The 72,089-nt window shown below is 43.7% G+C and overlaps 1 protein-coding gene across 2 annotated transcripts; it reads left to right on the forward strand.

Moving 5' to 3' along the window:
- The first annotated feature begins 3,012 nt into the window (after positions 1-3,012).
- On the forward strand, positions 3,013-36,899 carry eif2s2 (eukaryotic translation initiation factor 2, subunit 2 beta). 2 transcript variants are annotated; one of them, XM_056274109.1, is made up of 9 exons: positions 3,013-3,143; positions 5,054-5,234; positions 6,017-6,117; positions 10,407-10,533; positions 15,843-15,946; positions 22,474-22,622; positions 25,203-25,259; positions 26,518-26,603; positions 36,539-36,899. In XM_056274109.1, exons 1-9 carry the CDS (start codon positions 3,129-3,131, stop codon positions 36,712-36,714), a joined length of 996 nt encoding a protein of 331 aa, XP_056130084.1. In that variant the 5' UTR covers positions 3,013-3,128; the 3' UTR covers positions 36,715-36,899. The 2 variants fall into 2 exon arrangements, with proteins under 2 accessions (XP_056130084.1, XP_056130085.1); XM_056274110.1 differs by lacking the exon at positions 26,518-26,603.
- The last annotated feature ends 35,190 nt before the right edge of the window (positions 36,900-72,089 follow it).

Consider the following 72,089-nt stretch of genomic DNA (forward strand, 5'->3'; position numbering starts at 1 on the left):
TGGGCTCCACCAATCCCTTTGGCCGAATCCCTGTTGACCAAGCTATAGAAGAAACGGTGAACAAAGACACCCAAACAGCTGGAGGGACAAAGGGATTCAGCTTGAAGCCAGGAGCTGTGACCAAATAATATCTCACAGCTGAGTATAGAAGCATGTACCTCAGACAGCTGAGAGACCTGACAGGTCAAGGCAGGTGCAAATGGTCTCATCCAGATCTACAGAGTCCAAGGATCAAGAGAGATGAAGCAGATGTCCAGTCTCTCATGGACCTTATGGAGAATAACTGGCTCAATCCTGTGTCCCCTGATGAGATTGATTTGGTTAGCCTCTCCACTGGCAACATGGCTCCACCTGATGTGACTATAGATCTCTTGAGAGCTCTTGAGAAAGGAGAAGAGGCCTACCAAGCATTCCAGCAAACAAGGTTAGATGCAGACCCACCACCTGTGAAATTCCACGACAAGATGACCAAGCAAAGTCTGAAAACATTCTCCAATGTCAGCACAAAACAAGCTCATGGAAAGAAAGCACAGGATGTGGTTCTGAAGGCAGATAGAAACCTTTTCAGTCACATGATCCTGGTGGCTGAAAGCAGGAAGGTGAATCTGAAGGATGTCCTTGCCTACCCATTGGGTCCACTACCATGGGCACTGGCAAATGCTGATGGGTCCTTACGAAAAACAAACAAGGCTGCACTTGCCAGAGAGCTTGAAAAGAATGTATCTCCTGCAGAAGACATCCCAATCCCATCTACTTCCATCATTGATGGGATGAGCCTGGTCCAAAAAATGAATGGCAACAACAAAACCTTTGCACAGGTGGCAGAGTCAGCCTTGACCCAGGTCCTCCATGAGGGAGCACAGAGTGGGAGGATTGATGTTGTTTTTGATGTCTATCACCAGACTTCGATCAAAGATGCTGAACGACTGAACCGGGGTGGAGACATCACTCTCCAGTACAAGAATCTTGCAGGGGGACACCATGTCCAGCAGTGGAGAACATTTCTGTGCAGTTCCTCCAACAAGACCAGTCTCGTCAAGTTTCTGGTGGAAGAGTGGAAACTCCCACGATACAGAGCTATGCTGCATGGCAAGGTGTTGTACATGACCTGTGAAGAAACCTGCTACAAGTTGACAGAAGATGGGTGTGAGGAAGCAGCAGAACTGCACTCCACACATGAAGAAGCTGACACCCTTCTGCTCCTGCATGCATTGCATGCAGCAAATGCGGGCTCAGTCAGTTATCATCACAGCTGAGGACACTGATGTCATGGTGCTTTGTCTTGGCTTCCAGAAGGACATCACCTGTCCCATCTACCAGAAGTGTGGGACTCAGAACCGCACACGGTTTGTCGACATCACCAAACTGGCAAGTTCACTTGGAGACAGCATCTGTGACAGCCTAATTGGCTTACATGCCTTCACAGGCTGCGACACTGTCAGTGCATTCGCTGGTCGAGGGAAGCTGAATGCCCTGAAGATAGTGAGAAAGCACACTTCCTGCCAAGAGACTTTTAGTCAACTGGGACAGACATGGAATGTGAGTGATGAGCTGTTCCAGAAAATTGAGCAGTTCACCTGTCGGATGTATGTTGCTAATAGCAGCACTGCTGAGGTGAACAAACTGCGTTACTAGCTCTTCTGCACGAAAAGGGGAGAGGTTGAGTCCAGCCAGCTGCCACCATGTAGAGACTGTCTCTTTATGCATGTTCAACGAGCCAACTATCAGGCAGCAATATGGAAGTGCTGTCTGCAGGCTAACCCTGTGGTGCCAAGCCCTACTGAGTATGGATGGACAGACGATGAAGGCAAGCTGGCCATTTACTGGATGCGCTCCCCACCTGCACCAGATGTGGTCTTGGAAATGCTAACATGCAAGTGTGTGCATTCATGCAAAATGCCAAGCTGCATGTGCCTGTCAAATGGACTTCCATGCACAGACATGTGCAGGTTACAGACCTGCAGTAACCAAAAACAGCAGGATGGTCCAGAACTGGACTTTGAACTTGGGGAGTCAGATGATGAGAGAAACCAGCAGTTTGATGAATGACAGTGTGATGATTCTGATGGTATTACTGTGGTAGTAGTCTACTGATGCACAGGATGTTGATTCTGGACTTGGTTACCCAGAGCTTGATAACAATAATGTAACCATATTCACATATACCCATTACCCTACCCATTACCATTACATATACCCACTAATGATATGGGATTACATGTATCATTGACTAAGTATATGTAAATGTCAATGTTGTTTAAAATATTGAAATAGTTCATTACCTCACTATGGTATTCCTTTTTATCATGTATTTTGATTGTGTATTTAAACAAATGTATAGAGACCAGTTTGTGACCTAACTGGCTTTGGTCTAGTTCTCATTTAAGGCTCACAATCACCTCACACAATGAAATAGTATGGGTATATTATACATTTTCTGAATCTTTACAGTCCTGTGAGTATTCCAGTTTTTGTGTTTTGTGTCCCTGATATTCCTAGATGCCACAGGGCTAAAAGAAAGTATATAGTTTAGGCGAAAATTGCAGAAAGATGTGTGTTATTGACGGGTTGAAGAGCTCAAGTGACCTCTATATTTGTGAGAAATATCCACAACAGGGCTTGAATGAAAGCTAAGAAGGTCCCCTTTAAAATGATACCAAAGACGATATTATAGAACATTGAAAAATGTCCTGACCATGAGGCTAAACCAGGATATGCACCAGCGTCTAAAATGCAATTTACTTTAGGGGGTGGTTAACTTCATGAGCTGATAACTGTGATACAGCTGCCACTCAGGAATGGTTATCATACCAAAATATCATCTACAGACATGGATCCTTTCAAAAATTATAAGTAAGTTTTGCCACCTTGAGTGTACCGAAATAGGAAATTTTGGGCTCTGGCCCATGGACTAATTGACAGGTTTTCGTCTACGGTTCTTGTTACCCGAGTTACGTGACGAGCAACAACAACAACTCCCAGCAACCTCTGCGGCTTGTACATGCGCAGTGGCCGTGCGCAGAAATCGTTCGCATGTGCCTCTGCTCTCTGGAAAATGAGCACCGCCTGCCTTGGTTTTAAGTAGCAATTCTAATCTCTGGATTACATTCATACATTAGACCACAGTCATGTCAGGAGACGAGGTACACACTTTTTTTGATTTTTACATCTGCGAATTATCGTGTTATAAGTGGTTGATAAGGAGAGAGGAGTAACTTTGGCCTTCATTCAAACCCGGTGATCTAGCTAACTAGTGGCGCTGGACAGCTAACGTTAGCGCCTTCCTGCATTGATATTAAGTTGCAATTAACGTGTTGGTGAGCATGAGGCAATTTAGCATGCTAAATTACGTTACCCAATGTCTCCTATATAGATACTTTTGAATCATGAACTTCATAAGTGTAGCTTGTCTTGGACTTGGATAGTTATTAAATGAGACGTCAAGAGAATAAAAGTTGCCAAGATTCTTAATCATCAGTTGCTACAGCAACAGGTATTAGCTGTGGTTGTGTTATGTTTAACAAATTGATACCAGGAACACTGACAATTCCCATGGATTTGGCTGACAAAGGGGAACATGTGGAAGCTTTTATGCTGCATGATTTCACTAAATGAATTGGCCTTGGTCAGTGAGCAACCCATTAATCACAGTCAAATCAACCAATTCTTCGTTTTAAAGGCTTTGATGCATTTGGAGGACTGGGTTGAAAAGGAGCACATTTACTCAGTTTGTTAAAATAGGATTAAATAATAATCCCAAATTAGAGAGCATTTCCTGATGATTTATACACAAAGAGGAATCTCTGAAACTCTGTATCAGGTAGTCCAGACCCTGATACCGATTGAAGAAATAATAAGTCCTGACTTTTGCTGTACTGTCTTTTTGAGGTGGAGAATGTGTCCTGATGTATTTTTTAAAGCCTGACACAAGTCTGATGTTTTTAGGGTCTACTTGTAAAATGGCATAGGCCTTGGTGTTTGTCACGAATCAGTATCTCTTTGAATGTAATGATATACGTAAGGAATAATGACATATTAAGAGTTATGACTTGTTTAAAGTGCCTGTTGCTGTCCTCCACCATGTCTACAACTATGTGAAAGAGGAAACATTTCCTTTGTGGAAATAACAGGTGAAGCATTTGTAAAAGTTATATATGTAAGGCAGAATGTTTCTTTAGAACAGCAAACATTTTCATTCAACTTTACCAGCAACTATAAATCACTGAAGCTCTTTGCTTCACTTTGAATCTCGTTATCAACTACAACTGCACAGGCTAGGAGCATCTCTACTCATTGTGTTGTAGATCATTAAGTAATACACAGGATCTGATGTTAAACCCCTTGTGCTGATAGGGCTACACATGGAAGTCCAGTTCAGCCAAACAATCTCACCCACGTCTTTCTACATTTAACAAGAAGACATCAGGCAGTACCATCAAACATCTCCATAAATGTGGTTCCAAATGGCTTAGTTGGCTACCAAACTTGACAGTCGTTAAGAATGCCTGTAAACTAATGGGACACTTGCTGGCTTGAAACAGCCTGTTGAGCAGGTCAAAAACTGAATGCAACCATTGGCCACCAAATTGCCACAACCAATGAGAGTGCAAACGTGAGTATTTCAGTGGGGTTAGCAAGTGGGCACCTGCCGTTGCAGATGTTTTGGTAAATTAGGCCCGCGCCGCCTTCAGACGGCTCAGGAGTGAGTTCTGACATCCCACAACCACCTCCTCCATCCAACAACTGCCATCAGCACTGTACGAGTTTGCTTGGTGACTCACCTCACTTGAACTGTTATTGCATGCTCAGTGGCACCGGTTCCATACGGGCCTCTTCAGTGTCTGCCTTCTGCCTCCGTACCTAACTATCAACAGGATCTAAGAGTTACCCCCCCCCCCCTCCACAACTGAACTTATGTCTCTTCATCCACAGTCATTGACTAGCCCTTTCAGTTGTGTCAGGCAACACATTTAGTGCTGATTTCAGACAACGACCTTGAATAAATAGATAATCAGATCCAAGTTTATTTTGATCTTCCCTCCTGCCACTCCAGATGATCTTCGACCCCACCATGACCAAGAAGAAGAAGAAGAAGAAGAAGCCCTTTATGTTGGAGGAGGAAGGAGGAGATGTAGGGAACGAGGATGCATCGCCTCTTGAAGCGAAAGATACAGAACCCGACGGAGGAGAGGAGAAGGACCAGGATCCAGATGAGGATGATGGGAAGAAGAAAGGTAATGAGAGAGAATCTGAGTTCATTTAGAGTATTTTATGTTTTAAAAAAACAGTAGCCTGCATTTATTCGTTTTAATCAAAAGTAAGTAAGCCTACAGGATATATAAAGTTTACACTAGAGCTGTCCAGTTAAGTATTATTATCTATTTCTGAATGTTTGTTTTAGCTGATACGATACGCTTGACCACAGCAATCTTAAAGAAACAAAAGGTGCAGTTTGAAACATATAGCTTAGATAAAAGATTTTAACTATTTGCTATTTTTTGTATTCTTTAGATACCGTTTGCCCCCTAACTCCATTATTTACATGTCAATTAATTTAAATAGACAGACAGAAAGACAGACAGACAATTCATGGTAATGAAAAGAATGGTATTGGGAACAGTAATTCTCCAGTGTAATGAAATAAATTCTCTCCACTAAATAGTTTGGACCTCATACCTACTACTCGGGTAGGTATTTCATACAACTAACATCTCACTAGTGTTGTGAGTTTGCTCATCAAGCCATTAATCCTTTTTATAGACTAGTAACCAGTCTCCGTTCTGCTTTTCTGTCTGTCTTTCATTCCACAGAATGTTTGAAGGTGTCTGAAACATAAAACAATCTTTAGCTGTGGATCGTGATTATTACAGAATATCCAAATGAATAGTTTCAATCTTTGCTAGTCCTTATCCGATTCACAGTCAAACCTTTTGGCTTTTTAAGATGATTGTCTAATGGTGAATAGAATTAGATCAGTCTGAAGCCTTGCTGTAACTTTTCCTCTTTTCCCCACCAGAAATCTCTGATGATTTGGATGACTTGAACTTCTTCAATCAGAAGAAAAAGAAGAAAAAAAAGGCAAAAACATTTGACAATGAGTTAGAAGAAGGAATGAAGGTCTGTTTTAGATTGTTGTTTCTATACGTTTGCTTGAGTGTGCAAGCTTCTGCACAGTCTTTCATTTTACTGTCTTGTGCAATATAATTGTGTTCAACAGTAAATCCCTAACTGCTCGTGATAAGCAGGTTGGCGCCTTGTATGGCAGCCATCAGTGTATGAATGTGTGTGTGTGAATGGGTGAATGCGAGGCATACACTGCAAAGCATTTTAAGTGGTTGGTACACTAGAAAAGCGCTGCATAAATGCAGTCCATTTACCATTTGTCCAGACCTCCTTGGGAGAAGGGACATTTTCATCATAGGGTCAGAATGAGACTAAATATAAAGGTTAAAGTGAGTGATAGCAATCGTATTAATAGGGGTGTTATTTTATGACTATAACATATTCCTGTATGGGTGTTACTGTAGTGTGGTGGTGCTTTGGCATTCCATGGTACTATGATGATGATGATTTATTTCAAACATGTAAATAAGCAGGACAAGTACTATGATCAGAGGTGCACATAACTGGTGCGCAGGTGCGCATGCGCACTTAAAATATTCAACGAGCACCAGATTCAAGTGGTTTACCGCGCATTTGCGTACCAAACATTTTGCAGTGCAGAGTATGAGCCACTGCTTTTAGCCAATGCTATAGTATGAGCCACTAATTTCTCCAAAATGTCAAAGAAGCAAGCGACGTTGAGTAATTTCTTTGGTGTTCCTCCACCTCCACCAAAGAAACGCCATACTGAACCAGAACCAAAGTCAAAGCGTAAGTTTTCAGAGAAATGGCTTTAGGACATCGGCTGGCTTCAAACAGATGACGCCCGCGCTGAGATGTGGTGTAAACTATGTCGGGAAAATCCCACATTAGCGGATAGAAACTGCCACTTTTATATGGGGACGAAAAACTTCAGCCATCCAGCTTTTGATAAGCATGCAAACAGCAGAGAACACCAGAAAGTAGCGGAAGCTATTGCTAACAGGCGCAGCCAGGACCAGAGACCCAGCGGCCCGCTCGACACGTGACAAGACAGACTGACGGAAGAACAACATCAGGCACTGACAAACATGCTCTGGTTGGCCTTTCACAAAGCGAAACATGCACGTCCTATGCGTTCATACGAGGAGGATATTCCGCTTCTCAAGAGGTCAGGAGTTAACGTCGGGACTGCTTATCATTCGCGAGAAGGGGGATCCCACATCACGGAGAGCATCGCTCAGACAATAAGTTCAGAGTTAAGTGAAAAACTGAAAGCAGCTGAATTTTGGGGTGTGCTTTTCGATGGATCCGAAGATATAACAAAAACGGAGCAGGAAATTGTGTACATTGTTTCTGTGTCCCGCAATGGAGAATACAGCTCAGACTTCCTTGGATTAATTAATCTGGGGGCCAACCGACATAGTGGATGGACTTGTGCAACTGTTCAATGATTGTGGTTTAGCGGAGTGGAAGGCAAAGTTGGTGTCGGTATGCAGTGATGGAGCAGCTGTCAACGTTGGAGTTTACAACGGGGTTCGTCCCAAATTACGTCAGATGGTGGATATCGGGGATTCCCTTGTGCATATACTGTGCACCGCCCACACGTTGGAGAACTGCGCTAAATCAGCTGATCGTGCGGTCCCATACTGTGAGTCATTTAATAAATCTATCATCACTTTGCTAAGCTTTTACTTAAAGAAAGGGGGTGCAAAACGAATTGCACAACTACAAAAGATATGTGAGGAGAAAGCCATTGATTTTGTCAAACTAGGTAAGTTCCACAACATCAGATGGTCTGCATGGAGACAAGAGACTCTGTTTAAAATATGGAGAATGTTACTAGCCATTCAGATCCAAGTGGCAACAAGTGATGACAGTAGCCTAAAACATATCTACACAGAGCGTTTTCGTTGTTTCCTAGCCAACATGCTTGATGTTGGGAACATTTTACCGTTCACCTCCCTCAGGTTCCAGAAAGACAATCTGACTATTGGTGAATGCAAAGATGAGCTCACGGTTGCTATTGGACAGTTGACGCTACTGATGGGCAGTGAGGGCAAGTACAGGGAGGAGACTGTGGCACATGCTGAAGCTGACAGGGATAAGATTGATGTGTTGAGAGCTTTAATTCATGAATTTGAAAGCAGATATGAATCCCTCAAGTCATGCGATCACTTTTTTATTTTTGATCCTACAACTTGGCCTAATGAAATGAAAGACCTCCACGGTTTTGGCAACACAACACTTAGTAACATCCTTGAGAAATATGAGGCCAGCATGCATGTTGACAAAGATTCAACTTTAAGAGAGTGGATGTGTTTAAAGCAAGCTGGAAAACGTTTGGCAGACTCCTCTGTGCATGATCTAGTCAATGCAGTGAACACCAGCAACCCAGGCAGTTACTCCAACATTCAGAAAGTCCTTCTGCTGTCTCTTACACTGCCCTTGAGCAGTGCTGCATGTGAGAGAGGATTTTCACACCTGAATATAATAAAAAAACAAGTACAGATCCTGCCTGTCAGACTATCGCCTCTCATCTCTAATGCACACCCACTTATCTAAGTTCACAACAGAAACCTTTGACCCAAAGCCAGCAGTAGACTTGTGGATGCAAACAGCTAATCGTAGGCTGAAGCAGCGAGAAAGGAGCAGGCCTAGTACATCTGGTGTTTTTGAAATAGAGGAAGACAGTCTGGAGGGGAGTGATGAAGATGACGATGATGTCCTGTAGGATAACAGAACTTTCAGTGCTTTAGATAGCAGTATCTGTTGTGAGTTTGATTTGGTTCTCAGTATTTGAAAAAGCAGTCATTTGTATATTTAGTTTTCAGTGCTTGAAGAGCAGTCATTTCATTTGAAAGTCACATGTATGGCACTTTAAAGAACAGACATTTTGTTGTAACCTACTGCTTTTATTCATTTTCAATTGAAATTAAAGTACATGTAATGTTATCCACGTATCCCTCATATTTTGTTCATTTTGTGAGGTGGGTGGGTCATGGAAAAATGCATTTAAAAAAAGGTGAGCACCAAGCAAGAACCTCAGGTGCTCCTTTGAGAACCAGACCAAAAAAATTATGTGCACGCCTGACTATGATACAGATTTTGTCAGTGTCCATTTAAAGTAATGGTAAGTTTGGGTGGCACGGTGGCCCAGTGGTTAGCGCTGTCGCCTCACAGCTAGAAGGTCCTGGGTTCAAACCCCAGGGTTGTCCAACCTTGGGGCTCATCCCAGGTCGTCCTCCATGTGTAGTTTGCATGTTCTCCCCGTGTCTGCAGTGGGCTTTCTATGGGTGCTCCGGTTTCCCCCACCATCAAAGAGACGTGCATGTTAGGGTTAATACTCCTGTCTGTGCCCCTGACCAAGGCATGGCAAGACGAACAGGAGTTGGTCTCCAGGTGCTGCACTGCGGCTGCCCACTGCTCCTAGCCACACAGCTAGGATGGGTTAAATGCTCAGAAGAATTTCCCCATTGGGGATTAATTAAGTATATATTCTTCTTTCGGCTTGTTCCCTGTTTCCCAGGGGTCGCCACAGCGGAATCGACAGTTTCCATCGGTACCCTGTGAGGGCACAACACCGATGGCGGTCTTGTCAAGCCGCATAATGATCTGGCAAAATTTTACGTCGGATGCCCTTCCTGACACAACCACTAACCCTATGGACGGGGGCACAGGTAAAGCGCTGGATGCCATCCCAGTATTCATGGACCTCCGCTTAGTAATGGGCTTAAATTCAGCGGGTTGTCTCGTCTGATCTGAGGTCATAGTCCAATCATGGATGGCGTGCGTGCGAGGCTGACGGGCTGACGCACATCTCATGGCAGCTGCCTTTGCTCTTTGCGCGCCTCGGAGACACCGACAGCAGCTCTCTCAGCGCTCACGGAAACCCCGACCCGCACGCGTAAAAGAAGAAAAAAGTAACCATCGGGTACCCGGAGGTGCACGGAGGGGACGTCAGGGCGAGCCGCCCCGCACCGCGCTTTGTTTCATGGTTCCCAGAGTAGCACCGGAGATGGGGGACCCCACCGCGCAGCCGACGACGCCCAGAGTCATGTCGTTGTTGCCGCCCTTGGGTGAACTCTGCAAGACCGAAGGAAGCGGCCACCCGAACGCCGGCAAAGCCGGCCGGTGGAGGCCCTCCGAAAGCGGGTTAAGTCAGCCCATCGATCAGGGGATTAATTAAGTATATAAAAGTTAAAAAAAAAAGTTGGGTGTTTTTGTTCACCTGGTAAACTGGGAAATTGTTTTTTGCCAAGAGTATGTAGTTAGATGACTGCTTGGTTCGTGCTGGCAACACTTACAAGTCATTTCTTTAACAGGAACTTAAAATTGAGGTGGAACCCTCAGAAGCCATGGAAGATGATGATGTGGAGCTACCAATGAAGAAGAAGAAAAAGAAGCAGGTCAATTTTCTGGAAGAAGAAGATTCTGAAAGCAAAGATGATGGTTAGTTGGCTTCCTATTTACCATTTGCTTTTCTGCCTTGAGAGAACACTTCTAATGGCCATTTAATGTTTGCCGTTTTTTGTCATCTGTTATTAATTTTCTAAAGCTAATTATTAAAAAATATAAAAAGAGTTTTGTGATATTGTAAGATTTGTTTATCTCTGTTAAATTATGATTTTGTATCACAGTTTTAAACTCCGATCAAAAGACCTGAGTTTAGTTCCTCAATCTTTGATGAATTATTATGGCTTCATGTCATAATATTGAAATATGATTTAAAGTAAAGTTCAACAAAAAAGTAAATAAGGTGTACCATGCTACTAATCTTGAATTCTCACCCAACTAAAATGAATGCAAAATCTTGAGACTTGTGCAAAAACTCATCTTCCTATCTTTGGTGCATCCCTGTTAAGAGTTAATCTTGTTCTTAAGTGTAAATTAGATTTAAACTTATTGCTGTGTTTTTGGAAATTATAATGAGGCTTTAAAATGGATTTAATGATGTCAAATAACTGAAACAACTTACTCACACTCATAAGTAGGGATGCACTGATACCGATATCGGTCCAATACTGTCCGTGTGTACTCAATCGTATTCATAAAACTACTCCGATACAACCGCACCCAATACCCAACTAGACAACTGCTGAAATTGTTTAAAGTGAGCGGTGCCCTCTTTCACCATTCATACGGGAAGAGGAGGATATGGCGCTAGTCACCATCGTGGAGCGATGGCCGAGAAGCAGCCAAACATGTCGATGTGTCATTTGTCCAAATGGAGCGAGAAATGACAAAATTACAAGCATGTGTACCTTGGATGAGTGCGGACAGCCTGACTCAGCACTGAGGCACTTTCCCTCCCCCCGCTTCCCCCTGTGTGCCTCACCATGACAACATGGCAGTTCATGCTACGGTTGGTTTTCAAAATTTCTCTTGTCAGTGCATTTTCTATGGGCGCGCACCCTCCAAAAAATGCTCATATCATGAAAACTATACATCGCACCATGCAGTAGTGTGAAAAGTGAAAGTTTGTGAGCTCAGTGTCACATATTGTAGACGAAAACAGAAACAGGCTCACAGCTGATAAAGCGTCTTTTCATCAAAAAGTACCTGCCTCTCCTTTTCCGTAAAAGGCTTACTCCTCCCTGACCGCACTAACATAAGATATCATTTCAGTTGTTCTGCTACAGTTGTATGCTGTGTGGCATTGAAATCGACTGAATGTGTTGCAGATTACATTTAAGTGAAATGCGTGGTAGTGCCCTGTTTGTTCAGGAAAACATAAAAGTTGAATATTAAAATGTCAGTAACAGCATCATGTTGTATATTTAATTTGTTACAGTCAGAAAGTGAGGAACTTCTGATGACAATAAAATATGTTTTCAAAATCATTGTTAGAACTGTAATGGTTGAGGGCATCTGGGTGGCGTGGCGGTCTATTCCGTTGCCTACCAACACGGGGATCCCGGTTCGAATACTCATGTTACCTGCGGCTTGGTCAGGCGTCCCTACAGGCACAGTTGGCTGTGTCTGTGGGTGGGAGGCCGGATGTGGGTATGTGTCCTGATTGCTGCACTAGTGCCTCCTCTGGTTGGTCGGGGCATCTGTTTGGGGGGGAGGGGGGACTGGGGGGAATAGCGTGATCCTCCCAGGCGCTACATCCCCCTGGCGAAACTCCTCACTGTCAGGTGAAAAGAAGCAGCTGGGGATTCCAGATGTATCGGAGGAGGCATGGGGTAGTCTGCTGCCCTCCCTGGCTCAGCAGAGGAGGTGAAGCAGCGACCGGGCCGGCTCGGAGGAGTGGGGTAGTTGGCCGGATACAATTGGGGAGAAAAAAAAAAGGGGGGGGGGACTGTAATGGTATGATTAACGCTAGAGTGCGGGAATTTTTATAAATAATGTCTGTGACATTCAAGCCCTTGCCAAATAAGTTCACACAATCACACAATGACGATCAAGTCTATCACCGCTAGGTAAAGCTCTGTATTTCGCAGTATACTGAAGTTTTAATTCTGGTGTCTGTGGCAACATTCCCGCGCTGGAGTGGTGTAGTAGTGAGTGATGCGCTTTACGTCAACCAGTATTGGTTGCTTCGCTTCAGGGCTTTCTGCCAGAAAGCTTCCGGGCTTGGAAGCTATGGCAGAATAAGAAGCGTCCAAGAAAAGTTTCTGATGCTCCAGAGAAAAGGAAACTCGGTGTTCAGAGGAAGGGTTAAAGTAAAAAGAAAAGAAAAAAAAAAAGAAAGCGCTTGACAATGAGAACAAGCACGGATAACCGTTGGTGTAGCTTTTCCTTGTTTGAGAGCGCTGAAAGAAGAGAAGTAATTACTCTTACAGCCAGAAGAGAGAGACAAACTTGTGCACTCGTATACTCATATAACTCGGTATCGTATCATATACTCGTATAACGTGGTATCGGCACATACCCAAATGTAAGTACTTGTACTTGGTCTGAAAAAAAATTGGTATCTGTGCATCCCTACATAAGTCCCAGTTGACATAAAAGATTTTAATTTTAAAGTTGTTTTTATTGGTCTTTCCGCTCTGGTTATCATCAACAATAAATCTTGCATATTTTTATGTATATTAAATGATCGAAACAGGAGTCACACCAAGCAACTACAGGGCTTTCCATAAGGATATGGAGTGGCCAGCCAGTGGGAAAAACTAGCCATCTTGGGGGGTCCGGAGGCACCCCCACCCCCAAGGAGAAATATTATGGCCTCTGGCACATTCTAATACTACTATTCCATCATATATATTGATCTTAATTATTGCATATTTTAATAAGTTTCCCTACCTGTTTGTAAACATGCAGTGAATTATTATTGTAAAGGAGAATTAGGCTTCTTGTGATTTTTTGCCCACAGTCTGTAAATTTTCAAAACCACGCCTATTCCTGACTAATCACAACTTTTTTAATTAAGATAATTAGACCTCGTTTATTATTTTTTTATTTAATTATTGATACCTTCACTAACATTTATCAAGATAGGCCACAATGGTGGTTAAGTAATTGTTTTACTAGAAACATGAATACACTCTTATTCAATGAAAATAAACAAGGTTATTTCAAGAGGAACAGGTTTTTAATCCCATGTTTTACTTAGTCTATGTAATGAATGAATGAATGAATGATGATTTATTTCAAACATGTAAATAAGCAAGATATAACATACAGATAATCCATTGCCAATAACCTGAAGTGATCAACAAATCCATAGATCAAACTCAGTGAACACATCTCCATGTATGCGCCGCCATCCAAGCCACAGCCCTCATTTCATTTTTAACATGTGCCTGCACATTGTTTTTAATGACAATAAATTGAATTAAATCGAATATACATCAGATTATTTGTTACATGTTCGAAAACGAGTGGGGGGAAGTATACACTTATTTTTCCTACCCCTTATCACCAACTCTTAAGCTAATTCAGCTACTATACATTACAAAAAGGAAAAGAAAAAAATAACAAAAATATGACTATATATACCAGATATCACTTGGTGTAAGTCTTTGTACATTTAGTATATTTAGTAAGTCTGTGTACATTTGTTACATTAGTTTGCATAATTGGTCAATGGCAAAAAATACGAAAGCATTCTAAGACATTTTAAACTGTAAAATTACAGTGTGAGGCTGAGGCATAGCCTACATTTTCCTCATATGACTTAAGGCCTGTTACTATGACAACATTTCCTGTGTGTGTTTGCAGTGCATCTTAGAGATGGCTCTGACGTAAAAAGCACGACATAAATAAAGTAATTAATTCTTTCATTCATTCAGTAATCACGTATTGACTACGGCAACTCCTTAATGGCAGGTCTCCTTGCATGCACTTTCAAACCTCTGCAAATGATCCAGAATGCAGTGACGCATCTGGTCTTCAACCAACCCAAAATGGCATGTCACTCCGCTGTTCATATCCCTCCACTGGCTCCCAGTAGCTGCCTGCATCAAATTCAAAACCTTAATGCTCGCTTACAAAACAGCAACTAAAATGGCTCCCACCTATCTGAACTCCCTCATCCAGGTCTACACTCAGTACCGCTGACTACGCTTTGCCAATGAAAGGCACCTGGCACTTCAGCCACAACGGGGCCCCAAGTCACTAGCTAGACTCTTCTCTTCTGTAGTTACCCGGTGGTGGAATGAGCTACCAAACTCCATTCGATCCGCTAAGTCCCTCTCCATCTTTAAGAAGAAGCTAAAGACCAAGGTCTTTCTCGAATAACTCCACACCTGATGGTTTTAATAAAAAAAATTTTTTTTAAATTCGCTTCTATGCACCTTTGCCTTTATGCACTGCCTGTTGACACCCATGTCCTATTGGACTTGAACCTAGTTTTTTGGTACTTGAGTGGTCACCTCCTGACTAGATCATTGCTTGTGTTGTATTAACTCCCAGATGTATATCGCTCTGTATAGAAGCATCTGCTAAATGAAATTGTAAATTCATTAAGCCCATAAACGTCTGTGTGGCGTATACGGAAAATGCAGTGCTTTCAGTGGACTTTTTAATACGTACTCTGCAATCATAAAGTTGCTGCCACCGGTGTTTTTTGGTATTTTCTGAAGTAGCCCGTCTGATGAGGATGTCCCCTGTCTGTGCAATTAGTGTAGTTCTTAACATGTTTTGTCATCAATTATTTTGCTAATATTTGTCAAAACACCGAAGATGACTTTCTGCTCTCTACTCAGCAGGACACAACCTCTCAGCTGAGCGTGCACACACACATTTCATACAGAGCATGTGGGGGCGGGACTGGTACAGATAGGCAAGTTTCTCTATCATCATGCTCACATTGTTGTGAAGCGGAGGATAGTGCTCATAAATGTACATGCATAGCAAATTACAACTTGTTAATCAAAACTATTTTATTAGAACCAAAAATTAATATATTAAAGTAGCCGGCTAGACTTAAATGAGTAGTCGGCTGTTTGGCTGGCAGCTGGTGCTTATAAAAAGCTCTGCAACTAACAAAGCACAATAAAGGCCAGAAAGAGTTCAAACTGGCAGAAGGACAGAGAGTTTAGTATTGCTCATTTAGTGTCCTTCTGTTTGTTTGAGACTGCTGCACCAAGGAACAAATTGTGTGAGGTTTTTACAATATTAAATGTGCAATTTGAAAGGAAAGTTTTCATGTGTTCAGGGATTGATATGAACTTGGATCATGACTGAGTTCTCCATAAGCAGTCATGCTAATATTTAAATGACATTCCTTGTTTAAAAGAAGACAAAATTACAAGAAAAGTATGCATTGAACTGCGGTCATGCAATTTCTTCTCATTAATCTTTTCTCACAGGTGAGGAGATTGAGGAAGAGAAACATGCTGATGACATCATCACCTTCAGCTCCCAGTCAGGACCTGCCTGGGCTGGCACAGAGAGAGACTACACATATGATGAGGTAGACTCACACATATACAAGCAACTACATGAAGGTAAACAAATACACACAGACACTATATATATATATATATATACGTGTGTGTGTGTGTGTATAAAAATCCAGTGAGTCAAGTAAATTCTTTGTGAGAAGTACAAGCCTGTTTCATGCCATAAGCAATCATCAGCTGTCAATAAAGCTACACGGGAAAGGACATACCATTTACTTCCTCGTCATGCACATCACATGCACAATGTCCATTGGGGAAGGGAGAGGTGCCTACATTCAAAACTTCAAAAACACGTGATCGCTAACAGTCGGGGGGGGGGGGGGATTGGTATCTGTTTATTGGCATGATTTATTTATAAAATAGGTGCTTATATCTATGTCTGCAACTGCTGGCCAATTCATTCCTGTTATTCAATGTGGACATTTCTGGTTTGCAAATGATAAAATATTTTTCAGTTTGACATAGATTGCACATTTTACTACTGTTTGAATATGCCCTGTTCTTTGAGAGGATGTCCAGGTGGTTGAATAATTAATATTTCTGTCCGCCAATGACCAAATATAAGGTCTTACAGGTGTTAAATTCTTTAAACTGTTGTTTGTTTCTAAAGCTTCACATGTGTGCATTAAACCTCTTTTTGAATGTTCCCTCTGTTAGACCGACGTATATCTCTATTTTGCCATTGTCATTTCTCATCACCGTAGCTTGGTAGATAACTGCTTTCATTTGACATTTTCTTTTGAGGGGACATGTCGTTCACGCGGCAGTTGCAGTTGGGGGAGTCCGATTGTGATGAAGATGTCACTGATTTGTTGATGATTCTTGTGTTGTGGGACGATATTATTTGTTGAATGTTAGACATGCAGCTGTAACTAATTTTGATGGTGTTCCGATTGAATATCTTCTTCAGTTGATGGTCTGGGGTAAAGCATTTATCCAAAAGTTCAAAAAACTGCTTACCGATATTTGTGGCCATGGTATCACTGTAGGGTGGGTAATACCAGGTGTTGTTTCATTTTCTGCGACATGTGTTGATTTGCTGGCCGTCAGTATTTAATGGTTAAAATTGTAGCCCAGATGAAAGGAGTTATCCACCAAGCTACAGTGATGAGAAATGATAATGGCAAACTAGAGACATACGTCAGTCTAACAGAGGGAACATTCAAAAAGAGGTTTAATACGCACACGTAGCTTCAGAAACAACCATTTAAAGAATGTAACATCTGTAAGCCGTTATATTTGGTCATTGCCGAAAAGAAACAATTATTCAACCACCTGGAAAATCCTCTCAAAGAACAAAGCATATTCAACAAGCAGTAAAATGTGCAATCTATGTCGAACTGAAAAACATTATATAATTTGCAAACCATAAATGTCCACATTGAATAACAGCAATGAATTGGCCAGCAGTTGCAGCAGCCATAGATATAAGCACCTATTTTGTAACTATAAATTAATAAATCATGTCAATAGACAAATACCAACCCCCCCACTGGACCATTAGCGATCATGTGTTTTTGAATTTTTGAATGTAGGCACCTCTCCTTTCCCCATCGGATGTTGTGCACGTAATGTGCATGACGAGGCAGTAAATGGTATGTTCTTTCCTGTGTAGCTTTATTGACAGCTGATGATTGCTTATGGCATGAAATAGGCTTGTAGTGTCTCATAAAGAATTTACTTGACTCACTGGATTATTTTGCTCCTTATTTGTTGAGCACTTTCCCTACCGTTGAGTGTTTAATTTAACAAAGTTATGTACACTACCGTTCAAAATTTTGGGATCACCCAAACAATTTTGTGTTTTCCATGAAAAGTCACACTTATTCACCACCATATGTTGTGAAATGAATAGAAAATAGAGTCAAGACATTGACAAGGTTAGAAATAATGATTTGTATTTGAAATAAGATTTTTTTTTACATCAAACTTTGCTTTCGTCAAAGAATCCTCCATTTGCAGCAATTACAGCATTGCAGACCCTTGGCATTCTAGCTGTTAATTTGTTGAGGTAATCTGGAGAAATTGCACCCCACGCTTCCAGAAGCAGCTCCCACAAGTTGGATTGGTTGGATGGGCACTTCTTGCGTACCATACGGTCAAGCTGCTCCCACAACAGCTCAATGGGGTTCAGATCTGGTGACTGCGCTGGCCACTCCATTACCGATAGAATACCAGCTGCCTGCTTCTGCTCTAAATAGTTCTTGCACAATTTGGAGGTGTGTTTAGGGTCATTGTCCTGTTGTAGGATGAAATTGGCTCCAATCAAGCGCTGTCCACTGGGTATGGCATGGCGTTGCAAAATGGAGTGATAGCCTTCCTTATTCAGAACCCCTTTTACCCTGTACAAATCTCCCACCTTACCAGCACCAAAGCAACCCCAGACCATCACATTACCTCCACCATGCTTAACAGATGGCGTCAGGCATTCTTCCAGCATCTTTTCATTTGTTCTGCGTCTCACAAACGTTCTTCTTTGTGATCCAAACACCTCAAACTTGGATTCATCCGTCCACAACACTTTTTTCCAGTCTTCCTCTGTCCAATGTCTGTGTTCTTTTGCCCATCTTAATCTTTTTCTTTTATTGGTCAGTCTCAGATATGGCTTTTTCTTTGCCACTCTGCCCTGAAGCCCAGAATCCCGCAGCCGCCTCTTCACTGTAGATGTTGACACTGGTGTTTTGCGGGTACTATTTAATGAAGATGCCAGTTGGGGACCTGTGAGGCGTCTGTTTCTCAAACTAGAGACTCTAATGTACTTATCTTCTTGCTCAGTTGTGCAATGCGGCCTCCCACTTCTTTTTCTACTCTGGTTAGAGCCTGTTTGTGCTGTCCTCTGAAGGGAGTAGTACACACCGGTGTAGGAAATCTTCAATTTCTTAGCAATTTCTCGCATGGAATAGCCTTCATTTCTAAGAACAAGAATAGACTGTCGAGTTTCAGATGAAAGTTCTCTTTTTCTGGCCATTTTGAGCGTTTAATTGACCCCACAAATGTGATGCTCCAGAAACTCAATCTGCTCAAAGGAAGGTCAGTTTTGTAGCTTCTGTAACGAGCTAAACTGTTTTCAGATGTGTGAACATGATTGCACAAGGGTTTTCTAATCATCAATTAGCCTTCTGAGCCAATGAGCAAACACATTGTACCATTAGAACACTGGAGTGATAGTTGCTTGAAATGGGCCTCTATACACCTATGTAGATATTGCACCAAAAACCAGACATTTGCAGCTAGAATAGTCATTTACCACATTAGCAATGTATAGAGTGTATTTCTTTAAAGTTAAGACTAGTTTAAAGTTATCTTCATTGAAAAGTACAGTGCTTTTCCTTCAAAAATATGGACATTTCAATGTGATCCCAAACTTTTGAACGGTAGTGTATATCTACACACACATGCACACCGGCCAAAACATTTAAAACCACTGACAGGTAAGTAACATTGATTAACTCATTACAATGCCACCTGTCAATGGGAGGGATATATTAGGCAGCAAGTGAACAGTCAGTTCTTGAAGTTGATGTGTTGAAATCAGGAAAAATGGGCAAGTGTAAGGATCTGAGCAACTTTGACAAGGGCCAAATTGTGATGGCTAGATGACTGGGTCAGAGCATCTCTAATAGGGCAGGTTTTGTGGGTGTTCCCAGTATGCAGTGGTCAGTACCTACCAAAAGTGTTCCAGTGAAGGACAACCAGTGAACCTGCAACAGGGTCATGGACACCCAAGGCTCATTAATGCATGTGGGGAGTGAAGGCTAGCCTGTCTGGTCCAATCCCACAGAAGAGCTACTGTAGCTCAAATTGCTGAAAAAAGTTAATGCTAGCTATGATAGACAAGTGTCAGAACACAGTGCATCACAGCTAGCTGCTTATGTATGGGGCTGTGTAGCCGCAGACTGGTCAGAGTGCCCATGATGACCCCTGTCCACCACCAGGTGTGTGTGTCATTTACGTCAGGAAGAGATTGCACCAGGATGCAATATGGGAGGAAGGCAAGCCAGTGGAGGCAATATTCTGCTGGGAAACCTTGGGTACTAGCATTCATGTGGATGGTACTTTGACACATACCACCTACCTTAACATTGTTGCAGACCAAGTACACCTCTTCATGGCAACAGTATTCCCTGATGCCAATGGCCTCTTTCAGCAGGATAATGCATCCTTCCACACTGTAAAAACTGAATGGAATGGTTTGAGGAACATGACAAAGAGTTTAAGATGTTGCCTTGGCCTCCAAATTCCCCAGATCTCAATCTGATCAAGCGTCTGTGGGATGTGCTGGAAAAACAAGTCCGATCCATGGAGGCCCACCTCAGACCTTACAGGACTTAAAGGATCTGCTGCTAATGTCTTGGTGCGAGTTACCAGAGGACACCCTCAGAGGTCTTGTGGAGTCTATGCCTCGACGGGTCAGAGCTGTTTTGGCGGCCTGAGGGGGACCTACACAATATTAGGCATGTGGTTTTAATGTTTTGGCTGATCATGGGGGGGTACACGGTGGCTAGCATTGTTGCCTCGCAGCAAAAAGGTCCTGGGTTCGAATGCCAGACCATCCCAAGGTCTCTTTTGTGTGGAGTTTGCATGTTCTCCCTGTGTTTGTGGGGGTTTCCTCTGGGTTCACCAGTTTCTTCCCACCATCGAAAAGACATGCATGTTAGGGTTAATACTCCTGCCTGTACCCTTGACCAAGGCAATAGGAAAAAGAACTGGAGTTGGTCCCCGGGTGCTGCAACACAGCTGCCCACTGCTCCTATACAATAGGATGGGTTAAATGCAGAAGACAATTTCATTGTAACCAAAAACAACTGTACAATGACAAAAATACTCACACATCTGTTCCTGAGCAATGTTATATTTGTGAACCCATAACCTGTAACAGCATGTTCCCAAAGCCAAAATAAGTTATGTTTCGCTGACGTTTTTAAAATAAATTAAAAACTAAAATATAGCGCTTACGCAAGTATTCAACCCTCACATATCAATACTTTGTAGAGTACCCTTTTGCTGCAGTAACAACCATGGGTCTCTTGGGGTAAGTATGCACAAACTTTGCACATTCTTCTGGAGTAATTTTTACCCATTCTTCCTGGCAGAATTTGTACAGATCTTGCAGGTTGGTGGGATGGCGCCTCTGGACTGCAATTTTCAGTCTGTGCCACAGATATTCAATGGGGTTGAGGTCCAGACTTTGACTTGGCCACTCCAAAACATGCACCTTTTTGTTGCTAAGCCATGCCATTGTTGCTTTAGCCCTGTGCTTAGGGTCATTGTCGTGCTGGAAGATGAACCTTCTCCCAAGCTTCAGTTTTATGGCAGACTGCAACAGGTTTTCTGCCAATATTTCCCTGTATTTAGCTCCATCCATTCTTCCCTCAATATGAACAAGGTTCCCAGTGCCTGCAGATGAAAAGCAACCCCATAGCATTATGCTGCCGCCGCCATGCTTCACTGTAGGGGGGGTGTTTTTTAGGGCATGAGCAGTGTTAGGTTTGCACCACACAGCGCTTGTGAGTTTTGGCCAAAAAGCTCAACTTTCGTCTCATCTGACCACAAAACCTTTACCCACATCCTAACTGGGTCTCTCTCATGCTTGGTAGCAAACGCCAAGCGTGCTTTTATATGCAATGTTTTGAGCAACAGCTTCTTTCTTGCCACCCTCCCATGCAGGCCAGATTTATTGAGAGCCCGTGATATGGTTGACTCATGCGCATTTACTCCAGTTTCAGCCACTGACCTCTGGAGCTCCTTCAAATTGATTGCAGGATCATCTGTGGCTTTCCTCACCAGCCCACATCTTGCTTGGATACTTAGCTTTGAGGGACGGCCTGTCCTACAAAGCGTCTGGGTGGTGTGATACAGCTTCCACTTTCTGACAATTGATCCAACAGTGTTCCATGGGACATCCACACACTTGGATATTGTTTTGTATACCTTTCCTGCCTTCTGCATTTTAATCTCTTTGTGTCTTACTTCAGTGCTGTGCTCCTTTGTCTTCATTTTCTGATGGAGTTCACGACTGGCTAATGAACTTAACATAGAATACTTTTTATACCCATAAATGAGATTGTTACTTTAATAGCTTACAGGTGCACACTAATTATATCCAATTGTGTTTACCTGAGTTTGTTTTAGGAATAATTTGTCATTTGTGTAAACTTGGAGCTTTCGGAGCACAAGGGGTTGAATACTTATGCAAGCACTAGTTTTTAATTTATTAATAAAAAGTCAGCAAAACATAACTTATTTGGGCTTTGGGAATGTGCTGTTAGAGCTTATGGGTTCACAAAAATAGTATTGTTCAGGAACAGATGTGTGAGTATCTTTCATAAATCCAGAAATTAGTGATGAGTGTCAAGGGGGTTGAATACCTTTATAAAGGCACTGTGTATATATATATATATATATATATATATATATATATATATATATATATATATATATATATATATATATATATATATATATATATAGTGTATGTGTGTGTTCCTGTTTGTGAACTGCATAATCACAGGTTCTTTTCATTTTCTTTCCCATATAGCTTCTGAACCGTGCATTTAACATCATGAGAGAGAAAAACCCTGACATGGTGGCGGGAGAGAAGAGGAAATTCGTCATGAAGCCTCCTCAGGTCGTCAGAGTTGGCACCAAGAAAACATCCTTCGTCAACTTCACAGACATCTGCAAACTGTACAAACTATTAAATATATAATTTCACTGTGGATAGGGCCAAACTAAACAGACAACAGTTTTACATAAGAGCTAAATTCTGTTGAATATTAAGTTCGCATCAGTTTAAAGTACTCCTCCACTCAAAAATATATTTTTCCTGTTTGTGTTCCCTAAAATTTCCTACTTTACTGACTACATCTGTGGAAAGTTTGTCACTAGAGCGGTGTTTTCACAACCCTTTACTGGAGGAGGAGCTGTCTGTGCACTTCCCTAAATTCGATTAAAACGTAACCCGGGTAATAGTGATATACGGGTTAACCCACGACCTGCGGGTTCGGGTCGGGCTTGCTAGAAAATATCACGGGTTTGGGCGGGTCAGGTCAAAAAGTGACAAAGCAGCGTTCCAAGTAAGTTATAAATAACTTACAGAAATATTGTGCGCAGTAGGCTAGGCTGTGCATTACTAGTCCACCTTATCTTACTCTCTCTGTCACTCTAGATCTCTCAAACACACACAAGCAGCTTTATCATCAGTGTGCGATTGTGGTTCTTTGGTCAATGCATGTCTTTTAGTGTTGAGGCTTCTGTACGAGATTTTTTTCTTAAGCGGGGTCCGTAGCTTTTGTTTACAGTGCCAAAACTTTTTTTGGTCAGAAAGAAGAGGCTACCAGTGACGATATGGCAGACTTAATCACAGAAAAGTTAAAAAAACAGGCTAATATTCAATAGGCTATGCCTACCAACCAGTGTATTATGCTGGGCAAACAGCTCAGAAACGAAATAGTGCAACGCTGCTCATGTTGCTGTAGTCTGGGCTAAATTTAGAGGTTTACGGGTCGGGTTCGGGTGGTTAATGAACCCATACTTTAGCAGGTCAGGCAGGACAAATTGGCCCTCAGAATGGGTTGGGTGGGTCCAAAAAGACCCACGCATTACTACCAGGTAGCCTAGATTTGGTATATCACAAATCTGAAAGCCAGTCACTGTCTGATATGCAAATGCAGGGTCAGAAAAGAAAACTGAAACCTGCACAGAGTGGACTTGTCAGTACAGAGAGCACGTTTGCATTAGTTTTGTGAAAGCCCCCCCCTTTTCTCCCCAATTGTACATGGCCAATTATGCCACTACTTCCGAGCTGTCTCGGTTGCTGCTCCACCCCCTCTGCCGATCCGGGGAGGGCTGCAGACTACCACATGCCTCGTCCGATACATGTGGAGTCACCAGCCGCTTCTTTTCACCTGACAGTGAGGAATATTGCCAGGGAGACGTAGCGTGTGGGAGGATCACGCTATTCCCCCCAGTTCCCCCTCCCCCCCCGAACAGGCGCCCTGACCGACCAGAGGAGGGGCTAGTGCAGCGACCAGGACACATACCCACAGCCGGCTTCCCTCCCACAGACACGGCCAATTGTGTCTGTAGGTACGCCCGACCAAGCCGGAGGTAACATGAGGAATTGAACCGGCAATCCCCGTGTTGGTAGGCAACGGAATAGACCACTACGCCACCTGGATGCCCAGCATTGAGCCAGTTCCCAGGCAGACTTGGTTGGCTATCAAAATAAACAGACATTACACGTAATATAAAAATCTCGGCCAGACAGAATATATCTTTCTACAAACTTCTGTTAGAACTCTGGTATATGATCACGTGGTAACAGTATGACAATGTGAACACACTAACATCATAGCAGATATTGTATGTTTCACAACCACCGCTGCATCAGCCACGGCCGTTACAAGCTAACAAGTAATATAAACAAATAAAAGATGCTAACTGTACTTACCATTCTAATACGTCTGCTAGTCATCAATTTTGGGGCACAACACAGTCTGAGTCTGGGTCTGACTGAGGCGCAGACATGTAAGACAGAATCTCTCTGCTGTTTGCTCTGATGCTAGCCATCTTGATGTGCATCGCTCTTTCACCGGTCAACCTAGAGCAAGCAGCGGTGGTGAGCGGGGCGCAAGGCCCGTGATATTTGCATATTCATAGATCCTTCTCGACGAGGGGGAAAGTAGATGTATTTCCAGACCCTTTTCAGAGTTGTTTTTTTTTTTTACTTTTTATGTGGGAAAACACTGTTTAACAATATATTAGTCATCTCAGAGTATTTTTAAACTTTAAAACGTCTCTGGAAGGGTACTTTATTTTATTTTCATTTTTAAAATATTTATGAAGAAACCAACTGTTTACTGTAGTGCTAAAGAAGAAATGACTTTTTTTTAGTATTGCAGTGGTATTTTCATTAATATTGTCTATAGCTAATGTATTATTGCAGTGAAGAAATAAGTTATGCATTGGTATGAAATAGTATGTGATTCCAGCATAGGAAAAGTAATGTTATGATGATCTTTATTTCTGTCTATTTTCTCCTCTTATTTTCCTATTTCCTCCTTTGCTTTTATCCCACTTAATTCTTTCTCTCTCCCTGTTTCTTTACCTTTTTATTACCCTCATGCTCCCACTCCCAACATCTGTCTTTTTTATTCTACATTTCTGCTCTTCTGTTTTTTCACCTATCCATCCATTTCTTCCATACCTCTTTTGTTTCTTTGAATCTCTCTCTCTCTCTCTCTCTCTCTCTCATTTTGTCCCCAGCTTACATCGACAGCCAAAGCATCTCCTGGCTTTTCTATTGGCTGAGCTCGGAACAAGGTATTGTACCTCACAGGCAGACAAGACTCTCAACTCATTTCAAAGTAAAGACTAGGCTATTCAAGATTGGAGTTTGTTTACATCATTTACTTTATTGCGTGCTCACAGCACATATATGTCTTTTATAGCTGATAAAAAGGAAATACTCGGAACCAATAATTATAGCCAATTTGCCATGCACTCACTGGTCTCTTTATTCGGCACAACTGCTCATTAACACATAGTCAGATAGTACCTCATGTGGTTGCAACTCAATATATAAAGCATGGTCAAGAGGTTCAGTTGTTTAGACCAGACATTATAATGGGGAAGGGGTTTGGTCTAATTGGCTTTGACTGTAGAATGATTTTCGGCGCCAGATGTGGTTGTTCCAACATCTCAGGTACTGCTGACCTCTTGGGATTTTCTCACATAACAATCTCTACAGTTTAAAAGATTGCTGCAAAAAAAAAAAATCCAGTCATCTGCAGTTCTAATAAGAGAGGTCATAGGAGAATGACCAGACATGTTCAGGCTGACAGGAAGGCCACAAATACTCACAAAACCAGTCTTTACAGTGGTTTGCAGAAGGTCATCTCTGAATGCACAGAAGGTCATCTCTGAATGCACAATGTGTCTGAATGATTGAAGATTGGAAAAACATCACTTGATCTGACGAATCTTGATTTCTGCTGTGACATGCAGATGATAGGGTTAGAAATTCATGTAAAAAAATATGAATCCATCCCGCCTTGTTTCAGCAGTACAGGCTGGTGGAATATTTGTAGAATATTTTTTTGCCACACATTAAGCCCCTTAATTCTAAGTAAGCATCATTTGAATGCCATGGCATACCTGAGCATTGTTATTGACTATGGACATCCCTTAATGTCCACAATCTACCCGTTGTCCAGTGGCTTCTTCCAGTAGGATAATGCACCATGTCACAAAGCACACATTGTCTTTAGCTGGTTTATGACAGTGACTTTAGTGTTCTCCAGTAGCCTGCACAGTACCCAGCTCTCAATCCAGTTGAGCACCTTTGGGATGAGATGAAACAGGAGGTTCACCTCATGAATGTAAGGCTGTCAAATCTGCAGGTATGATGCTGTTGAGTGAGCATGGACCAATGTTTCCATTACCTTGTTGAATCCACAAAGCCACAAAGATTTCAGGCTGTTTCTATCAAAAACCAATAGAAAACAATGAATACAACAGATGACAGATTTTTTTTGTATGTCTTTCTGTCTCTTTCTTTGCTTGTCTCTCTCCCCCGCAGTGGTTCTATTGACGGTAACAACCAGTTAGTGATTAAAGGGCGATTCCAGCAAAAACAGATTGAGAATGTCCTCAGGAGATACATCAGTAAGTCCTCATTTTACATCAACTTTACCAGCACAGCCTAGATTGCTAGATACTGTGGCCTTAAACTAATGTATCTGATATTAAACTCTGGTGGTATGTTTATACATACATACGTATGTGTGTGTGTGTGTGTGTGTGTTTGTGGGTGTTTGTACATAAATACACACACGCAAACACACACGAACAGACACACATCAGTAAGCCCCCATTTTACACTACTTTGGGAGAGCTAGTTACTCTCCAAGTCCCCCCCCCCCATAATTTTTTTCCCCTGAGTCTCACCATTGCACAAACCCTACAGTAATTGGGGATAGCAAATACTTTCATGTGTGTCCTCTGATACACATGGAGTCAGTTGACTGCTTCTTTTCATCTGCTGTGTGACAGGTAATGTAATGTGTGTGGAGGCCCCAGCTATTTCCTCCAGATCCACCCACAGCTGTACAGGTGCCCCACCACCTTTAGCTGGGGTTGCTAGTTGCACTGGTGAGACAGAGTGCCCCTTCTGGCACCCCTCTCGATAATGATGCCAACTGCACTCCTTGCGACCTCCCGGTATAGCTGAGGGCAGCACTAGGATACGAGCCAAGAACCTCAGTAATGGGATAGTTTGCTGTGCTATCCAAGGGGTTTTGATCTGGAATAATGTCTCATACACTGTAGCAATACTTAAAATAATGTCCAAGATTGTATAGGAATATAAAATCAAAAACAGTCACATACACTCACTGGCCACTTTATTAGGAACACCTTGCTAGTACTGGGTTGGACCCCCTTTGCCTTCAGAACTGCCTTAATCCTTCGTGGCATAGATTCAACAAGGTACTGGAAACATTCCTCAGAGAGTTTGGTCCATATTGACATGATAGCATCACGCAGTTGCTGCAGATCTGTCAGCTGCACATCCATGATGCGAATCTCCCGGTCCACCACATCCCAAAGGTGCTCTATTGGATTGAGATCTGGTGACTGTGGAGGCCATTTGAGTACAGTGAACTCATTGTCATGTTCAAGAAACCAGTCTGAGATGATTCGAGCTTTATGACATGGCGTGTTATCCTGCTGGAAGTAGCCATCAGAAGATGGGAACACTGTGGTCATAAAGGGATGAACATGGTCAGCAACAATACTCAGGTAGGCTGTGGCGTTGACATGATGCTCAATTGGTACTAAGGGGCCCAAAGTGTACCAAGAAAATATCCCCCACACCATTACACCACCACCACCAGCCTGAATCGTTGATACAAGGCAGGATGGATCCATGCTTTCATGTTGTTGACGCCAAATTCTGACCCTACCATCCGAATGTCGCAGCAGAAATCGAGACTCATCAGACCAGGCAACGTTTTTCCAATCTTCTATTGTCCAATTTTGGTGAGCCTGTGCGAATTGTAGCCTCGGTTTCCTGTTCTTAGCTGACAGGAGTGGCACCCGGTGTGGTCTTCTGCTGCTGTAGCCTATCTGCCTCAAGGTTCGACGTGTTGTGCGTTCAGAGATGCTCTTCTGCATACCTCGGTTGTAATGAGTGGTTATTTGAGTTACTGTTGCCTTTCTATCAGCTCGAACCAGTCTGGCCATTCTCCTCTGACCTCTGGCATCAACAAGGTATTTTCGCCCACAGAACTGCCGCTCACTGGATATTTTCTCTTTTTCAGACCATTCTCTGTAAACCCTAGAGATGGTTGTGCGTGAAAATCCCAGTAGATCAGCAGTTTCTGAAATACTCAGACCAGCCCGTCTGGCACCAACAACCATGCCACGTTCAAAGTCACTGAAATCACCTTTCTTCCCCATTCTGATGCTCGGTTTGAACTGCAGCAGATCGTCTTGACCATGTCTACATGCCTAAATGCATTGAGTTGCTGCCATGTGATTGGCTGATTAGAAATTTGCGTTAACGAGCAGTTGGACAGGTGTGCCTAATAAAGTGGCCGGTGAGTGTAGTTGACAGATTTAATTTCGGTTTATTCAGAGGTCAACTGACCACACCGACATTACCACCCACTAAAATAACCATGCAGTTACACTCATTCACACCTGAGAGCCAAGTCAACACTAGGAACAGAAAGCAACATAAGCGAGACGTACACAGCCTGAAATCACTGTACGAGCAGACCACAGGACAGGATAAAATTACAGTTTCACCTGGCACTAGGTTAGGTCTGGCTAGGAACCCTGGATCTTGGTTGAAGATTCTGGAAGGGGAAACAGGGTTTAGGGTTTCCCAAGTAGCAAACAAAAAGGCTACACTTAAGCCCTTGTAAATCTTAAACAAAGAGATATTTGATGGCTCTCAAATACCTTGAAGAGAAAAGATAGCATAAGAGGAGATTATAAGCATAGCACATAATTATTATAACACTGAACATTATTGACCAAAGTAAATTACAGTACAGCAGGTTGATACGTTGCTAAAGTGTGGGTGGCCTCTCAATTGCAGATAGGGGACTGGCAGCCCAGTTAGAAGCAAAAAAAAAAACCTTGTTCAATCTCACATTAAAAATATGGGAGAAGGTGATTGATTCCTGCAGAATCCATAACATGTTAAAACTGTTTAGACGGTGTACTTATGATACAGAATTTCTTCCCAACAGAGGAGATAAGAGATTCGGGTTCTGGATAAGGAAATTACTTAGTATCTATCTCTCATTTACACAAAAAAGTTTACTGCAAAGTTTTCAAGCCTTGCAGGAAAAACATGGCCTAGAGCACAATGACACTAAGTTGCCTTCAAGCTATTTTAATGAGAACTGTAGCTCTACAGACCTGTCAATAACAGAATCTGAGTTTTTTTTAATCCTGAAATTGGCTTTCAGTTTAATACCAAGTAAGCCCATCACTAGATTTAACTATGCTCTCTTTCATCCTAAAAATGAAAATACCTTGTTCATTAAAGAAAAGTGGGGGGAAAAGAGGCCAGAATGGTGCTCTCTGAGGAGGCTTGGGGGGGGGAAATCTGCTGCTTTCAGTATTCCTCAGCTAACTCTGTTGATTGAAGAGAACCTTCCTGGAAAAATATCATAAGCTACTTTAAGACCCCACACCAGGAAAAATCTAAGAACACAAATTTGGCTTGTTAGAGACAGTGTGTATTCATGGATGCAAGTCATTTTCATGTATTCTGGCTCTTCCCTTAAATGAGTTTACAGTGGTGTGAAAAAGTGTTTGCCCCCTTCCTGATTTCTTATTTTTTTTGCATGTTTGTCACACTTAAATGTTTCAGATCATCAAACTCATTTAAATATTAGACAAAGATAACACAAGTAAACACAAAATGCAGTTTTTTAATGAAGGTTTTTATTATTAAGGGAAAAGAAAAATCCAAACCTACATGGCCCTGTGTGAAAAAGTGATTGCCCTCCCCCTGTTAAAACATAAATTAAGTGTGGTTTATCACATCTTTGGAAAGCTGAGTTCAATTTCTCTAGCCATACCCAGGCCTGGTTACTGCCACACCTCTTCTCAATCAAGAAATCACTTAAATATGACCTGCCTGACAAAGTGAAGTAGACCAAAAGATCCTCAAAAGCTAGACATCATGCTGCGATCCAAAGAAATTCAGGAACAAATGAGAAACAAAGTAATTGAAATCTATCAGTCTGGAAAAGGTTATAAAGCCATTTCTAAAGCTTTGGGACTCCAGCGAACCACAGTGAGAGCCATTATCCACAAATGGTGAAAACATGGAACAGTGAACCTTCCCAGGAGTGGCCGGCCGACCAAAATTACCCCAAGAGCGCAGCGACGACTCATCCAAGAGGTCACAAAGGACCCCACAACAACATCCAAAGAACCGCAGGCCTCACTTGCCTTAGTTAAGGTCAGTGTTCATGACTCCACCATAAGAAAGAGACTGGGCAAAAATGGCCTGCATGGCAGAGTTCCAAGATGAAAACCACTGCTGAGCAAAAAGAACATAAAGGCTCATCTCAGTTTTGCCAGAAAACATCTTGATGATCCCCAAGACTTTTGGGAAAATACTCTGTGGACTGACAAGACAAAAGTTGAACTTTTTGGAAGGTGTGTGTCCCATTACATCTGGCGTAAAAGTAACACAGCATTTCAGAAAAGGAACATCATACCAACAGTAAAATATGGGGGTGGTAGTGTGATGGTCTGGGGCTGTTTTGCTGCTTCAGGACCTGGAAGACTTGCTGTGGTAAATGGAACCATGAATTCTGCTGTCTACCAAAAAATCCTGAAGGAGAATGTCCGGCCATCTGTTCGTGATCTCAAGCTGAAGCGCACTTGGGTTCTGCAACAGGACAATGATCCAAAACACACCAGCAAGTCCACCTCTGAATGGCTTAAGAAAAACAAAATGAAGACTTTGGAGTGGCCTAGTCAGAGTCCTGACCTGAATCCGATTGAGACGCTGTGGCATGACCTTAAAAAGGCGGTTCATGCTCGAAAACCCTCCAATGTGGCTGAATTACAACAATTCTGCAAAGATGAGTGGGCCAAAATTCCTCCACAGCACTGTAAAAGACTCATTGCCAGTTATCGCAAATGCTTGATTGCAGTTGTTGCTGCTAAGGGTGGCCCAACCAGTTATTAGGTTTAGGGGGCAATCACTTTTTCACACAGGGCCATGTAGCTTTGGATTTTTTTTTTCCCTTAATAATAAAAACCTTCATTTAAAAACTGCATTTTGTGTTTACTTGTGTTATCTTTGTCTAATATTTAAATTTGTTTGATGATCTGAAACATTTAAGTGTGACAAACATGCAAAAAAAATAAGAAATCAGGAACACTTTTTCACACCACTGTATATTGAATAGACATTCACAAAACATTAAGTACAGTATTCAAGACTCAAATACCTCTGAACTTGGGGACACTTTGCCTGGGTCATGTTTTGTTTTTGAAACAGAGGAAGGATATAAAGCGGATGCAGGCCCCCTTAGCGGCAAGTAAAAAATTTATTACTAGAAAGTGGTTAAACCAAATACCACCTACATTAAAAGATTAGTCAGAAACCATTCTTGAGATATTTAAAATGGAAAAGTTGACATTCTCTGAGGATCCAAAAAGATAAGTTTTACCAAATTTGGAATAAATGGATTGAATTTATAACCGCAATGCAAGCAGACTATATGATTTCACAAATATTCATACTTCATATTTTATTTTTCTTCGTCACGATAGAAATAGCAGAAATGTAAGCCCCCTTGGTTCTAATGTACATACTAGTTGCATTTCTAACAGAAGGGGGAAGGAGCATATGTAAGAAGGTAAAATTGGAAATTTGATGATGGAGAGACGTAAAAGGGCAAGTATGTATATGCTGTTTATATGTGGGTATTTAGGTGAATGCAAATATGTATGTGGGTAGATATTACTATATTTCCCAGACTGTTTATTTACTCGTCTGGCCGGTCCTGCGACTTATACAAAGTAATTTTGGAGGACGAATACACTGCATTTAAACTAAAGCCACTAGGTGGCACTGTTTAATATTGTGACTCAATTGAAAATACTCTATACTAGAAGACTGGAGTGGGGTTCTGTGGGACCCAACGCAAATCTCGCAGGAGTGGGCGGTTTTAACGTTGCTGTGGGTGGGAGCGGGTGGGCAAAAAATAAACTGCGGGTACCAGGATTTAGCTGGTGTTAACTAGAGGGATGGAGCCAACAAATGAAGTTGAAAACAAGATCAAACAAGGTCATTTAAGTCAAAAGTCAAAGCAGGTTTTTATTTACAATACAATACAAAAGAAAAGCAAGGCAAGTCTGACATTTTGAAGAAAAAGAAATCTCAGTTGTTACTCGCAAAGATGGCAACAAACCGGACTTTTTTGTTGTGACAAATGTGCAAAAGTATTGATCTACAATGGGCACAAATGTGGCACCTCAGGGTTGAGGCAACATATACCTGCTGCATTCTCCTCGGTCAAAGTAAACACTCCTTCAAAGATGAAGTACTTCTTCCTGCACATATTAAACAAGATACTCCTGAGAAATGTATTGCACTTTGCTGTAGAGACATTCAGCCATATGACTTCGTTGCCGGGAAAGGCTTTGTTGACATAGACTAGAAAAGAATAGAATAGAATAGAAAGCCTTTATTGACACTGTACAGAATAAAACACTGGTCAGTGCATTAAAAGACACAGGGAAACCAAACAAAATAAAACAACCTCAGAAAAACAAACAACCACAGCTAACAACACATGTTCTAAAATAATGAGTGAAATAAATAAATACAATTTAATTTTGCCCTAGAATAGGCATACTTATTGCACTAGAATAACTAATTATTGCACTCATGTCTTTATGCATGCTCAATAATCCGGGTAAGAAAATCAAAGAAGGTTTCACTCTTAGGAATGTAATTATGCACTAGAACGTAATTTCGCTATATTATTACCGACAGGTATGCATCTCTTTATTAATACTAAAATAACATATTTTTCCTGTGGGATGGGAGAGGACACAAAATCAATGGAGCTCTATTGTGTGGGTCTGATTGGTCAGAATGTTTGTGGGTGCAGGTGGGAGTATAACACACACATTGCGGGAACAGGATTAAGAAAACAGTCCTGCACAGGGCTTTATGCTGTGCCACCATATAAATGTGACTTATACACCAAAGTGACTTATATATGTTTTTTTTCCTCTCAACAACGTGTTTTTTGCTGAGTGAGACTTATACTCTGGTACAATTTGTAGTCCAGGAAATACGGTAACACCTATTACTGATTGTGCTTATATCGATTCTGATATAAGCACGATTGAATATAGAGATAGATATACTTTTTAGGAGGTGAAAATGGATGACTTGAAATGTACCTGAAGTCTGAATTATGGCCCTCATTTACTACTTTGTCTTATATATCCTCTTTTGATATGTATATAAAAAAGGGCCTCTTGTAAAAAATACCCCAGCTATTTGTAGGGCTGTCAATTAATATTCGCAATTCAAATATGTAACCGAATTGCAAAAATATAAAATAAAAAAAACAGACATTCAAGTGTGAAAATTAATATTTGTTTGTGAAAAAACAAAAACAAAACAGCACTGCCGTGGCTGTCTCTCTTGCAAAATCTCGCGAGGGCCTTGGCCGCTGCACTGAATACGCTGCATGACGGACAGGAGTCACACAATTTCACTTTCAATGGTTGAAAATGAGATTTAGGTCAAGCTGAAACGAGCGAATAATTCAACAACAACAACCATGTGGTAAAGATGGCAGAGAGTTCACAACCCAACTTGGTTTGAGAGAGCGATTTTCACGCCGAACAATCTAAAAAGCCCCGTTTGGAATTGCTTCGGATTTTCGTCAAGAAACGGAAAAATTGTGGAAACTCGAGATGAAGTCATATGCAAGCTATGTAAGCTACAGTTAGCTTACCACTCCACCACTAGTTACCTGAGGGCGCATCTTGAAAATATGCGCCCAAATGAGCATGGCCTCAAATTGTTTATTTAAACCAGTATGAGTATTACCTATTCTGTACAAAAAAAATAGGCTATCAAATAACACATCAATTACGAATCATTCGTCTCGCTCCGAGAGACAGCACAATCTCATTTCTCACTCTAGCACCAACCACGGCACAGAATGAGAGAGAGAGAGAGAGAGAGAGAGAGAGAGAGAGAGAGAGAGAGAGAGAGAGAGAGAGAGAGAGATCTATGGTCTTTAAATGAAGTTTTACGATATAAGACACTTTTATTTGTTTATTTTGTAATATGTAGGTATGTTGATCTTTTAAAAGATGCTTACATTGAAATAAATGTACTTATAGAAGTAGTTATGTCTCTCGTTATATTGGTTTGCCCTCTTTGGACATAATACACAAAAATATGTCCGAATGGGTTCGATCCTATGTGTTTTGTTTTTTTTTTAGAAGGAATAATCGATCGTCGTTTTTGGCAAATTTTGAAGCCCTCGTTGCTTGTATATTCTTTGACATTGTCCTTTCCAAGTAAAAAAACAAAAACAAAAACAAACAAAAGGTGTGGGTGGCCCCAGCAGGAATGGAGTCAATATCCCTTTTAGAACTGTGCCTCAACATTAAGCCCCGAAGAACTACAAGCCTACAGGTTTTTTATCCTTTAGGAAAAAAATACATAGTAAGAGTTAATACTTATGGAAAATTCTGATACGAGCTCTGACTAAATTTGGTTGTGCAGTTGTGGACACTTTAAGGCCACAAATCTCCTTTAATAAGAATGGATTTTACCTTAACTGAGTAGGTGTTTGTTTTCCCAGGTAAGAGATTCTCATCTGATTTCTTTTCCCTCGGATTCTTATATCTTCCAGGTGTTTTGCTTTCTCCACAGGCCAGCTTTATATATGAAATTTGCTCAGTAGAGCTTGGTTGCGTGCAAACTGCATAATGCATGTTTCTGGGGTGATGAAAATTACAAAAATAACCATACTTTGAAAGTCCAATCTGTTACACAACACATTGCGGCCAAGTGACATTTAGAGACCTGCTTAGAGTTACTGGGTTGATGTCTGCAAATATTAAATGCAAAGATTTTTTTTTCCTTTCATTGTTTATCAAGGTGAATCTAACCTCTACACACAAACCACTTACATTTACTGCAGTGGTCTATAGTTTTTATCAATTTTTGTCTGCTTTTCGACCCGGCTTGACATCATGTCTTCCTCTTGGTTGGTGAACACACATAGTCTGTCTGCTTGTTTTATGGACAAAGGAAACTGACAAGGATGACCTTAATTTATTTTTTTTTAAGAATTTGTATGCACATCCAGTTGCCTGCTTGTTCAGTGCAAGTTGATCTTTCCCATGCCATCTGTACAATTTTAAGCCTCTATCCTGAATACATGCCACAGATAGCCCTGTGTATACTTTATTTTTCCTTAGTATTTAAGACAGTGGCTAATTCATGAATATTCAAATAATGCTTCTGTACTAACTCATGTTAATGGTTTCTGTTAGGCGGGGCTTTTGCGGGCAGGCGCAGATCTACGGGGTGGCAAGGGGTGGCAGCTGCCACCTCTGGGACACAGTCTTGCCACCCCATTTATAAATCAGATAATATGTTTTTAAAGTATATTTTATGTACATGCATGGTGAAGGTCAATGAGACCCGCACCAAACTCATCTCAAACAGAAGTCGCTGATTTATAATCCCCCTCCCCCTAACAGGCACGGATCTACGGGGTGGCAAGGGGTGGCAGCTGCCACCTCTGGGACACAGTCTTGCCACCCCTTTGCCACCCCAGGAAAAAATCTCTAGATCCACTACTGTTTGCGGGAAAATCAATATAATGCATAGTGTTTTAAGTCCTCACTTGAATGTGGAAGAGTTTGAAGAACAGGCAAGATTGTTTAAAATAACAAATAGATAAGGCAGACCAAGCTTATAGAAGACTTTTATCAACAGATTGAACACCATCGATAGCTAAAAGTCAGGTTCCACCATACATTAGTTGTGGACTGGCTGCTCTATTTCATTTTGAATGGATCTTTTGGATTTGGAGTGAACAAACATCAATGTACTACTGTTACCAGTAGGATAAAAAAAGCCAATCTTTGCATTTAATTTTAATCATGCTAATTTGTCACGGCACTCATGCACTTGGACAAAATTACCTGCTCCTTTGTCTAGGAGTCTGTAGGTTTGCACTAAAGATGCTGTTTTTTGCAGATCTGTTTGGATTTGAATCCAGACCCCCCCCCCCCAAAAAACCCCACATACTGTCCCTCTAGCTCAGCTAACAGATAACCTAACTCCAGTGTCCTCTTTTGGGGTGCAAATCTGGCCCACTACCTGTCTCATATGTCCCCCCTCCTTGCTCCCATGTCTCCTGTCTCTTTTTGCCTGACCGTTCTCTGTTGAAGACACAGAGCAATGGTCTTTAACACGTAATATTTCTTTAATGTCTAGACAGTCGTTTTCCCTTCCTTTACTCGCCTGTATTGGGTTGCAGCCTTAAACCCTTCCCTTCTTCCTACAGAGGAGTATGTGACGTGCCACACCTGTCGCTCACCAGACACCATCCTTCAGAAGGACACTCGTCTCTACTTCCTTCAGTGTGAGACCTGCCACTCGCGGTGCTCCGTGGCTAGCATCAAGACAGGCTTCCAGGCTGTCACGGGCAAGAGGGCCCAACTTCGTGCCAAAGCCAACTAGAGACAGTCAAGCACTCTTCACATAACCACCTTCAGAGGAAGAAGTTGACAAAATTATGCCAGAGGACAAAACACTTTTATTTCAGTGAATTCAAAATGTAAATAGAAATGAAAATCTGTTTACTAATGGTGAAGCATTTATCTCAGATGATTTTCTTATTAAAGCGGATATGGTCTCCTTTTTAAGCTGTACTATCTGTCCTTTTTAAGCTGCAGGTCTTCTTCTTGATTATCTATAACTTAAAAGGAAATCAGCTCTGTTTTGATGAAGGTGAAAGGGAATTAAACACACCTTGCCCTAATGGAAATGGTTCATAAAACTGCCTGCCAACTAAAGTAATATCACTCCTTCCTTCCAGCATTATGGATCCAATTTTCTGTCAGCTTCCAATCTAATTGCACAGTTGTATAAGCAAAGTGTAAAAAAAAGGTGTTAAAACAGAACAATTTGTTTATTGATAGCTGAGATTGTTGGTGAACACCAGCATGTGCATTAGGTAGGGAGGGCTGTTTGACAATATTTCAGTTAAGTACCATGGATCAACTGGTTATTCAGCTACAAACTCACTGTCTTACTACATCAAGAAAAAAAAATTGCCCCTAGTTATGAATGTGTGTCTGTGTCGGCCCTGTGTGATGGCCTGGCGGCCTGTCCTGGGTGTCTCCCCGCCTGCCGCCATATAACTGCTGGAATAGGCTCCAGCATCCCCGCAACCCTGAGAGCAGGATAAGCGGTTCAGATAATGGATGGATGGAATACAGGAGGCATGACTTTTTTAAGCCCAAACTTGATTTTAGCGTGTAATTGTTGAGAATGGCCCGCTGATGAAAAGCATTATTTTCAGTGTTTTCAGCAGTTTTGATCCCAAACCTCGCAGAAACCTAAAATAATCAAATCCCCTTGGGCCTGATAAAATCCCCAAGAAGTGATGGTGCAGCTGGCTGTGTAGCACAATCAAGTGAGGTCAAACCAGAGCAGCCATTTTTAAGGACCCTGGCCTATTGCAAAATCACTCTTCAGAGGAGAGAAGCTGCACTCTCCCATCCCTGCTGTTAAGTTCTTTTGCACAATGCTGATGGATCTTTTTGTGCCCGCCTGCTTCCCTACTTGTAAGGACATAAGGTAACACTTTACATGAAGTGGTGAGTAACTAATATTTACTAGCATAAATGAAAATTAAATAGTACAGTTCATAAAGACTACTTAATATGGAATGTATAGCAACTGCATTAAGTTATACATTTGCTAATGTGAAATAGCTATGCCTAAATTGAAAATGAAAGAATGCCTTAATTCATATTAACTAATTGAGGGTAATGATTAATAATGCATACCAATATATTTGATTTTGCATTTGATATGGATTAATCTGTTAATGTTACTCTATGTTTTAGTTTTTTTTTTAAATGTTCCCCCCCTTTTTCTCCCCAATTGTATCTGGCCAATTACCCCACTCTTCTGAGCCATCCCGGTCGCTGCTCCACCCTCTGCTGATCCAGGGAGGGCTGCAGACTACCACATGCCTCCTCCAATACATGGGGAGTCGCCAGCCGCTTCTTTTCACCTGACAGTGAGGAGTTTCCCCAGGGGGACATAGTGTGTGGGAGGATCACGCTATTCCCCCTGAATAGGTGCCCTGATCGACCAGAGGAGGCGCTAGTGCAGCGACCAGGACACATACCCACATCCGTCTCCCCACCCGCAGATACGGCCAATTGTGTCTGTAGGGACGCCCGACCAAGCTGGAGGTAACATGGGGATTTGAACTAGCGATCCCCATGTTGGTAGGCAACATAATAGACCGCTATGCTACCCAGACAACCTTCATGTTTTATTTTTGTCTGTAAATGCAGTAGTTAACATGGGCAGTACGGTGGCCCAGTGGTTAGCGCTGTTGCCTCACAGCAAGACGGTCCTGGATTCAAACCCCAGTCCTTTCTGTGCAGAGTTTGCATGTTCTCCCTGTGTCTGCATGGGTTTCTTCCGGGTGCTCCGGTTTCCTCCCACCATCAAAAAGACATGCATGTTGGGGTTAATACTGCTGTCTGTGCCCCTGGCCAAAGCAATGGAAAGAAGAACTGGAGTTGGTCCCCAGGTGCTGCAGTGCAACTGCCCACTGCTCCTGTACAGTAGGATGGGTTAACTGCAGAGAACAAATTCATTGTAAGAATACAATGGCAAAATAAAGTGGCTTTCTTTCTTCTGACATACGTTAATCAACACCTGATGTCAAGTGTTACCAATAAATCTTTATGTAGGTATAATCCCTTTTTAGTGTGGTCGCCTCACAGTAAGAAGGTCCTGGGTTCGAGCCCCGGGGTAGTCCAACCTTGGGGGTCGTCCTGGGTCTTCCTCTGTGTGGAGTTTGCATGTTCTCCCTGTGTCTGTGGGTTTCCGCCGGGGGCTCTGGTTTCCTCCCACAGCCCAAAGACATGCAGGTCAGGTGAATTGGCCGTACTAAATTCTCCCTAGGTATGAATGTGTGTGGGTGTGTGTGTGCGTGTATGTCGATCCTGTGTGATAGTCTGGCGGCCTTGTCCAGGGTGTCTCCTCGCCTGCTGCCCAATGACTGCTGGGATAGGTTCTAGCATCCCCGCGACCCTGAGAGCAGGATAAGCGGTTTGGAAAATGGATGGATGGATAATCTTTATGTGTTATTTGATATCAAAAATGTGCCATTTTGGTCTAGGGTGAATAGGGGTGGCACATTTAGTGGCACAAAGACATGAACCCACACTGTTGATTTTACTTTTACAAGGAAAACTGGAGAGAGGACAACCTCCACTGTCTGCCCTTTTAATATCTTCATCAAGATCTCTGTCAATCAGTCCATTTCTGTCTGTCTGCCTGTCTGGATGTTTAAAAAAGATAAGTTTGGACATCAACTAAAAGAACAATGCCTGCAGTTGGTACCCATATGAAGTTGCGGCTTAAATGTTAGAAGCCTAACATCACCCAGTGATGCATAATACAGAGGAATGTCTAATGGAGAAAGGTCACATTTGAACCCAACTATAAAATGCATATGGATGAGAAAAGATTTTCCGGGAGAAATGTTCTGCATTGAAGATGCCTCATGCACAGCGGTGCTCTTGGGCGCTGGTTAGAGTAAGTACTGTTCGCCCTCCTGAAGAATGACAGATGTCAGAGCTGCTCCTTTACTTTCATATATTTAATGCTTTTTTGGCACAATAGCAAGAACTCTGGGAGTGTAAGCATATCCAAGAAGTATTGAAACCAGATACCGATACCTACGTAACCATCTTTATGACACTTTATTCCTCATAACTTTCCTCTTGATCCGATCAGTTCCTTTACAACCACCCATTTCTGTGCAATAAATCTTTGCATTTGGGTGATGCACATGATGCTATAACTTTCCTTGCTGTCATGATGTCTGCATGCCAGTTGTTTGATGGCTGTGTTTTTTTGACTGGTGGGCCCTGCTGCCTTTATTATATGTTCTGCTTAGCTAAAGATGAAAGCCCAGACCCAGCAGTATGCCAGATCCTCATGTAGGCTCACATACTATTCCACATTGACTACTTGCATACCAATTCACATTTCACACTGTCTACACGAAGTCACACAAACACACTAGTCACAATAAATACAAATATCCCCTCACTTGCAGACTTACCTCTAGTCCTGAGATTGCAGCAACATCAGTTTCTCAGCTTTTGTGGGTTTTTGTGTAGATGAAAGAACTTGGAAAGCCGCATGTGTAGAAAACTGCATGTGTATCATGTGAGATAAACATAGGAGATGAGGTGTGTGCTTATGTGACAGAAAAAAAATGGGTTGTGCATGAGTTATGGTATGCTTTCTATCAGAAATTTGCCATCAAAAGAGCTTGAGCCAAGAAGGGGAAAGTTAAATGTCTGAATCTTTTTTGACATCTTTAAACCAGACAAATATGATGACACGGATTTAATTGGCTGATGTTTGCGTAGTTGTGTTACAGGTTTCACCCTCTAAAAGTGCTCAAACAAACCATTTATCTACAGTGGCTTGCAAAAGTATTCATACCCCTTGAACTTTTCCACATTTAGTCATATTTCGACCACAAACATAAATACACTACCGTTCAAAAGTTTGGGATCACATTGAAATGTCCATATTTTTGAAGGAAAAGCACTGTATTTTTCAATGAAGATAACTTTAAACTAGTCTTAACTTTAAAGAAATACACTCTATACATTGCTAATGTGGTAAATGACTATTCTAGCTGCAAATGTCTGGTTTTTGGTGCAATATCTACATAGGTGTATAGAGGCCCATTTCAAGCAACTATCACTCCAGTGTTCTAATGGTACAATGTGTTTGCTCATTGGCTCAGAACGCTAAGTGATGATTAGAAAACCCTTGTGCAATCATGTTCACACATCTGAAAACAGTTTAGCTCGTTACAGAAGCTACAAAACTGACCTTCCTTTGAGCAGATTGGTTTTCTGGAGCATCACATTTGTGGGGTCAATTAAACGCTCAAAATGGCCAGAAAAAGAGAACTTTCATCTGAAACTCGACAGTCTATTCTTGTTCTTAGAAATGAAGGCTATTCCATGCGAGAAATTGCTAAGAAATTGAAGATTTCCTACACCGGTGTGTACTACTCCCTTCAGAGGACAGCACAAACAGGCTCTAACCAGAGTAGAAAAAGAAGTGGGAGGCCGTGTTGCACAACTGAGCAAGAAGATAAGTACATTAGAGTCTCTAGTTTGAGAAACAGACGCCTCACAGGTCCCCAACTGGCATCTTCATTAAATAGTACCCGCAAAACACCAGTGTCAACATCTACAGTGAAGAGGCGGCTGCGGGATTGTGGGCTTCAGGGCAGAGTGGCAAAGAAAAAGCCATATCTGAGACTGACCAATAAAAGAAAAAGATTAAGATGGGCAAAAGAACACAGACATTGGACAGAGGAAGACTGGAAAAAAGTGTTGTGGACGGATGAATCCAAGTTTGAGGTGTTTGGATCACAAAGAAGAACGTTTGTGAGACGCAGAACAAATGAAAAGATGCTGGAAGAATGCCTGACGCCATCTGTTAAGCATGGTGGAGGTAATGTGATGGTCTGGGGTTGCTTTGGTGCTGGTAAGGTGGGAGATTTGTACAGGGTAAAAGGGATTCTGAATAAGGAAGGCTATCACTCCATTTTGCAACGCCATGCCATACCCAGTGGACAGCGCTTGATTGGAGCCAATTTCATCCTACAACAGGACAATGACCCTAAACACACCTCCAAATTGTGCAAGAACTATTTAGAGCAGAAGCAGGCAGCTGGTATTCTATCGGTAATGGAGTGGCCAGCGCAGTCACCAGATCTGAACCCCATTGAGCTGTTGTGGGAGCAGCTTGACCGTATGGTACGCAAGAAGTGCCCATCCAACCAATCCAACTTGTGGGAGCTGCTTCTGGAAGCGTGGGGTGCAATTTCTCCAGATTACCTCAACAAATTAACAGCTAGAATGCCAAAGGTCTGCAATGCTGTAATTGCTGCAAATGGAGGATTCTTTGACGAAAGCAAAGTTTGATGTAAAAAAAATCTTATTTCAAATACAAATCATTATTTCTAACCTTGTCAATGTCTTGACTCTATTTTCTATTCATTTCACAACATATGGTGGTGAATAAGTGTGACTTTTCATGGAAAACACAAAATTGTTTGGGTGATCCCAAACTTTTTAACGGTAGTGTATATTTTGTTGGAATTTTATGTGAAAGACCAACACAAAGTGGCACACAATTGTGAAGTACAAAGAAAATTATACATGATTTAAAAAAAATTACAAATAAAAAACTGAAAAGTGCGGTGTGCAAAAGTATTCAGCCCCCCCTGAGTCAATGCTTTGTGGAACCACCTTTTGCTGCAATTACAGCTGCAAGTCTTTTGGGGTATGTCTCTACCAGCTTTGCACATCTAGAGACTGAAATTTTTGCCCATTCTTCTTTGCAAAACAGTTCAAGCTCAGTCAGATTAGATGGAGAGCGTTTGTGAACGGCAGGTTTCAGATCTTGCCACAGATTCTCAATTGGATTTAGGTCTGGACTTTGACTGGGCCATTCTAACATATGAATCTGTTTTGTTTTAAACCATTCCATTGTAGCCATGGCTTTATGTTTAGGGTCGTTGTCCTGCTGGAAGGTGAACCTCCGCCCCAGTCTCAAGCCTTTTGCAGACTCCAACAGGTTTTCTTCCAAGATTGCCCTGTATTTGGCTCCATCCATCTTCCCATCAACTCTGACCATCTTCCCTGTCCCTGCTGAAGAGAAGCACCCCCAGAGCATGATGCTGCCACCACCATGTTTGACAGTGGGGATGGTGTGTTCAGAGTGATGTGCAGTGTTAGTTTTCCGCCACACATAGCGTTTTGCATTTAGGCCAAAAAGTTCAATTTTGGTCTCATCTGACCAGAGCACCTTCTTCCACATGTTTGCTGTGTCCCTCACATGGCTTCTGGCAAACTGCAAATGGGACTTCTTATGGTTTTCTTTTAACAATGGCTTTCTTCTTGCCACTCTTCCATAAAGGCCAGATTTGTGCAGTGCATGACCAATAGTTGTCCTGTGGACAGATTCCCCCACCTCAGCTGTGGATCTCTGCAGTTCGTCGAGAGTCACCATGGGCCTCTTGGCTGCATCTCTGATCAGTGCTCTCCTTGTTCGGCCTGTAAGTTTAGGTGGACGGCCGTGTCTTGGTAGGTTTGCAGTCGTGCCATATTCTTTCCATTTCCGGATGATGGATTGAACAGTGCTCCGTGAGATGTTCAAAGCTTGGGAAATCTTTTTATAGCCTAACCCTGCTTTAAACTTCTCCACAACTTTATCCCTGACCTGTCCGGTGTGTTCCTTGGACTTCATGATGCTGTTTGCTCCCCAATATTCTCTTAACAAACCTCTGAGGCCGTCACAGAACAACTGTATTTGTACTGAGATTAGATTACACACAGGTTGACTCTATTTAGTCAATAGGTCAACATTCGATCATTCAGCAATCATCAGGCAACTTCTGAAGGCAATTGGTTGCACTCAGAGAAAAGAGGGCTGAATACTTTTGCACACCGCACTTTTCAGTTTTTTATTTGTAAAACATTTTTAAAACCATGTATAATTTTCTTTGTACTTCACAATTGTGTGCCACTTTGTGTTGGTCTTTCACATAAAATTCCAATAAAATATATTTATGTTTGTGGTCGTAACGTGACAAAATGTGGAAAAGTTCAAGGGGTATGAATACTTTTGCAAGCCACTGTACATTAAGTGCACTGAAATTGACATGTATGTAGTCGGCGAACCAAGAAGGGCTTACTCCCACCATTTATTTAAACTTCAGCCCATAAGAAATGACTCAAGACAGCATTCTGTATCCACGTTTCTTCGGTGCCTGGGAAAAGAGCTTGTTCCTGTAATAAAAGAGCTTTTTAACTTATTCCACTGACATAGCAGCCATAGGATTCCTTCAACGGATGCTCTTTGCCACTTTCTCTCCAGTCAGGTCTTGATTGCTGCGGCAGATCTGCACCCAGTATGCTATATCTGCCTTGGACCAGAGCATGCTGCTGCTGGCCTTGAAGAAAAACCAGCCTGCCGGCATTACAGGTCCCTGCTGGCAGGGGCAGGACAACATGGGCACTTTGGATGACAGCAAGGACACTGCCTCACACCTCTCTGACTCCATCATCTCTCAGATGAAAATGAAAATGAAGACAATGAACAAGGTGACAATTTGTTGGAAGACAGAGAGCTGATGTTGTCTTTTTCTATCAGCAAGAATGGCCATAAAGAGAGCCCCACTGATTTGCAGGCCTGCTGTCTCTAAACAGACTTCCCAGTGGTGGTGAAGATGGAAGCAGACTCCATTGGCATCTCTCTACCCAAGCCCAGCCCCTGCATCCACCAGCTGAAATATATGAACAAGCTATTCCTCCTGGCAGCATAAACTGCGGTGGCTGGCAATAACACAATGCTTCTTTCTGGCAGTGTCCCTGTCATCGAAGACGCAAGACTACTCCCACAAAGGGGTAGTTGCAACTGCTTTCAAAGATAGTTGGGCAGTTCAACTACCTTGCCAGAGCCGTTGCAACAGCCATGGGCCATGTCATGTCCTTAGCCACTATTGGCACATGACAGGTTTGGTTCAACATGACCGTCCTGAAGTGCCAGGACCACAGGAAGTCTTGCTCCCCGTCGAAGCCTGTTCAGATCTGTGGTGGCTCATGCCACAGAGCGTTTACAGTGCCTGGTGGAGGAGAGAGCCCGCTCAATTGCCATTTGTCTTGGGCAAAGAGGACAGCTCTCCCACCAGCTCCATCTCAAGTTCCACCTCTCCAGCAGTCAAGCGGAAAAAGCACAGTCAGACACTTACTGTTAACCAGGATGCCACCCTCACTTCTCCACTTCCACAGAAGCAGAAACCCTCTCTCCTGGAGGAGCATTTAGACCTGGAAAGTAATGATCCAGGAAAGAACAAACAGTCCTGGCAACCACCTACCAGCTCCTGGTCCTCCACCCCTCTAGCTCCTAAGAAGAGAGCATGACTGGCAGCGAAATGGACCGACCCCGCTAGCGTGGCCCTGTTGGCCCCCTTCGGTTTGTTACTGGTGGCGTAGTTACCCCCTTTCACAAATCAAAGTCTGCACTTTTCAGCGTGTATTAATATAGACCCGGATTAATAAAGGCAAAAAAGTTAACTTGATCCAAAAATAGCCATTTCCTTGTCAATCCCAGCTTGTGTGTTCCCCAATGAGGCCAGTGTAATTTATTGAGACATTGCTTCTACACTACTCAGCGACCACCTACAGGCCTGCTCTCACCATCTCCCTTTGTTGGGGAACCAATGCAGAGTGGACCTGATGTTGTCTTCCCCACTTTTGTGTACACAGAGAAGATTCACATCACACCATTCACATACACAGGAGAAGGCAGGAAGAAACATTATTCAGAGAGAGAAAGATGTGAGAGAGAAGAGAACAGATTGCATACTCTATAATCTCATCAGCAGGACAGAGCTTGGTGAACTCATCGAGACAGAAACCAACCCGGCCAGGTCATGAAGTACTAAATTTAAAGGCAAGTAATTGTAGGTTAAGGAAAAAAAAGATGAGTTTTAAGTTTGATTCAAAGGACTCAGCAGACTCTGATTGTCTGATAGGAAAAGGCCCTGCCACCAGCTGACTTCTTTTTAACTTTGGGTACACACAGGAGCCCTGTATTTTGAGAGCAGAGAGCTCGAGATGGAATGTATGATTTAAGGAGATCAGACTGGTATGATGAGGCAAGCCCATTTAGGATTTTATAAATAAAAAGAAAAAACACCTTGAAGTCTGATCTAAGCATGGATAGGAAGCCAATGAAGGGAGGCAAGAACTGGTGTAATATTTCAAATTTTATAGTTTTAGATAGGATTCTAGCTGCAGCATTTTGAACCATCTGAAGACTGTAGTAAAGCTCCAATTAAAACGACAGGTACAAATATTTACTCTTTAGTTCATTAAAATATTGAGTTGATATTTTAAAATCCAAATGTCAGAACTCTATTCTCGGTGACCCAGAAGTTTGGGGGGGGGGGTTGTGCTTGATTGGCACATGCAGTATTATGGGGCTACATGGGTATTGTAGTTTCATCTTTCGTTGAATCATGTGACTATGAAATTGAGGATGTTATTATGCATTTTGGGAGCAAAAAACACATCTGTTTTGACACTTTTGAGCTAAATGTACCCTCGGTCAAGGTTTAGAGGTCAGTAACACTTTGCAGGTGCTCAACACTGAAATGTGCTACTCTTCAGACCAACAGAATGATATCTTCGGTTTATTCCTATGATAATGCTAAGTTCATCCATCCAGCCCAAGACTTTGTCAGGCTAAGTTTCTGACAGACTTTGAAAGAGCAACCTGTAAAAAATAGTCAAGTCATTTATTTGCATATTTAGAGGCCCACATTTTTTCAGATAATTTTGTTTGTCTTATCCACGATAATATTTTATAGTTTTGCAAATTTTACAAAGTTTCACAATATTCTCAAGGTTTTATTAGTTGTTTTTCAGTGTTACAGATTGTCCTCTCAAAGGCTTCAAATATAGCCCTGGGTCAAGGTTCATAGAATAATTTTTCAGCACAAACACAACAGAATTCAACACATGAATCAATAAAACATGCAAAGTAAAACATTATAGACAATCATGACAAGACCAGACAGAAGTCTTTCATCTCCGCCTGGAGACATTCATGATCAGCTAACAGCAAGGATTAGAGAACATAAAAAAAAAAGAATTAAAGATGTTCAGATATTCCAAACACAAATCACAGGATATGGAAAGGGATATTGACCCAGAAAATAATTTCTTCAACAACAACAACAACAAAAGATAGACACCAATTTACAAGCTACAGACCGATTTCATTATTGTGATAATTCTCCAAAATATTGGAAAAACTAGGTGCTGTTAGACTAAAAAAATTCATTGAGAAGCACAATCGGCTGACTGAGAGCCAGTACAGGTTTCGACCAAACAGATCTACATCTCTGGCGGTCATTGAATTAATGGAAGAAATAACTAATTGCATAGACCAAAAAAAAAAAAGAAAAGTTTCCTGTGGGAATATTTAAAGATCTAAGAAAGCTAAAAAAAAAAAAAAGAAAAAAAGAAAAGCTTTTGACAATACTGATCACAATGAATTAATTGACAAATTGGAAAGTATCAGAGGTGGTGCAAAATCGGCTAAGAAGCTATTTAAGTAACAGGCAGCAGTTTGTAAAGATAGGCGAACATAAATTGTCATGCATGGATATTACTTGTGGTGTACCCCAGGGGTCGGTTGTAGGTCCAACACTGTTCATTCTGTACTTAAATGATATATGCAAGATATAAAAAATATTGAAATTCTTTCTATTTGCAGATGACATGAATACGTTTTGTTCTGGTGAAAATTTACAGCAGCTTTTGGAGGTGACCACAGTTGAAATGGAAAAATTAAAACGGTGGTTTGATTAAAACAAATTATTCTTAAATCTGAAGAAAACAAAGTTTATGTTGTTTGGAAACTGTAAAATAAACACCAAAGTAAATGTAGTCTTTGACAATGTCCAACTAGAAAGAGTATATGAAAATTAATTCCCAGGTGTGATACTAGACCACAAAATCTGCTGGAAACCTCATATGACATATGTGTAAGCAAAGCTGGCAAGGAGCATTGCAGTCATGGGAAAAGCAAACCACATTCTGGATCATTAATCATTGTACACTCCGTATTGTACATTTATTTTACCATATCTACTGTGTGGAGGTATGGGGTAACACCTACAAAACCAACCTACAACCATTATGTATACTACAAAAAAAAAGAGTCATACGGATAATTGACAATGTAGGATTTTCTGAACACACCAACAAGCTATTTTTCAAGTCAAGTGCCTTGAAGTTCAAGGATTTAGTAGAATTTAACACAGCACAGATAATGTTCAAAGCAAGAAACAATCTACTACCGAGTAATGTACAAAAATATTCTCAGATAGATGTAACGGGGGCAGTCCTATGCTGTTCTATGCTGGTCAGCCTGCAGCACGCCCGTCACTCTCATCATTAGCTCTGCGTTGTGGTCTAGTTGGGTGGGGCCCCAGGTGTTGTGGGGGCCCTCAGTTTCTCATCATCATCATCATGATCAAAGAAGGAGGGGGGGACACACAGGACTCTATTTGGCCCACCTTGCCATTTATTTTGGTTTCAAACTCTTCGACAAACGTCCAGTCCTCCAGCGGGAGCGGTGTTTCTCACGGACGTGGGGGTCGAAGTTCAACCACTACCCGGACTTCACTCGTGTGCGTTAGAAGGAGAAACCGTCCACGGGACTCCGATGTAAGAAAGGATAAACAAGTATTTTATCCCACAGCTTGCAGTATCTTCTTACAGGGATACTCAAAGTTACGTTCTCCTCAACCAGCAAAAAAAACTGTCCTACGGTAAGAAACACGTGTGGCTCGGCTCGATTGCTGCTTGAGACTCCTCCCACAAAACAAAATGGCCTCTCCCGCGTTCCCTCTTCCGTGTACCCACAAGACCTCTCTCTTAAAGCGACAGTAAACGTATATGACGGTCGTTGTAAAACATACATAAAAGTAAAAATGACATAAAATAAAATGTAGTAAACACAAATAACAGCACACAGACAGGATTTGGTGATATTTCATACTCAAACAAAATAAAATAAAAACATTAATTTTAACCTGGTTACATTCACCCCCCCTGAAATTCACCAACATCCTGACAGCAGGATAAAAAGAGAAAGAGGAAAGGAAAAGCCCATCACTGACTACTGGCACAAGTGAAAAGAAGGACCTAGTCCTCCAGTCAACTTAGGAGCTACCTCGGTTACGAGGTTCAGAAAATAATGAGGTTGATCAAGTCTCAGTATTCCCCTAGATCAATGTGACGCCTGATACGCCACACCATGCACTTGGCCCAAAACAACCCTGTCTGATAGACACCTAATAACTCACATTAAACTAGTTTGGATGACTCCAACCTCAATCAAAGTTCAAACCCTCACATCCGTAGAAATGGCATCTGAGCCATAGATTCTATTAACCTGTTCACTGACCTCACCACCCTCCCTGTGCGTGTCCTAACCCGACCATCGCTCTCTACTTGTGTGCGTGAGACAGTGCGAGCTGCAACATCTGTATCGAGTGAGTGTGGTGCTTCTGTGTGCGAATCAGTGTGAGATATAACACCTACATCGAGTGAGTGTGATGCCTCTATGTGTGGTGCATGTGTGTTGTGTGGTGCGTGTGTGTTGGGTGGAGACTGAGCAGTGGCCCCCACAGGACTGACTACCAGACTAGATGGAATGAACTCTTCCGCTTCTGCCCACTCAGATCTAGGCGAGTCTCCAAGTGATGAGACTGCTAGCCCCACTGCATCCCCTGAGACCGTCAGGACATCTGCACTGTCCTCCTCATCGGACTCTGCGCAGTCAAACAACTGACTGGTTGTACTGGACTCCTCACCCTGATCTAACTCAGGAAGGGGCAAGAAGTTGACCTCCAACAAACGGTTCCTGTGCACCACCCTGGTGTGCCCCTCTGCATCCTGAATCTTGTAGACGTGGATATTGGGGTTGACACCGACAACCGTGTACACTCCGTTCTCCCATTTGTCAGCCAACTTTCTCTTCCCTCGCTCACTCTGGTTCGCAACCAAAACACGATCCCCGACAGACAGGACAGTGCCCTTGGCATGTCTGTTGTACTGTCGCGCCTGATGCTGCTGCTCAGCCGTGGAGTGCTTCTGAGCGATCTCCATTGCACTCCTTAGACAGGAAAGCAGAGACTGAGCATAAGAGTCATAATCAACAACGTGAGGGTCATGCAAAACCTGCCTGAACATAACATCCACCGGCAGTCTTGGGACACGCCCATACATCAGGAAGAAAGGCGCGTAACCCGTGGTCTCGTGAACAGTGGCATTGTACGCGAGCGTGAGAGAATGGATCTGCTGAGGCCACTGTTGCTTCTGCTGAAGCGGAAGGGAACGGAGCATATTCCCCATCGTGCGATTAAACCGCTCTGTCCCGCCATTACCCATAGGATGGTAGGCCGTTGTGTGGGACTTCGCTACACCCGCCAACCTGAGAAGCTCTGCAATCAGGTTGCTCTCAAAGTTTGTGCCCTGGTCAGAATGTATTCTCTCCGGAAACCCGTAAACACAGAATACATGATCCCAGAGTTTCTCGGCGACCTGCTTCGCTGTCTGATTGGCGCAGGGGAACGCGTGAGCAAGCTTAGTGAAGTGGTCTGTAACCACTAGGACATCGACCGACCGCTGCTTACTGTCCTCAGCGGACCAGAAATCCATACACACAAGCTGCATCGGTGCGGAGGTTTTAATGCTCTCCAGGGGCGCGCAAGCAGCTGGCTCTGGGGTCTTCCCAAACACACATCTCCGACAGCATCTGACATATGCTCAGTTATCCCTCTCCATGTCAGGCCAATAAAAACGCTGCCTTGCAAGAGAGAGAGAGTACGGTCCTGGCCCTGATGACCAGCGTGATCGTGGATGCCAGACAGTGCCTTGTCTTTCAGACTCAGAGGTAAAACATACTGAGACCTCCTCTGCTTGGACACTGGGTCCTTTGTCACCCTGTACAAGACACCATCATTGACTTCCAACTTCTCCCACTGTTTCAACAGCCTGAGGACCTTCTGGTCAGCACCATGCCTCTCACGTCTCGATGGCCGCTTCCGAACAGCGACAAAGGGCAACACCTTGGAGATGCAGGGGTCCTGCTCCTGACTCAACCTGAGCTCCTCGGTGGATAACATTGGCAGTGTATCCTGACCACCCGACAGATGCTGAACGTGCTGGACCAAACTGAGTGCTGTGAATACTGATGCATCAGGCCAGTCACATTTGGCTTGACAAAAAGCCCTGACCTCAGCTGCATCACAAGCAAACCCAGATCGCGCACTACTCAGTGTTTGGGACTGGCAACTGAGTCTGAAAACATCCTGCACAGAGTCCCCCTCAACCCCGTCGGCTTCCTGAACAAGGGCCGGGTAGGGCTCCCTAAGTAGCCTCTGACTGACGGGCTTGGAAAAAGGGTCGCGACTCAATGCATCCGCCACCACGTTTTTCTTCCCTGGCAGGTGTTTGAGATCGAAGGTGTAAGACGCCAACTTAGACACCCAGCGGATCTCACACGCGTCAAGCTTCTGCTTCGTTAGGAGATAAGTCAGCGGATTATTATCTGTCCAAACGGTGAAGCTTTGACCCTTCAGCCAGTGGCTGAACTTTTCACAAACACTCCACTTCAGCGCCATGAACTCCAGTCTATGAGCTGGATACTTCCGCTGTGAGGCACTGAGGGACTTGCTTGCAAAACCAACAGGTCTGGCCTTGGACTCTCCTCGGGGCACTTGAGACAGCACCGCGCCGAGTCCGTCCAAAGACGCATCGACCGACAAAATGAAAGGCACCTCAAGGTCTGGATGGGCAAGCACCACACACTCCAGTAACATCGTCTTCAACAGATCAAATGCTTCCCCACATTCCACCGTCCAGTCTGCGGAGGTAAGCTTACGGAAGCTGCCATGGGGCTTCTTATCCTTAGCTGACCTCCCCCTCCTCTTTTGTCCAGCTGTAAGGGCGAACAGGGGCTTAGCCACGGAGGAGCAGTTCGGGAGGAAATGCTGGTAGTAAAATACCATACCAAGGAAAGATTTGATCCTACGAACAGAAGGCGTGCACCCATCACCTTCCATGAGATCCTGCACTGTCATGTTGGAGATGACCTCTACTTTGGAGGGATCGACAGACACACCTCCGCCATCAACCACGTGGCCCAAAAACCGCACCCGCTTCTGCAGCAGATGACACTTCTTCGGAGCCAGTTTCAAGTTGTTCTCCCTCAACCTCTGAAACACAGTGCGGAGCCTCGACAGAGCCTCAACCTCTGACGGCGCGAAGACAAGAAGATCATCAAGATAGCACAAAAGCTTCGTGAAGTTCAGATCCCCAAAGATCCCAATCATCATTCTCATGAAGGCTGCAGGGCTATTACAAAGGCCCTGTGGCATGCGATTGTATTCATGCAACCCAAGGGGAGTCGTGAAAGCAGTGTACTTCTTGTCATCTTCATGCATTGGGATGTTGAAGAAGCCAGAGGTGAGGTCCAGTCGTACACACAGCAAGGAAAGTGCCAGTTGCACTCAAAAAGAGGCAGAGAGCGAAGCTAGATACCCTGATAGAAGAAAACATTGTCTGGAAGATTGATGAGCCAACAGAATGGGTTAATTCCCTAGTCATACTAGAAAAGTCAGATGGTGATCTGAGACTATGCATAGATCCCAAGGATTTAAATGAAGGGATTCAGTGCGAGCATTACAGGTTACCAACCAAATCAGACATAACCAGTGCTATGAGTGGAGCACGCTACTTCTCCAAACTCGGTGCCTCATCTGGTTTCTACCAAATTGTGCTAGATGAAGAGAGTGCCAAGTTATGCACATTCAATACACCATTCGGGAGGCACTGTTTCTTAAGACTACCTTTTGGTATAAGTTCTGCCCCCGAAGTATTCCACAAAACTATACAGCAGCTGTTTGATGGAATAGAAGGGGTTGGTGTATTCATTGATGATGTGGTAATCTGGAGTCGCACGAAACAGGAACATGATGACAGGCTTCGAAGAGTGCTCAACAAAGCAAAAGAAGCAGGTTTAAAACTGAACACAAAGAAGTGCAAATCTGGTGTGAGTGACATAAATTACCTGGGGGAAAAGCTATCAGAAGCTGGGGTGCAGCCGGACCCCGAGAAAATCCGAGCTATAGCAGAAATGCCCATACCAGAAGACAAGAAGGACCTGCAAAGAGCCTTAGGTTCAGTAAACTACCTTGGGAAATTTAATCCTAACTTATCATCTAACACGAGGGCATTGAGAAGCCTGCTAGAGGCAGACACAGTGTGGCAGTGGACCGCAGAGCATGTGAGTGAGTGGGAGTGGTTAAAGGACACTGACAAAAGAGCCTGTCCTGAGATTCTATGATGAAGAAAAGCCACTTAAAGTTTCCACAGAAGCTTCAAAAGCCGGCCTAGGTGCTGTGCTACTCCAAAAACATGACACAGAGTGGTTACCAGTAGCACATGCCTCCCACACTATGACATCAGCCGAGAGGAATTATGCACAAATAGAAAAGGAGACACTAGGGGCAGTTTACGGCTGTGAGAAGTTTCATGAGTACGTATATGGGAGGTCAGCTATTTTAGAGACAGATCACAAACCTCTAATAGCCATATCTCAGAAACCACTAGGAGATGCGCCACAGCGTCTAATGCTACGTCTCCAAAAATATGACTTGAAGTTCGAGTTCACACCTGGCAAACACTTAATAGTAGCTGATACATTAAGCAGGGCCAGCTTGCAGCATGACAAAAGTACTACTGAGGATGATGTGCAAATCCATGTGGATTATGTCAGAACACAAATGCCAGTGTCAAAAGAAAATGGACAGAAATAGCTAAAGAAACTCAGGAGGATGAAAAGACTTAAGAGTGTGATCAAACAGATTAGCTTACCTGGCAAAGTGAAACTAGTCAAGCCATACCAGCACTTTAAGGGTGAGTTATCTGTGGTGGGTGGGGTTCTGTTAAAGGGCACACAGATAGCAGTCCCCACCTCCATGAGATCACAAATGCTGAAGTTAGTGCACGAGGGACACTTGGGTATTGAAAAGTGTAAGAGACGCGCACGTGATGTTCTGTATTGGCCGAACATGCATAGAGACATTCAGACATTGGTGCAACGCTGTGAGGTCTGCCAGCAACATCAATACCAACAGCCTAAGGAGCCAATGATGCCACATGATAAACCACAAGACCTCTCTCTTAAAGCGACAGTACACGTATATGACGGTCGTTGTAAAACATACATAAAAGTAAATAATGACATAAAATAAAATGTAGTAAACACAAATAACAGCACACAGACAGGATTTGGTGATATTTCATACTCAAACAAAATAAAATAAAAACATTAATTTTAACCTGGTTACATAGAGAAGGGGAACAATAATTTGAGCGGGAAATCAAACTTCAAGAAAATATGTGTTCGTACAACTTTGAAGAGCATGGGCATTTCAATCTGTGGGGTAAATTGTGGAACAGTCTGAGCATGGAACTCAAACAAACATTGCACAGTTCAAGAAGAAGTACGAAGGACTGATTATCAAGAGATATAGGGATGACGAAGAGTCGTGTTGTTTAAGTTTCATTTATCTCTAAATATCTTATAAAAACTTTTTTTTGTTTTGTTAATTTTTCTTTCTATGACACCGCGTGCATATTTGGGTTGTACATAGCATCGAGATCTGATTATTCTTGGTACATGACATTAGGATGCGTTTTACGTTCTTTTTTCTCTTTCCTGTTTTGGTGTGTTTTCCCCCGTCTTATTTGTCTCTTACTGTTCACATTAGTTGAGTTTGTATTGTGCAGCACAACTTGCATTGAATTTTAACTATACAGTACAATGGGAATTGAGTTTGAAATCTATAGTAGCTGAATTAACTCGAGTAGATGAGAAGGTGTAGGAAAAAATTAGTGTATACTTTCTCCTACTGCTTTTCCAACATGTAACAAATAATCTGCTGCATACGGAGATTTGTACGCTGAGTTTGATGTGTGTTGATCACTTCAGATTATTGGCAACGGCTATATCCTGCTTATTTACATGTTCGAAATAATGTAAGGTTAAAACTTAAATCTGTTGTGATTTGAGGGACAGTAAATTATTTTGTAACAGTTAGACTACAAGGTGTAATATTTGCTAGTAATATTTGATTTGCTAATGTCCCTTACGGCTTTCCGTAGCGCCACAACAAAGTCACGTGATGTACGTAACAACGTCAGTCGGAATCCGGTCGGTGAATAAACACCCAGCACGAGAGAAGTCGTCCTTGCTTTATTAATGTTATAAGTTAACATAGCCAGAGGGCACAGAACATTACATGGTGTCAGAGTAGCGGAGTTTAAATACCCAATATGGATTCGTATGGCGTTCCAGCTCCACGGATGGACTGGGAATCGGCGACCTTACCTGAAGCTTGGAGACGATTTCGACAAACAACGGAGCTAATGTTCAAGGGCCCCCTGCGCGGGAAGAACGAAGAGGAGAAATGCAGCTACCTCCTGCTCTGGATAGGGGAAAAAGGGCGCGATGTGCACAACACTTGGACACTCAGCGGAGAACAAGCCAAGAAGCTAGAAACGTACTACGACTGAGTACATCACCCCCAAAGCAAACCCGATTTATGCCAGATATAAATTTCATGAAAAGATGCAGGGAGAGAGTGAATCCTTCGAACAATTTGTAACTGAGCTAAAGCTCCTAGTCAAAGACTGTGGCTACCCAAATGCCGACGAGATGGTCAGGGACCGCATCGTGTTTGCCACTAACTCACCCAGAGTGAGAGAAAAGCTACTTAGCCAGGGAGCTGAGCTAACGCTAGAAAAAGCCATAGATGTAGCCCGCTCACACGAGCTAGCAAAGCAACAGCTAAAGTTTATGGGCCAGGGCAGCACACATGAAACGGTGCACGCAATAGGCAGAAAGACTTACAAACCGAACGCACCCAAAGCAGCTAACGCTAACTTCAGACAAAGGGAGGCTAACGTTAGCACCGCCGCTAGGGCATGTAGCTATTGTGGAGGGCTACACGGCGCTAAAGCCACTTGCCCAGCTAAGGGTAAACAATGCATTAAATGCAAGAAGCTCAATCATTTTGCTAAAGTATGCAAGTCTAGCTCCCAGGGACAGACAAAGTACTACCGCGGCACAGTACATGCCGTCGGAGAGAACCCAGAAGAGTACACCACTGACAGAGAGCAGGAAGAACTGTACTTCGACAACATTACAGTGGATAGCACCGCTGTGGGAGAACAGACAGAGCTGTACATAGACTGCATCTCAATAGAGAACAACGGAAAAAGCAACGAGCAGGCTTACGTAGAGGTTGGAATTGGCACACCTCCACAGAAGGTAAAGTTTAAACTAGACACTGGGGCACAGGCCAATACTATTCCCACCAACCTGTTCCAGGCGCTGTTCAAAAATGTGACACTGAAACCAGCAATACACAGACTCACTGAATATGGAGGAGGCGCGCTGAGCGTGAAAGGCACATGCAAACTCAAATGTAAGTACAGAGACAATGCAATGATGCTGGACTTTTACGTCACTGACACAAACGCCCCACCAGTCATGGCAATGAAAACATGCCGTGACCTAAACTTGGTAAAAATAGTGATGGCTGTGAGCGAGGAAAACAATGTCACATCACAGAGCATAATGGATGAGTATGCAGATGTTTTCCAGGGAATAGGAGAGTTCCCAGGTGAGTGCACCTTCCGCGTCACACCAGATGCAACGCCGGTCGTCTGCCCGCCACGCAGAATCCCCATCGCCCTACGCAGCAAACTGAGGGACGAGCTTGACAGCATGGAGAAAGGCGGCATAATCTGTAAGGTAACAGAACCCACAGAATGGGTGAATGCACTCGTCATTGTTGAGAAGCCAAAGACAGGCAAACTTAGAGTGTGTTTAGACCCCAGAGCTCTTAACAAAGTGATACAACGACCTCACTACCCCCTCCCCACGCTGGAGGACGCCACCACAAAGCTTGCTGGAGCTGAGTACTTTAGCGTGTTAGACGCGCGGTCAGGCTATTGGGCCATCAAACTGAGCACTGAATCCTCAATGTTGACGACATTTAACACAGTGTTTGGCAGGTATCGTTTCCTCAGACTGCCATTCGGAATCGTGTCCGCTCAAGACGAGTTCCAGAGACGCGTGGATGAAACATATGAAGGATTGGACGGTGTGACGGCCATAGTGGACGACATACTAGTGTTCAGCAAGACTAAAGAGGAACATGACCAGCGTCTCAGAGCGATGCTGAAGCGCACAAGAGAGCGAGGGGTGAGGCTCAACCCCCGACAAGTGTCACATATGCGTGTCCGAGGTACGCTACTTCGGCCACACGCTCTCACATGAAGGCATCAAACCAGACCCACACAAGGTGAAGGCGGTCAAGGACATGCAACCCCCACAGAACAAAGCAGAGCTGGAGACAGTCCTCGGCATGATCAACTACCTCGCCAGATTCGCTCCACACCTCTCACAGATAAACTCACCCCTCAGACAGCTTCTGAAACAGGACAGTGAGTTTGTGTGGGATGCAGTCCACGACAAGGCGTTCCAAGAGATGAAGAATCTCATTACACAGCACCCAGGTCCAGTACTCTCATATTTCGACCCGCAGAAAGAGCTGCGACTCCAAGTGGATGCATCCAAAAGTGGCCTTGGGGCTGTCATGCTCCAAGATGGCAAACCAATTGCCTATGCGTCCAAGTCACTCAACAGCACTGAAGAAAACTACGCACAGATAGAGAAGGAGCTCTACGCTGTGGTCTTCGGCTGCAAGAGGTTCCACGAGTACATGTATGGACGAAAAGTGATTGTGGAGTCAGACCACAAGCCTCTGGAGGCAATACTAAAAAAGCCACTGGCAGCAGCACCACCCCGGCTGCAACGGATGATCCTGGCGCTCCAAAAATACGACATCCAAATCATCCACCGCCCCGGTAAGGACATACCGGTGGTCGACACACTGTCACACAAGTCAATAGAACACCACGACAGTGACCTACAGGAAGGGATGGAGGCCTAAGTGCACACAGTCCTCAGCAACATCCCTGTGAGCGACACAAGACTCACAGAAATCAAGCAGGAAACAGCGCAAGATCCACAGCTCACCGCACTCAGACGAGCCACACTCACTGGCTGGCCAGACACAAAGAAAAAGTGCCCGCCCAGCATCCAGGAATACTGGAACCACAGAGCAGAAATCTCAGAAATGGACGGTATCCTGTTCAAAGGTGAGAGAATCATTGTCCCCCAAAAGCTTCGCAAGGACATGATACAGCGCATACATGCCAGCCACCTTGGCGTGGAAAAAAGCAAATGCCGAGCAAGGGACTTACTGTTCTGGCCTGGCATGGGGAAACAGATCGAGGATGCGGTAGCAGACTGCAGCATATGCCAAGAACGGCACAGCGCAAATGGAAAGGAACCAATGAGGTCACACGCCATACCCGAGCGGCCGTGGCAAGTGATAGGCACAGACCTATTCACATGGAACTCACAGGACTTCATAGTCACTGTGGACTACTACTCCAGATTCTTCGAGCTAGAGAGACTTTACAGCTGCACCTCATCTGCCGTCATCATGAAGCTGAAAGAAGCAATGGCTCGACACGGAATCCCCGAGACTATCATCAGCGACAACGGTCCGTGCTACAGCTCTGGTGAGTTCCGCAACTTCTCACAGACATGGGGTTTCTCACACACCACCACAAGCCCCCACTACCCACAGAGCAACGGCCTCTCCGAGAAGACTGTCCAGACGGCCAAACGCATCCTGGACAAAGCCAAAGCTGAGAACAAAGACCCCTACATGAGCTTACTGGAGTATCGCAACACACCAGTGGACAACCTGAAATCACCGGCACAGCTACTGATGAGTCGGAGGCTGCGGTCCATTCTCCCATCAACAGCAAAACACCTGCAGCCACAGATCGCCAGTCAGGAGGATGTTCACAAAAGGAGAGAGGTATGTCAACAGCGCCAGCAGGCATACTACAACCGAACAGCCAAACCTCTGCCCCACCTGCCCGCAGGCACACCAATCCGCTTCCGGCAGGAGGATGGATCCTGGAGACCTGCAACTGTGGAAAGACCAGCGAACACAGACAGGAGCTACCACATCCAAACCAAAGAAGGTCAGATCTACCAACGCAACCGTCAACACCTGCGACAAAGCAGAGTGAACACTCACACTACACACACACACACTTCACAGCAGACTGTTACCAGCGCTAACAACAACACACAAGCCCATCAGCAAGAGCATGCTGAACCTCCAGACACGAACAATCAGCGACAACCAGACACACAGCCTGGTTACACCACGAGGTCAGGTCGCACGATCAAACCAAGACAAATCCTTGACTTATGAATGTTAAAAAAAGAGAGAATTTTACACCAACCTGTACTATACCTGCTATGTTTTGAAAAGAAATATTTACAGCGTTCACTTACCTTGTGTACCTACCTGCTGTTTGCAGTTACCAGTAATGAAATGAAAAAAAAAGATGAAATGTTATTACGGTGTCACATTTAGACAGTGAAGGAAATGTTTTACACTACTTTGTTGCAGTCCAGTTATATAAGAGTTCCACTTTCATATTCTTTCTTATTAAGATTGTATTCGCTTTTAAACGTGCTCAACGTGGTCTGTATCTCTGCAGAGAAAGCAGCACTTTTCAGAAAAAGGGAGATGTAATATTTGCTAGTAATATTTGATTTGCTAATGTCCCTTACGACTTTCCGTAGCGCCACAACAAAGTCACGTGATGTACGTAACAACGTCAGTCGGAATCACCCAGCACGAGAGAAGTCGTCCTTGCTTTATTAATGTTATAAGTTAACATAGCCAGAGGGCACAGATCATTACACAAGGCACACGCTCAGGCATATAAAGGGCAGCTTGACACAACGCTTGGGTCCTAACTTCTACGATGCGAGAAATGCATTTCCTGCCGTGGCCGGCGAGCCCGCACTTTATTGACCTATAATGTATATGCAGCACTTGAACGCAGCATTTTCGTAGAAGTGCTGCGTTCAAGTGCTGCATATACATTATAGGTCAATTATTGAAGTCTGAAGCCAAAGCAGAAAGTTAAAAGAAACTTTCGAAAGACTCCCAAGGACGTAAGAACTTCTTTTCGTGACAAGCAGCCAACGAGGTATTTTGTTCTACTTGTAGAATGCCTTTGTTTCATGTTCACGCTCAGCGCCATTTTGAATTTCCCATCGTTTTCATATGTACTGTATAATTTGCTGATGTATTTTATATTATGTTCGCTCACAAATATAGTTCTGACGGCGTGACTAAGACGTGGGTGTATCAGAAAAACAAGACGTGCCCGAACAATAAACTTCCGTTTCAAAGAACCGACCTGTGTCTGTTGTCGTGAAGAGAGCTACACTAACCATGATGGAAATAAAGAGATGGGTGGTGGAACGCCTGTAGAAACCTGTACCCCCCCCCCCTCAAATAAACACCCGAACCCGATGCGTTATGTATCAGGTTAGAGGCTTTACCCGGTCTATATTTGTTGTGGCTTCATTTACAGTATAATTTTTATTTGGCCAAGGCATTTGACACTGGTTCCTCCATTGCTCTCCATGTACTTACACCGAATAGACGTATAAAACAAATACAACAAGATAAATGTTGTGTTCAGTAATCTAGTTACCCTATGTAATGAATGAAAGGTCACGTGTTTAACTTGACCTACTCACGGGTGTACGTGCAGTGCGTGTGACGTATACAGGAAGTTGGAAGCGCATGTTATGAAGGTTGTATGTCGGATGAACCCTAGTAAAAGCTACACAGTTAAGAACCTACGAAGTCGGCTCGTTCTTGAATTATTCTTATGTCAGTAAGACAAGGCGTCTACGGACATTACATGGTGTCAGAATAGTCTGTGTATCTGAACACGAGCGGTCATGCCGAAGTTTAATCCGCCGAGTGAATTCAAGTTTGACTGCCCCGTTGAATGGCCGGAGTGGAGACAACGGTTTTCGCGCTTCAGGCTCGCGACAAAGCTGGATAAAGACGACGGGGAGATTCAAGTGAGTTCGCTGATTTATGCAATGGGCAGCGAGGCTGAAAAGATATTCAGCTCGTTTGACTTCGCGGCGGAGGGTGATAAAGTGGACTATGATATCGTACTGAAAAAGTTCGACGACTACTTTATTCCCCGCCGTAACATCATACATGAGAGGGCGTGCTTCTATCAACGTAGCCAGCAGCCAGGAGAGACAGCGGAGATGTACATCCGGACATTGTATGAGCTGTCTGAACACTGTGAGTTTGGGGACAAGAGGGATGAACATATCAGAGACCGTCTGGTAGTGGGCATAAAAGACAAAGTGCTCTCCCGTCAGTTCCAGCTCACAGCGGACCTTACTCTGGTGAAAGTCATTGAACAAGTGCGCCAGGCGGAGGCAATAACAAAGCAGCTCAGCCTCCAAGTTAACCAACCAGAGGCCCAGCTGGCTAACGTCAATGTTGTCCGATGGCGGGACGAACGCCAAAACAAAAAGGGCGGACAGCGTCATGGTTGCAGCAGACCTGCAACCAACAAAGTAGATGAATGCGGGAGGTGCGGCAAGACGCAGCACACCGATGAGCGGAAGTGTCCTGCAACGAACAGTAAGTGCAACAAGTGTCATAAAAAGGGACATTGGGAGCGTGTATGTCACTCTAAAGCGGTGAGAGAAGTCACTGAAGAGGTTAAACAGCTGTACTTTCTGGGAGAAGTTGGCAAAGAGAGCAGTCAGGAAGATTGGACTGTTAGTTTAACAATAAGTGATGTACCAATAACCTTTAAAATTGACACGGGGGCTGACGCTACTGTTATCAACCAAGGGACATTTAAAAAGCTGAAGCCAAACATAAAACTGGGACCTCCTGACACATGCTTCATAAGCCCAGGTGGAAACATCAGCTGCATAGGACAGTTTCAAGCCACAACCAACTACAAGGAGAAACAATACTCCTTTCCAGTGTATGTGATCAAGGGGAGAGGCAGCTGTCTGCTGAGTCGTCCAGAGGCAGTGGAGATGGGTCTAGTGAAGCGGATGAATGAGGTCAGTGGAGTTTTCGGCTCAAGTGGACTGCTGAAAACAGACCCAGTGAAAATAGCTCTGGTGGAGGGTGCCCAGCCATACGCGGTGCATACAGCCAGACGGATACCGCTGCCACTTGTACCACTGGTTAAGAAAGAACTGCAGCGCATGGAAAATGAGGGCATTATTGAAAAAGTGACTCAGCCCACAGAATGGTGCGCCGCTATGGTGCCGGTGCTGAAACCGAACAAGAAAGAGGTTCGCTGCTGCGCTGACCTCAGGAGGCTGAATCGAGCGGTGAAACGTGAGAAATACGTGCTGCCCACTATGGAGGAAATAATGCCAAGGCTCGCAGGGTCAAAGTTCTTCACAACGTTGGATGCAGCAAGTGGGTTTTACCAGATCCCCTTGCATGAAGACAGCAGGGGGCTCACCACTTTCATCACCCCATTTGGGAGGTATGCTTTCTGCCGCCTTCCATTTGGTATAACGAGTGCTCCAGAGATTTTCCAGAGAAAGATGGCGGAAACTCTGACCGGGCTAGAGGGCACAGAGGTGTACATGGATGACATCCTTATACATGGAGAGACTGAGGAAATCCATGACCGGCGCCTAGCAGAGGCGCTGGGGGTCATTGAAACAGCAGGTCTCAAACTGAACCAAGCGAAATGCAAGTTCAAACAGAAACAAGTCCGCTTCCTTGGTCATATCATCAACGAGGCAGGCATCAGACCTGACCCGGACAAAGTGGCCGGAATAGAGAACTTTCCTCAGCCCCAGAACGTGACGGAACTCAAGAGGTTCCTCGGGATGGTGAACTATTTGGCAAAATACGTCCCAGAGCTGTCCACTGTAGGTCAGCCGCTTTATGGACTGCTTAAAGCAACAACAGAGTGGCTGTGGGGACCTGCACAGAACACAGCATTCCAAGACCTTAAAGCAGCACTCGCCACCGCCCCGGTACTCACCTTTTATGACGTCACTAAGGCTACGGTGGTGTCAGCAGATGCCAGCAGCTACGGGCTGGGGGGCGTTCTGCTCCAGCAGCACGGGGAACACTGGAAGCCCGTGGCCTACTGCTCCCGACGGCTGAGTGACGCAGAGACAAGGTACGCACAGATCGAGAAAGAGTGCTTAGCCAGCGTCTGGGCATGTGAAAGGTTCGAGAAGTACTTGTTTGGGCTTGACAATTTCAGACTTGTCACCGATCATAAACCACTAGTGCCCCTCATGAACAGCAAAGACTTGGATAATGTGCCCATTAGGTGCCAGAGACTGTTAATGAGGCTGATGCGTTTCAATGCAGTGGCTGAATACGCACCAGGCAAAACTTTAGCTGTGGCTGATGCACTCTCCAGAGGCCCAGAGCAGTGCTACGGAGATGGTGCTTCTCATGATGATGTTGCAGCGCACATTGATGCCATCGTGTGCCAGGTGCCTGCCACACCTCAAAGGATGCAGGAGATAAAACAGAGCACGGATGGGGATCTGCAGCTCCAGACAGTGTTGGGCTTCATCAGACACGGCTGGCCTGAGTATGTCGATAAAGTGCCGGAGACAGTCAGAGACTTTTATCAGGTGAGAGGGGAGTTATCTGAGGTAGATGGTTTAGTCATCAGAGGCAGTCGTATCGTCATTCCCACAGAGATGAGGGAGGTGATCTTAGACAGAATACACGACGGGCACCTGGGGATAGTTAAGTGCAGAGAGAGAGCTAGCCAGTCAGTGTGGTGGCCCAAAATGACAGAGCACATTACAACAAAGATACAGCAATGTCAATTCTGCAGAGAACACAAGAACACACAGAGAAAAGAGCCTTTAATGTCAAGTGAGCTCCCATCCAGACCATGGCAGAAAGTTGGCATAGACCTGTGTGAGTACAAAAAGCAAAACTACTTGATATTGTCTGACTATTATTCCAGGTTTTTGGAGATTCTAAATCTACCAACAACTACTAGCAGTCAGGTTGTAGCTAGGCTGAAGGCTACATTTGCACGTTTTGGTATCCCTGAAATTGTAGTTAGTGATAATGGGCCACAGCTAGTTTCAGAAGAGATGAGGAGGTTCAGTGAGGATTATGATTTCATCCATGTGACTTCAAGCCCACACTACCCCCAGAGTAATGGACAGGCAGAGAGGGCTGTTCAGATAGCCAAAAGCATATTAAGGCAGGAAGACCCTCTCCTCGCCCTGTTGACATACAGAGCTACACCCTCTTCTTCCACTGGAGCCAGTCCAGCGGAATTGCTCATGGGTAGGAGAATCAGAACCACCTTACCCACATTGCAGCATAACCTGAAACCGGCCTGGCCTAAAGAGGAACTGATCAAAACCGCTGACGCCGCAGCCAAATCGAGGCAGGCTTTCTACTACAACCGCAGGAACGGCGTGCGGACACTGCGCCCACTGAACTCGGGTGACGCAGTACTCACCAAACTTGATGGACAGAAAACATGGACAATGCCAGCAGTTGTTCACAGTCAGAGCTCCACTCCCAGATCCTACATAGTGGAGACAGCTCAAGGTGAACATTACAGAAGGAACAGGCGCCACCTGTTGGCCACACCTAAAACACTCACCTTTGTCAGCAGGGATCCTGACCATGTCACTCCAGGGGAGAGTGGAAACACGGATGAGTCCCGAGCAGCAGAAATGCCAACTTCCACACCATATGTTACTCGCTCTGGCAGGGTGAGCAAGCCTGCAATCCGGCTGGATTTGTGAGGCGTATGGACTTGTGTACTGTGGGAGATTTTTTATTTTTTTGTGAAAAGGGGGGTGATATACAGGTTAAAATTGTTGGCAGTAAATGTTCAGAGAAATGTTTAGAAAATCATCTTAGAGGGGGAGATGTAATGAATGAAAGGTCACGTGTTTAACTTGACCTACTCACGGGTGTACGTGCAGTGCGTGTGACGTATACAGGAAGAGAGAAGCGCATGTTATGAAGGTTGTATGTCGGATGAACGCTAGTAAAAGCTACACAGTTAAGAACCTACGAAGTCGGCTCGTTCTTGAATTATTCTTATGTCAGTAAGACAAGGCGTCTACGGACATTACACCCTATATTACGTCGAGTTCTATAGTGCCAATCGCTAGAGGGCGCTGTATTCTTAGGTCACTAGTAACAGTAGGTTAGGTTGACTCTTTGAAGGTTGTTGTGAGTTGCTGCTGAGAACCTGTCGGAGCATGTTGGAAGCTAACGGTCTGCCTTGCAATTCTTTTAGTAAAGTTTATTAAGCAATACGTCGTGTGGTTATTATTCTACCAAAGAATACAACAATAAACGCAAACATTTAACCATGCATATATATATATATATATATATATATATATATATATATATATATATATATATATATGTAGCCCGTGGAATTAGATACCACACAGGACACAATTACTTCCGGGGTTCTTGTAGCTTTAATTTTATTGTTTGAACCTTCGAATGCAGATCGTTTTACTGAGTGCATAAATTCCTGTGTCTTTCGAGCAAACAGCTCATAAATGTTCACAGATGTGGCAAGTTTAACAGAAAAGATTTTAAAAGGAAAATAAATACAACATACAACATACGGTGCAAAATACGGCAGTGGACTATGTATGTTAAACAGGGTTTAACAAAGACATGTGGAACTTCCTGAAGATCGCGCAACTTCTCACTCTGTCAGTTACCTTTAAACAGAATTAAAATGCATATAAAACCTTTACATCCCAAATACAATGGCATGGTGTGGCTTTATTCACGCCAACATTACCTTGTCATGCCTGCAATGGCGAACAGTGGTCGACGGCTCGCGCCCAAAATCACCGAACATCAACTCCAGTAGCATCTAAATCAAACCATCTTGTCAAATTACCGACAAACAATATTGTTTGGAATAATGTTACAGGTATATTTCACAAGATATTTACCCTTACTTACTGCGGAGTCAGAGCACCGTCACACCGCAATCTTCAGGTGCTCCACACAAGAAAAAAAGAAAGAATACCCAAGATGCACTTGGATAACTTGCACGGAGTTACAATAAAAGTCCGCAACACTGCCACTTACTGGTCAAAACATGCCATGACAACCAAAACTATAAAAATACACTCACAATCTGCTTCACAATTTAACTACATCAAATGACATTTTACATGGCTTGACAGTGTAACAATTACATATATTAACAGTTAAACTATACTAAATTTAAGTGGAAAATCATTTAACATATTTAACAGATTTACCACCCGGCTACATACTCCCCTGCAAATATAGTCAACGTCCTCGGTGACTACGAAACATGAACTGACTCAAATACTCCCTGCAAGGACTTTTCAAAGAGAGCAGCACCCAGGCTTGTCAAAACCTTAGAGACCATGTCTGTGCTGACTGAGACTGCATTACAGGCTGACTTTGGCAGATGAAATGGGTTTGAATGAGATCCAGCCATTTCCCGCTTGCTTTTCCTAATGGCAGGTTTAGGTGCATAGGTTCTACGTCCTGCTCCACCAGCATTATCTGTTAGTGCGGGCCTGTCCCTGTTTTCAATAATGGGCAAGTCACTGTCGCTAACGTCTGGATGCACATCATTAACACATTCTGTTTCTGTGCCACAATTTCTCATATCTGAATAACCTTCCTCAGGTCCTTCACCGTCACTCTCATCTGTGGGTGCTGTCACATGTAAACTAACACTTTCTGCTGCAAGAGGCAGGTTAGGTACTTGCACAAGCCGGCGAGGGATGACTTCCTCAACAATAACAAAATCAGCCTCAGGTGACTCAGGCTCATCCTCAGCTACAGGCTGTGTAGTGGTCTGTAACCTAGTTCTAGTTCTTGGTTTGGGAACTGGTTTTGCACAAGGTCGCAACTCTGACCTATGAACTCTTTTAATGGGACCTCCCTCAAAAGGTTCAACAGTGTGTGTGGTACCCTGGATGTCAACTACCTTGTAGACTGTTGAGGTCCATGTGTCCTGAATCTTATGTCTACCTGGGGGTCTGTGACGTAGGAAAACCAACTGACCAATGTCCACAGGAGGACAATACGCCTTCTCATTTTGCAGTGAGATCCTCTCAGCTGCCTTCTGCTCTGAGTACTCTCTGGCTCTCTCGTGTGCCTGTCGGAGTCTCTCCTGATGAACAGACAACCAATCCTGTTTCCTGTCTGACACACACTCACGCCCTAATAAAGCATCTACTGGGAGATGTGGCTGTACCCCGAAAAGCAAATAATAAGGCGAGTACCCTGTGGTGGAATGAGGAGTGACATTATAGGCATATACTACTTCAGACAGATGCTCTGGCCAACGCTTTTTTTTCTCTGGTGGGAGTGTCCTTAACAAGTCATGGAGTGTGCGATTGTATCTTTCACACTGACCCTTTCCCTGTGGCCTGTAGGGAGTTGTCCGTGTCTTTTTAACCCCATAGAGTTTGCACTGCTCTGCTATAATTTCACTCTCGAAATTTCGACCTTGGTCTGAGTGCAGTCTCTCTGGGACCCCATATTTCATGAACCACTCCCTGAGCAAAACTTTAGCTGTAGTGTCAGCCTTCTGGTCTTTGGTAGCATATGCTTGTGTGAACTTTGTAAACACATCGGTCACAACAAGGACATTTTCACGGCCATCTGAAGCTGCCTCCAACACTGTAAAATCAACAGCCACCACTTCTAGAGGTCGGGAGGCCAGGAATGCCTGAACTGGAGCATGGATTTTTGGCTGAGGCATCTTGGTCAAAATGCACCGCTCGCAGTTTTTAACCCAGCTTTCAACATCCTCGCATAGCCCTACCCAAAAACACCTCCCTCTTAGCAAGTTTACAGTGCGCTCTATGCCCTGATGTCCCATGTTGTTATGTACATTTTCTAGAACTTGGTCCCTCAAACAACTAGGCACGAGTAACTGCCACACTTCTCCATGACGTGGGTCTGTGATAACCCTGTACAACAACCCTTCTCGTTGTTGTATGCATCTCCATTGTTTCAACAATCTTTTCACTTGACTAGACAGGGCTGCTCTCTCTCTGGGACATGGCCTCCTCCCCCGATCCCAAAATGCCCTAAACTCTTGTAGGGTGGGGTCACCGGCCTGAAAACCTACCAGCTCCTCTCTGGTATAACCTGGCAGTGTGGGGGTGTTGCCCTGTTTAGTACCTGTCTCACCAGACCTCGACTCCCCAGCACGGATCTGTCTCACTTTGTAACACTCCAGACCTCTAGAGACAAGACCAGGATCCAGAACTGTTCCTCGCTCAATCAGGTTACACACAGTGATACAGTCGTCAAAATCCGAGTCAGGGTCTGTTTCAGGCTCCCCTGCAAACTCCTGCCTAGAGAGAGCATCTGCGGCGGCATTACTGCAACCAGGACGGTACTTAACCTCGAAATCAAAAACAGACAGTTGCGCTACCCACCTCTGCTCTATAGCACCTAACTTGGCTGTCTTGAGGTGGCAGAGGGGATTGTTATCAGTCAGGACAACAAACTTTGAACCAAGCAAGTAACCCCTGAATTTTTCAGCAACCGCCCATTTTAAGGCAAGCAACTCCAACTTCATGCTACTATAATTTCGGTCATTCTTCTCAGCCTGGCGTAGTCTGCGGCTAGCATATGCTAGGACACGTCTGGTGTCACCTTGCTGCTGACACAATACAGCGCCTAATCCATGCTGACTAGCATCTGTCTCAATTACAAATGGTTGTGTGAAGTCGGCAAAACCCAAAATGGGAGCAGAGGTAAGTTTTTCCTTTAACTGCTCAAAGGAAGAGTTACACTCTGGTGTCCACATATTACAAAACTGGTGACCTACTTTCCCTGTTTTTTTCACACCTGAACATTTGTTGACTAGGTCATGCAGTGGCCCGGCAATCTGTGAGAAGCCTCGAATGAATCTCCTGTAGTAACTACAGAAACCCAAGAACGACTGCAGCTCTTTGGCAGTGGTTGGGACCTTCCAGTTCTTAACAGCAGAGACCTTGGAGGGGTCAGTTCCTATACCTTCTGCTGACACCTGATGACCCAAAAACTTTACTGACTGTTGTAGAAAAGCACACTTCTGCAACTTCACCTTAAGGCCCGTCTCTGCCAGTCTCTTAAACACAGTCTCAAGTCTCTCCAAATGCTGCTCAAATGTCTCTGAAAAAACCAAGATGTCATCTAGGTAGACCAGGAGTATCTGAAAAATGAGATCATTCATAGTAACTTGCATAAGTCTCTGAAATGTAGCTGGACCGTTACAAACACCAAAAGGCATTCTCACGTACTCATACAGACCAAACGGTGTAGTAAATGCAGTCTTAGTCCGATCTCTCTCATGCATAGCTACCTGGTGGTATCCGCTCGCCAGATCTATGGTCGAAAAGAACTTTGCCCCTCTCAGCGCATCAAAACTCTCATCAATCCTCGGGAGCGGAAATGCATCACGTCTTGTCTTTGAGTTGAGTATCCTGTAATCGACACATAGCCTCAGACTACCATCTGCCTTTCTCACTAGTACTATGGGCGAAGCATAAGCACTAGAGCTTTCTTGAATGACCCCTTTTTTAAGCAGCTTGCCAATATGTTCCCTGACTTCACTGTACTGTGTGGGTGGGATTCGTCTGTATGGCTGTGTTACAGGTATGTCATCTGTCAGATGGATCTCATGTTGTACTTTGTCAGTGTGGCCTAGATCTTCATCTTCGGTTGCAAACACAAAAGAGTACTTCTCCAGTAACAAAGTCAGCTGTGCTTGCTGTTCTGGGCTACCACAAAAATTGAGCTTGCCGAGAATTTCCTGCACATCTGTCGGTGTTTCGGGGTGTTCACTGATACTCACTTGTTCAGTGTCTGCTGAGATTCTCTGGAACTGTACCTCACAAAGCTCATCACTTTTCACACAGTCTACCTGAGTCAAAACCCCTAGCCTAGTCCGTGGCCCTAGCCAGATATCTTCATCAGACATGTTCATGACTCGGACTGGAAAAATGTGATTGCCCGATGAAACCAAAGTAGGCACAACAACCAAACCTCCAGGAACGGGGAAACCCACAGACTCCAGCAACAAAAAAGAACCATCCTCACTCACGGTCCTGAGTCCCCTAGCCATAACTGTAGCAGCAGATGAAGCAGGTATATGGACTACATCCTTACCAGCTACCCTAGCGAAAGAGAGTCTGTCTGTTGCATGTACTGCATGAAGATGATTAAAAGCCTCTCTCCAGTTTGAGTCAAACCTCTCCTGCAGTGTGGTGTCAAACTCAGTGTGTACTAGCTCTCTGCATTTTTTGACAATGTTCATCCCTATTAGACCTGGAACAGAGGAAGAGTGTTCAGAATCTTTAACTATCAGAAAACCTCGCTCTGGGATAGTCAGACCCATGGCTTCTACATCAAGCTCCACATAGCCCATATAGGGTATGTCTAATCCATTAGCTGCAGTGATCTTTAACCACTCAAATGCCGGGTGAATGTCTTCGCCTTTCACTGACAGGTGTTCCCTGAAAAAACTCTCAGAAATTGTACTGACCTGGCTACCAGTGTCAAGTAAGCAGGACACTGTAACACCTCGTAGTTTCACCTCAACAGTTTTACATTCTCCGACTGCTCGCTCTAAGATCCTGCTTCTGTCTGGAGTCTCTTTTGGTGAGCCAGCTTCCTCCCCTTGAGTTGTGTGGCTCATGACAACTGAGGGTGCGAGTTTTCCTGCACTACATAAGAACTAGGTGTTGCGTCCCCTTGACCCCCTCTGGCCTGTGAGCATTTTCTTGCAATGTGACCTATGCCTCTACACTTGAAACAGATAGGCTGACCATCTGGTGTGAACTTTGGCTGGGGTCGAGGTCGTGGCTTGGGCTCTAGGAATGTCTGTTGAGTGCTGCGCTTACTCAGTTCACCTACAGCAAAGGCTAGATCCGCAAGTGTTTTGCCTAACTCTGCTAGCTGTTTTTCCTGATGGGCTACTGCTCTCCAAACATCATTTAATGCAGTACCTTGGTCATTGTTTGTTTTAATAATAGAGCACTGGGTTTCTGGAACCTCTGATGTAACTTGGTTGCTCTTTATGACCCTGGGACGATGAGACCTGCTGCCTCCATCTCCCACAGGAGGGCCTCGTTCCTCACATCTAGAAGACTGCTCTCTGGTTTGTCCCTAACCATTTTCCTGAGTTCACGCCTGAGTGCTGCTTCTCTTAAACCCTCAATAAACCGGTCTCTGAGCACAGTTTTCTCATTAGGTATTACATCTGTGGACTGTTTCACTACAGAGCTCAAAATCTGGGATAGTGCATGGGAGTAGTCACGGAGGTCTTCTCCATCAGTTTGGTTACGGTTGTAAAAGGTCTGCAAAAGCTGTGTGGAACTGCGCTTTTCCTCAAATGCATTGCTCAGGTAAGAGTATAAATCACTGGGCCCCACTGACTGACCCCTCATGCATAGTCGCACCTCTTCCAATGCAGGGCCACGCAATAGAGATAGTATATAGTCACATTGTTCTTCTGTTGTTTGCTCTCTGTATCTTAAAACCCTTTCAACCTCTTCAATAAACTCTTCGACAGATCTCCTGTCTGTACCACACTCCCCACTAAATGCTTGGATCTGGCGTTCTCTTGGAACGTAGATGTATGAACGTGTGGGTGCACTGTTATCACTTGCTCTCTGAGCCCTTGCTTCACCATTTAACCTGGTGAGCTCATCTCGCAGTCTGGCGAGCTCTTGCATGGTGGTCTGCATTTCTTTTGTAGCACCTTCACCTATACCCGTTATGCCACCTGAGGTGTGGCCATTATCATTACGTGAACTCCCTTCATCACCAGAATCACTAGACATAATGATATATTAATCTTTACTCAGTCCAGTATAAATGAGGATATTTAGTTCAAAACCTGGTTCAAAGATACTACAAGGACAGTCTTTAACTTGGAGCCTTGCTGAATCTTGGTCTTTGTAGCTGAAGTTAGCGCTTGAGTCCTCTGCGCTGGTACGGCTGAGTCGTGTGACACAGGAAGCACCAGAACCTCGTAGAGCCCCTCACGTCGTCTCTCGCTGGTCACCACCTCCACAGCAGGATGGCTTCAGACTCAACACCAACGGACGTCACCAGCAATCTTCACCACTGCCGTATTTTTTTTTTAAGTAAAAATAAGCCACTCTGTTGCCAATTT

This window comes from Lampris incognitus, chromosome 2, assembly GCF_029633865.1.
Source record: "Lampris incognitus isolate fLamInc1 chromosome 2, fLamInc1.hap2, whole genome shotgun sequence".
Taxonomy (NCBI): Eukaryota; Metazoa; Chordata; class Actinopteri; order Lampriformes; family Lampridae; genus Lampris; species Lampris incognitus.

What these genes read in the sequence shown, in the direction of transcription:
- eif2s2 (XM_056274109.1), top strand. An exon ending in TTCACAGACATCTGCAAACT is followed by an intron (nt 22,623 to 25,202) that starts GTACAAACTATT and finishes TTTTGTCCCCAG; the next exon opens with CTTACATCGACAGCCAAAGC. An exon ending in TGTCCTCAGGAGATACATCA is followed by an intron (nt 26,604 to 36,538) that starts GTAAGTCCTCAT and finishes TTCTTCCTACAG; the next exon opens with AGGAGTATGTGACGTGCCAC.